The following is a 72,089-nucleotide window of genomic DNA, read 5'->3' on the forward strand; positions in this document are numbered from 1 at the left end:
TTTAAAAACATTATTATGATCCACCAGAGGGCAGAGAGCAGAAGCAAGAAGAACTACAGTCCTGCAGCCTGTGGGAAAAAAACACATTCACAGAAAGATAGACAAGATGAAAAGGCAGAGGGCAATGTACCAGATGAAGGAACAAGATAAAACCCTAGAAAAACAACTAAATGAAGTGGAGATAGGCAACCTTCCAGAAAAAGAATTCAGAATAATAATACTGAAGATGATCTAAGACCTCAGAAAAAAGATGGAGGCAAAGTTCGAGAATGCAAGAAATGTTTAACAAAGACCTAGAAGAATTAAAGAACAAACAACCAGAGATGAACAATACAATAACTGAAATTAAAACTACACTAGAAGGAATCAACTGCAGAATAACTGAGGCAGAAGAACAGATAAGTGACCTGGAAGACAGAATGGTGGAATTCACTGCTGTGGAACAGAATAAAGAAAAAAGAATGAAAAGAAATGAAGGCAGCCTAAGAGACCTCTGGGACAACATTAAACACAATAACATTTGTATTATAGGGGTTCCAGAAGGAGAAGAGAGAGAGAAAGGATCAGAGAAAATATTTGAAGAGATTATAGTCAAAAACTTCACTAACATGGGAAAGGAAATAGCAATCCAAGTCCAGGAAGCACAGAGAGTCCCATACTGGATAAACCCAAGGAGAAACATGCTGAGACATATAGTAATCAAATTGACAAAAATTAAAGACAAAGAAAAATTATTGAAAGCAGCAAGGGGAAAATGACAAATAACATACAAGGGAACTCCCATAAGGTTAACAGCTGATTCTTCAGCAGAAATTCTACAAGCCAGAAGGAAGTGGCATGATATACTTAAAGTGATGAAAGGGAAGAACCTACAACCAAGATTACTCTACCTGGCAAGGATCTCATTCAGATTCGATGGAGAAATCAAAAGCTTTACAGTCAAGCAAAAGATAAGAGAATTCAGCACCATCAAACCAGCTCTGCAACAAATGTTAAAGGAACTTCTCTAAGTGGGAAACACAAGAGAAGAAAAAGACCTACAAAAACAAACCCAAAACAATTAAGAAAATGGTCATAGGAACATACATATCGATAATTACCTTAAACGTGAATGGATTAAATGCTCCAACCAAAAGACACAGGCTTGCTGAATGGATACAAAAACAAGACCCCTATATATGCTGTCTACAGGAGACCCACTTCAGACCTAGGGACACATACAGACTGAAAGTGAGGGGATGGAAGGAAGATATTCCATGAAAATGGAAATCAAAAGAAAGCTGGAGTGGCTATATTCATATCAGATAAAAAAGACTTTAAAATAAACAATGTTATAATAGACAAGGAAGGACACTACATAATGATCAAGGGATCAATCCAAGAAGAAGATATAACAATTATAAATATATATGTACCCAACATAGGAGCACCTCAATACATAAGGCAACTGCTAACAGCTATAAAAGAGGAAATCAACAGTGACACAATAATAGTGAGGGACTTTAACACTTCATTTACACCAATGGACAGATCATCCAAAATGAAAATAAGTAAGGAAATAGAAGCTTTAAATGACACAATAGACCAGATGGATTTAATTGATATTTATAGGACATTCCATTCAAAAAGAGCAGATTACACTTTCTCCTCAAGTGCACATGGAACATTCTCCAGGATAGATCACATCTTGGGTCACAAATCCAGCCTCAGTAAATTTAAGACAATTGAAATCATATCAAGCATCTTTTCTGACCACAACGCTATGAGATTAGAAATGAATTACAGGAAAAAAAAAACATAAAAAACACAAACACATGTAGGCTAAACAATACACTACTAAATAACTAAGAGATCACTTTGAAGAAATCAAAGAGGAAATCAAAAAATACTTAGAGACAAATGACAATGAAAACACGACCATCAAAAACCTATGGGATATAGGAAAAGCAGTTCTAAGAGGGAAGTTTATAGCTATACAAGCCTACCTCAAGAAACAAGAAAAATCTCAAGTAAACAATCTAAACTTATGTCTAAAGGAACTAGAGAAAGAAGAACAAAAAAACCCAAAGTTAGCAGAAGGAAAGAAATCGTAAAGATTAGAGCAGAAATAAATGAAGTATAAACAAAGAAAACAATAGCAAAGATCAATAAAACTAAAAGATGGTTCTTTGAGAAGATAAATGAAATTGATAAACCATTAGCCAGACTCATCAAGTAAAAGAGGGAGAGGACTCAAACCAATAAAATAGAAATGAAAAAGGAGAAGTTACAACAGACACCAAAGAAATACAAGTATCCTAAGAGACTACTACAAGCAACTCTATGACAATAAAATGGACAAATTCTTAGAAAGGTATAACCTTCCATGACTGAACCAAAAAGAAACAGAAACTATGGACAGACCAATCACAAGTAATGAAACTGAAACTGTGATTTAAAATTTTCCAACAAACAAAAGTCCAGGATCAGATGGCTCCACAGGTGAATTCTATCAAACATTTAGAGAAGACATAACAACCAACATTCTCAAACTCTTCCAAAAAATTGCAGAGGTGGGAACACTCCCAAACTCATTCTATGAGACCACCATCACCCTGATACCAAAACAAGACAAAGATACTACAAAAAAAGAAAATTACAGACCAATATCAGTGATTAGTATAGATGCAAAACTCCTCAACAAAATACTAGCAAGCAGAATCCAGCAACACATTAAAAGGATCATGCACCAAGATCAAGTGGAATTTAACCCAGGGATGCAAGGATTCTTCAATATACACAAATCAATCAATGTGATACACCATATTAACAAATTGAAGAATCAAAACCATATGATCATCTCAATAGGTGCAAAAAAAGGTCTTGACAAATTTCAACATCCATTTATGATAAAAACTCTCTAGAAAGTGGGCATAGAGGGAACCTAGCTCAATATAATAAAGGCCATATATGACAAACCCACAGCAAACATCATTCTCAATGGTAAAAAACTGAATGCATTTCCTCTAAGATAAGGAAGGAGACAAGGATGTCCACTCTCACCACTATTATTCAACATAGTTTTGGAAGTCCTAGCCATGACAATCAGAAAAGAAAAAGAAATAAAAGGAATACAAATTGGTAAAGAAGACGTCAAGCAGTCACTGTTTGCAGATGACATAATACTATACATAAAGAATCCTAAAAATGCCACCAGAAAACTGCTAGAGCTAATCAATGAATTTGGTAAAGTTGCAGGATATAAAATTAATGCACAGAAGTCTCTTGCATTCCTATACACTAATGATGAAAAATATGAAACAGAAATTATGGAAACACTCCCATTTACCATTGCAAAAAAAGAATAAAATACCTAGGAATAAAGCTACCTAGGGAAACAAAATACCTGTATGCAGAAAACTATAAGACACTGATGAAAGATATTAAAGATGATACCAACAGATGGAGAGATATACCATGTTCTTGGATTGGAAGAATGAATATTGTGAAAATGACTATACTACCCAAAGCAATCTACAGATTCAATGCAATCCCTATCAAATTACCAATGGCATTTTTTATGGAACTAGAACAAATCACCTTAAAATTTGTATGGGGACACAAAAGGCCCCGAATAGCCAAAGCAGTCTTGAGGGAAAAAAACGCAGCTGGAAGAATCAGACTCCATGACTTTAGACTATACTACAAAGCTACAGTAATCAAGACAATATGGTACTGGCACAAAAACAGAAACATAGATCAATGGAACAAGATAGAAAGCCCAGAGATAAACCCACACACCTATGGTCAACTAATCTAACAAAGGAGCCAAAGATATACAATGGAGAAAAGACAGTCTCTTCAATAAGTGGTGCTGGGAAAACTGGACACCTCCATGTAAAAGAATGAAATTAGAACACTCCCAAACACCATACACAAAAATAAACTCACAATGGATTAGAGACCTAAATGTAAGACTGGACACCATAAAACTCTTAGAGGAAAACATAGGAAGAACACTCTTTGACATAAATTACAGCAAGATCTTTTTTTATCCACCTCCTAGAGTAATGGAAATAAAAACAAAAATATACAAATGGGACCTAATGAAACTTCAAAGCTTTTGCATAACACAGGAAACCATAAACAAGACAAAAAGACAACCCTCAGAATTGGAGAAAATATTTGCAAATGAATCAAGAGACAAAGGATTAATCCCTGAAATATATAAACAGCTCATGCAGCTCAATATTAAAGAAACTAACAACCCAATCCAAAAATTGGCAGAAGACCTAAATAGACATTTCTCCAAAGAAGACATACAGATGGCCAAGAAGCACATGAAAAGCTGCTCAACATCACTAATTATTAGAGAAATGCAAATCAAAAGTACAATGAGGTATCACCTCACACCAGTTAGAGTGGGCATCATCAGAAAATCTACAAACAACAAATGCCAGAGGGGGTGCCGAGAATAGGGGAGCCTCTTGCACTGTTGGTGGGAATGTAAACTGAAACAGCCACTATAGAGAACAGTATGGAGGTTCCTTACAAAAGTATAACTAGAATTACCATATGATCCAACAATCTCACTACTGGGCATATATCCAGAGAAAACCATAATTCAAAAAGAGACATGCACCCCAATGTTCATTGCAGCTCTATTTACAATAGCCAGGTCATGGAAGCAAACTAAATACCCATTGACAGATGAATGGATAAATAAGTTGTGGTACATATATACAATGGAATATTACTCAGCCATAAAAAGGAACAAAATTGAGCCATTTGTTGAGAAGTGGTTGGATATAGAGACTGTCTTACAGAGTGAAGTAAGTCAGAAAGAGAAAAACAAATATCGTATATTAATGCATGTATGTGGAACCTAGAAAAATGGTACAGACGAACCGGTTTGCAGGCCAGAAGTTGAGACAGAGATGTAGAGAACAAAGGTATGAACATCAAGGGGGGAAACCGTGGTGGGTTCGGGAAGGTGGTGTGCTGAATTGGGCGATTGGGATTGACATGTATACACTGATGTGTATAAAATTGATGACTAATAAGAACCTGCAGTATAAACAAACAATAAACACTTTCTTTTCTTTAGTTTCTTTCTTTCTTTCTTTCTTTCTCTCTTTCTTTCTTTCTTTTTCTTTCTTTCTGTTTTTTCTCACTTTGCTTCCGAGCCGTGTGGCTGACAGGCTTTAGGTGCTCCGGCCGGGTGTGAGGCATGTGACTCTGAGGTGGGAGAGCTGAGTTCAGCATATTGGCCCACCAGAGACCTCCCGGTTCCATGTATATGAAACGGCAAAAGCTCTCCCAGAGACCTACAATTCAACACTAAGACCTAGCTCCACTGAGCGACCAGCAAGCTACAGTGCTGGACACCATATGCCAAACAGCTAGCAGGACAGGAACACAACCCCACCCATTAGCAGACAGACTGCCTAAAATAATAATAAGTTCACAAAAACCCCAAAACACACCACCAGACGTGGTCCTGCCCAAGAGAAAGGCAAGATCCAGCTTCATCCACAATAACACAAACACCAGTCCCATCCACCGGGAAGCCTACACAACCCACTTAACTACCTTAACCCACTGAGAGCAGAGACCAAAAAAAACGGGAAGAACGGCCTGGCAGCCTGCAAAAAGGAGACCCCAAATACATTAAGTTAAGCAAAATAAGAAGACAGAGAAATACACAGCAGACAAAGGAGCAAGGTAAAATCCCAACAGACCAAAAAAAAAAAAAATGAAGAGGAAATGTGCAGTCTCCCTGAAAATGAATTCAGAGTAATTATAGTAAAGGTGATCCAACATCTTGGAAATAGAATGGAGAAAATAAAAGAAACGTTCAACAAGGACCTAGAGGAACTAAAGAGCAAACAGACAATGATGAACAACACATAACTGAAATTAAAAAGTCTCTAGAAGGAAGCAATAGCAGAATAACCAAGGCAGAAGAATGCATAAGTGACCTGGAAGATAAAATAGTGCAAATAACTATCACAGAGTGTAATAAAGAAAAAAAAAAAAAATGAAAAGAATTGAGGACAATCTCAGAGTCTCCTGGGACAACATTGAATACACCAACATTGAAATTATAGGGGTCCCAGAGAAGAAGAGAAAAAAAAAAAGGGATGGAGAAAATATTTGAAAAGATTATACTTGAAAACTTCCCTAATATGGGGAAGGAAATAGTAAAGCAAGTCCAGGAAGCACAGAAAGTCCCATACAGGATAAACCCAAGGAGAAACATGCCAAGACACATATTAATCAAACTATCAAAAATTAAATAAAAAGAAAATAATATTAAAAGCAGCAAGGGAAAAGCAACAAATAATGTACGAGGGAATCCCCTTAAGGTTAATAGCTGATCTTTCAGCAGAAACTCTGCAAGCCAGAAGGGAGTGGAAGGACATATTTAAAGTAATGAAAGTGAAAAACCTACAACCAAGATTACTCTACTCAGCAAGGATCTCATTCAGATTCAACAGAGAAATGAAAACGTTTACAGAAAAGCAAAAGCTAAGAGAATTCAGTATCACCAAACCAGCTGTACAACAAATGATAAAGGAACTTATCTAGGCAGGAAACAGAAGAAAAGGAAAAGACCTACAATAACAAACCCAAAACAATTAAGAAAATGGTAATAGGAACATACATATCGATAACTACCTTAAATATAAACGGATTAAATGCTCAAACCAAAATATATAGGTTGACTGAATGGATATAAAAACAAGACCTATATATATGCTGTCTACAAGAAACCCACATCAGACCTAGGGACACATACAGACTGAAGGGTAGGGGATGGAAAAATATATTCCATGCAAATGGAAATCAAAAGAAAGCTGGAGTAGCAATTCACATATCAGACAAAATAGACTTTAAAACAAAGATTATTAAGGAGACAAAGAAGAACACTACATAATGATCAAGGGATCAATCCAAGAAGATATAACAATTGTAAATATTTATGCACCCAAAACAGGAGCACCTCAATACATAAGGCAAATACTAACAGCCATAAAAGGGGAAATCGACAGTAACACATTCATAATAGGGGCCCTTAACAGCCCACTTTCACCAATGGACAGATCATCCAAAATGAAAATAAATAAGGAAACAAGCTTTAAATGATACATTAAACAAGATGGACTTAATTGGTATTTATAGGACATTTCATCCCAAAACAACAGATTACACTTCTCAAGTGTGCATGGAACATTCTCCAGGATAGATCCAATCTTGGGTCACAAATCAAGCCTTGGTAAATTTAAGAAAATTGAAATTGTGTTACGCATCTCCTCCTACCACAATACTCTGAGATTAGAAATAAATTACAGGAAAAAAATGTAAACAACACAAACACATGGAGGCTAAGCACTACACTAATAGATAAGCAAGAGATCACAGAGAAATCAAAGAGGAAATTAAAAAATACCAAGAGACAAATGACCATGAAAACACGATGATCCAAACCTATAGGATGCAGCAAAAGCAGTTCTAAGAGGAAAGTATATTGCACTAAAATCCTACTTCAAGAAACAAGGAACATCTCAAATAAGCAACCTAACCTTACACCTAAAGCAAATAGAGAAAGGAGAACAAAAAACCTCCAAAGTTAGCAGAAGGATAGATATCAGAAATATCAGGTCAGAAATAAATGAAAAAGAAATGATAGCAAAGATCAATAAAACTAAAAGATGATTCTTTGAGAAGGTAAAAAAATTGATAAACCATTCACCAGACTCATCCAGAAACAAAGGGAGAAGACTCAAATCAATAGAATTAGAAATGAAAAAGGAGAAGTAAAAACTGACACTGCAGAAATACAAAGGATCATGAGAGATTACTACAAGCAACTATATGCCAATAAAATAGACAACCTGGAAGAAATGGACAAATTCTTAGAAAAGCACAAACTTCTGAGTTTGAACAAGGAAGAAATACAAAATATAAACAGACCAACCACAAGCACTGAAACTGAAACTGTGATTAAAAATCTTCCAACAAACAAAAGCCCAGGACCCAAATGGTTTCCCAGGCGAATTCTATCAAACATTTAGAGAAGAGCTAACATCTATCCTTCTCAAACTCTTCCAAAATATAGCAGAGAGAGGACCACTCCCAAACTCATTCTATGAGGCCACCATCACTCCTATACCAAAACTACACAAAGATGTCACACAGGGCTTCCCTGGTGGCACAGTGGTTGAGAGTCCGCCTGCCAATGCAGGAGATATGGGTTCGTGCTCCGGTCGGGGAGGATCCCACATGCCGCGGAGTGGCTGGGCCTGTGAGCCATGGCCGCTGAGCCTGCGCGTCCGGAGCCTGTGCTCCGCAATGGGAGAGGCCACAACAGTGAGAGGTCCGTGTACCGCAATATAAAAAAAAAAAAAAAAAAAAAAAGATGTCACACAAAAAAGAAAACTACAGGCCACTATCACTGATGAACATAGATGTAAAAATCCTTAATAAAACACTAGCAAACATAATCCAACAGCACATTAAAAGGATCATACACCATGATCAAGTGGGATTTATCCCCAAAATGCAAGGATTCTTCAATATATACAAATCAATCAATGTTATACACCATATTAACAAATCGAAGGGAAAAAAACGTATGATCATCTCAATAGACGCAGAAAAAGCTTTTGACAAAATTCAACATCCATTTATGATAAAAACCCACCAGAAAGCAGGCATAGAGGAACTTACTTCAACATAATAAAGGCCATATATGAAAACCCACAACCAACATCCTTCTCAACGGTGAAAAACTGAAACAATTTCCACTAAGATAAGGAACAAGACAAGGTTGCCCACTCTCACTACTATTATTCAGCATAGTTTTGGGAGCTTTAGCCACAGCAATCAGAGAAGAAAAAGAAGTAAAAGGAACAGAAAAGAAGAAGTAAAACTGTCACTGCTTGCAGATGATATGATACTATACATAGAGAATCCTAAAGATGCTACCAGGAAACTACTAGGACTAATCAATGAATTTGGTAAAGTAGCAGGATACAACATTAATGCACAGAAATCTCTTTCATTCCTATACACTAATGATGAAAAATCTAAAAGAGAAATTAAGGACACACTCCCACTTACCACTGCAACAAAATGAATAAAATGCCTAGCAATAAACCTACTTAAGGAGACAAATGACCTGTATGCAGAAAACTACAAGACACTGATGAAAGATATTAAAGATGATACAAACAGATGGAGAGATATACCATGTTCTTGGATTGCAAGAATTAACATTGTGAAAATGACTATACTACCCAAAGCAATCTACAGATTCAGTGCAATCCCTATCAAACCACCAATGGCATTTTCATAGAACTAATGCAAAATATTTCACAATTTGTATGTAAACACAAAAGACCCCAAAAAGCCAAAGCAATCTTGAGACAGAAAAACAGAGCAGGAGGAATCTGGCTCCTGGACTTCAGACTATACTACAAAGCTACAGTAATCAAGACAGTCTGGTACTGGCACAAAAACAGAAATATAGATCAATGGAACAGGATAGAAAGCCCAGAGATAAACCCATGCACATATGATCACACATATGATCACCTTGTCTTTGACAAAGGAGCTAAGAATATACAATGTAGAAAAGACAGCCTCTTCAATAATAAGTGGTGCTTGGAAAACTGGACAGCTACATGTAAAAGAATGAAATTAGAGCACTCCCTGACACAATACACAAAAATAAACTCAAAATGGATCAAAGACTTAAATGTAAGGCCAGACACTATAGAACTCTTAGAGGAAAACATAGGCAGAACACTCCATGACATAAATCATAGGAAGATCCTATTTGAATCACCTCCTAGGGAAATAGAAATAAAAATAAACAAATGGGACCTAATGAAACTTAAGGTTTTTGCACAACAAAGGAAACCATAAACCAGATGATAAGACAACCCTCAGAATGGGAGAAAATAGTTGCAAATGAAGCAACTGACAAAGAATTAATCTCCAAAATTTACAAGCAGCCCATGCAGCTCGATATCAAGAAAAACAAACAATGCAATCCAAAAATGGGCAGAAAACCTAAATAGACTTTTCTCCAAAGAAGGTATACAGATTGCCAACAAACATATGAAACGATGCTAGACATCACTATTCACTAGAGAAATTCTAATCGAAACTACAATGAGGTATCACCTCACGCAGGTCAGAATGGCCATCTTAAAAAAATCTACAGACAATAAATGCTGGAGAGGGTGTGGAGAAAAGGGAACCCTCTTGCACTGTTGGTGGGAATGTTAATTGATACAGCCGCTATGGAGAACAGTATGGAGGTTCCTTAAAAAACTTAAACTAGAACTACCATATGACCCAGATCCCACTACTGTGCATATACCCTAAGAAAACCATAATTCAAAAGGAGTTACGTATCACAATGTTCATTGCAGCTTTATTTACAATAGCTAGGACATGGAAGCAACCTAAGTGTCCATCGACAGATTAATGGATAAAGAAGATGTGGCACATATATAGAGTGGAATATTAGCCATAAAAAGAAACAAAATTGAGTTGTTTGTAGTGAGGTGGATGGACCTAGAGACTGTCATACAGAGTGAAGTAAGTTAGAAAGAGGAAAACAAATACCATATGCTAACACATATATATGGAATCTAAAAAAAAAAAAAGGTTCTGAAGAACCTTGGGACAAGACAGGAATTAAGACCCAGATGTAGAGAATGGACTTGAGGACATGGGGAGGGGGAAGGGTAAGCTGGGACAAAGTGAGAGAGTGACATGGACATATATACACTGCCAAATGTAACATAGATAGCTAGAGGGAAGAAACCACATAGCCCAGGTAGATCAGCTCAGTGCTTTGTGTCCACCTAGAGGGGTGGGATAGGGAGGGTGGGAGGGAGATGCAAGAGGGAGGAGATATGGGGATATATGTATATGTATAGCTGATTCAGTTTGGTATACAGCAGAAACTAACACACCATTGTAAAGCAATTATACTCCACTAAAGATGTTAAAAACAATATTTATTTTTTTAAAAACCCTATGAATGTTTAAAAAAAAGAGTTAATTATAGCCCATACTAGGGTTACCAATGTGTTTTCCTAGAATATACATTGTAACAGGGCAAATTCTAATATTTTTGCTTTCCCACCCTGAGTATATGTAGGACACTATATGTTCATTCTTGAGTATTGCTTCCACAGAAAGGGAGAAATTAGAAGTCACTTTGCCAAGGTCATTGTTTTTTTTTAGGTAGCAAAGCAGCCAAGAGTGGGAACAACTGCCCCCTACTCTCCAAATCTATGTCTCCTTTAGACAATTTCTCTGAGAAATAAACCAAGACCCTTTGTCTCACGTCTGTCATACCTTTTAACTAAGGTTTACAAAATAATATTTTCAATGCCCTTGATGGTGTGATCTCTCTCATATGCCAAGCACATCTGTTGAATTCAAAGACACCTGACTGCTTTCCCAAAGTTGACTCAGCAAGAGCACTCGGAACTCAAGTTAAGGCCCCAGGAGGGCAAGTGTTGGGAGTTCATGCTTTGCCCTTGGGAAGAAATCTCCTCCTGCCTACATTATTAGAAAATAATTCCTGTTTTTTTTACTGTATTTGTAAAAGGGCCTCAGGAGCCCAATCTTCCTGCATCTTGAGAAAAGAGGTTGGAATGAAATCAACGCTAATGTTACAAATAAAGTTATTATTCAATAGAATAAAAATTGGAAGTTTGAATAATGAGTATTACAGCCATTGCCTGTTCCTAAAAGCATTTTCATACAGGGCAGATACTGGTTACAGCATGCTGTATTTACATAATCCAACAGGAATAAGTTAATTTAATGACAGAGGGAAGAGAATGGATCTCAGAAAACAAGAGCCAGTGACATGTTACAACTTTTCTTTCTTTCTCTTGGTTTAACATATTTGTAAGCTGCCATTCGTTATAATAATTGACAAAACTGTGCAGATGTTTTGCTTTCTGGAAATTTGGATGTCATATGTCATGCCTAAGATTCGTCAGTAATGAGTTAAATTGGGCTATTGGACTTGTGGAGGCACTTCTGTTCTTAGCCTAATGATTTGTTTATTTAACCATTTTTGTTAGAGAAAGCCCAGAAAAAAGGAGATTTGATTTTAAAAATTAATCTTGAGAATAAATGTGTAAATACAAATACAGTGTTTTGTGGCCAATTCAGTTCTCAATCAATACCATTTTGAAATGCTAACTGTAATGAAGACAATGGACACTAATTAAATAAGCAAGATACACATCATCATGAAAAGGCCAACTTAACTGACCCAGCTTATTAATTTTCTGATGGTTATATTTAGAACAATAGCAACAGAATAAGTCTTTTGCATCCATTGAAACTCTGCACAGGCTTTCAGTACTAGATGTTATAAAATAGACAAATCTTCTAAACATGCCAGTCAATCGGAGGTATATTTACAAGATGATTAACTCTCAGGTCTTTATAAGGTCTTTGGAAGCCTACAGAAATTAGCTTTTCCCTATGTTTTCTTTTCTTTTTTTTTTTTAACATCTTTATTGGGGTATAATTGCTTTACAATGGTGTGTTAGTTTCTGCTTTATAACAAAGTGAATCAGCTATACATATACATATGTTCCCATATGTCTTCCCTCTTGCGTCTCCCTCCCTCCCACTCTCCCCATCCCACCCTTCCAGGCTGTCACAAAGCACCGAGCTAATATCCCTGTGCCTTGCGGCTGCTTCCCCCCAGCTATCTACCTTACTACGTTTGTTAGTGTGTATATGTCCATGACTCTCTCTCGCCCTGTCAAAACTCACCCCTCCCCCTCCCCATACCCTCAAGTCCGTTCTCCAGTAGGTCTGCGTCTTTATTCCTATCTTACCCCTAGGTTCTTCATGACATTTTTTCCCCTTAAATTCCATATATATGTGTTAGCATACGGTATTTGTCTTTTTCTTTCTGACTTACTTCACTCTGTATGACAGACTCTAGGTCTATCCATCTCATTACAAATATCTCAATTTCATTTCTTTTTAAGGCTGAGTAATATTCCATTGTGTATATGTGCCACATCTTCTTTATCCATTCATCCGATGATGGGCGCTTAGGTTGTTTCCATGTCCTGGCTATTGTAAATAGAGCTGCAATGAACATTTTGGTACATGACTCTTTTTGAATTTTGGTTTTCTCAGGGTATATGCCAAGTAGTGGGATTGCTGGGTCATATGGTAATTCTATTTGTAGTTTTTTAAGGAACCTCCATACTGTTCTCCACAGTGGCTGAACCAATTCACATTCCCACCAGCAGTGCAAGAGTGTCCCCTTTTCTCCACACCCTCTCCAGCATTTATTGTTTCTAGATTTTTTGATGATGGCCATTCTGACTGGTGTGAGATGATATCTCATTGTAGTTTTGATTTGCATTTCTCTAATGATTAATGATGTTGAGCATTCTTTCATGTGTTTGTTGGCATTCTGTATATCTTCTTTGGAGAAATGTCTATTTAGGTCTTCTGCCCATTTTTGGATGGGGTTGTTTGTTTTTTTGTTATTGAGCTGCATGAGCTGCTTGTAAATTTTGGAGATTAATCCTTTGTCAGTTGCTTCATTTGCAAATGTTTTCTCCCATTCTGAGGGTTGTCTTTTGGTCTTGGTTATGGTTTCCTTTGCTGTGCAAAAGCTTTGAAGTTTCATTAGGTCCCATTTGTTTATTTTTGTATTTATTTCCATTACTCTAGGAGGTGGGTCAGAAAGGATCTTGCTGTGATTTATGTCATAGAGTGTTCTTCCTATGTTTTCTTCTAAGAGTTTGATAGTTTCTGGCCTTACATTTAGGTCTTTAATCCATTTTGAGCTTATTTTTCTGTATGGTGTTAGGGAGTGATCTAATCTCATACTTCTACATGTACCTGTCCAGTTTTCCCAGCACCATTTATTGAAGAGGCTGTCCTTTCTCCACTGTACATTCCTGCCTCCTTTATCAAAGATAAGGTGTCCATATGTGCGTGGGTTTATCTCTGGGCTTTCTATCCTGTTCCACTGATCTATCTTTCTGTTGTTGTGCCAGTACCATACTGTCTTGATTACTGTTGCTTTGTAATATAGTCTGAAGTCAGGGAGCCTTATTCCTCCAGCTCCTTTTTTCGTTCTCAAGATTGCTTTGGCTATTCGGGGTCTTTTGTGTTTCCATACAAATTGTGAAATTTTTTGTTCTAGTTCTGTGAAAAATGCCAGTGGTAGTTTGATAGGGATTGCATTGAATCTGTAGATTGCTTTGGGTAGTAGAGTCATTTTCACAATGTTGATTCTTCCCATCCAAGAACATGGTATATCTCTCCATCTATTTGTATCATCTTTAATTTGTTTCATCAGTGTCTTATAATTTTCGGCATACAGGTCTTTCGTATCCTTAGGTAGGTTTATTCCTAGATATTTTATTCTTTTTGTTGCAATGGTAAATGGGAGTGTTTTCTTGATTTCACTTTCAGATTTTTCATCATTAGTATATAGGAATGCCAGAGATTTCTGTGCATTAATTTTGTATCCTGCTACTTTACCAAATTCATTGATTAGCTCTAGTAGTTTTCTGGTAGCATCTTTAGGATTCTGTATGTATAGTATCATGTCATCTGCAAACAGTGACAGCTTTACTTCTTCTTTTCCGATTTGGATTCCTTTCATTTCCTTTTCTTCTCTGATTGCTGTGGCTAAAACTTCCAAAACTATGTTGAATAAGAGTGGTGAGAGTGGGCAACCTTGTCTTGTTCCTGATCTTAGTGGAAATGCTTTCAGTTTTTCACCATTGAGGATGATGTTTGCTGTGGGCTTGTCATATATGGCTTTTATTATGTTTAGGAAAGTTCCCTCTATGCCTACTTTCTGGAGGGTTTTTATCATAAATGGGTGTTGAATTTTCTCGAAAGCTTTCTCTGCATCTATTGAGATGATCATATGGTTTTTCTCCTTCAATTTGTTAATATGGTTTATCACATTGATAGATTTGTGTATATTGAAGAATCCTTGCATTCCTGGAATAAACCCCACTTGATCATGGTGTATGATCCTTTTAATGTGCTGTTGGATTCTGTTTGCTAGTATTTTGTTGAGGATTTTTGCATCTATGTTCATCAGTGATATTGGCCTGTAGTTTTCTTTCTTTGTGACATCCTTGTCTGGTTTTGGTATCAAGGTGATGGTGGCTTCGTAGAAGGAATTTGGGAGTGTTCCTCCCTCTGCTATATTTTGGAAGAGTTTGAGAAGGATAGGTGTTAGCTCTTCTCTAAACGTTTGATAGAATTCACCTGTGAAGCCATCTGGTCCTGGGCTTTTGTTTGTTGGAAGGTTTTTAATCACAGTTTCAATTTCAGTGCTTGTGATTGGTCTGTTCATATTTTCTATTTCTTCCTGATTCAGTCTTGGCAGGTTGTGCATTTCTAAGAATTTGTCCATTTCTTCCAGATTGTCCATTTTATTGGCATAGAGTTGCTTGTAGTAATCTCTCATGATTTTTTTTATTTCTGCAGTGTCAGTTGTTACTTCTCCTTTTTCATTTCTAATTCTATTGATTTGAGTCTTCTCCCTTTTTTTCTTGATGAGTCTGGCTAGTGGTTTATCTATTTTGTTTATCTTCTCAAAGAACCAGCTTTTAGTTTTATTGATCTTTGCTATTGTTTCCTTCATTTCTTTTTCATTTATTTCTGATCTGATTTTTATGATTTCTTTCCTTCTGCTAGCTTTGGGGTTTTTTTGTTCTTCTTTCTCTAATTGCTTGAGGTGCAAGGTTAGGTTGTTTATTCGAGATGTTTCCTGCTTCTTAAGGTGGGCTTGTATTGCTATAAACTTCCCCCTTAGAACTGCTTTTGCTGCATCCCATAGGTTTTGGGTCGTTGTGTCTCCATTGTCATTTGTTTCTAGGTATTTTTTTATTTCCTCTTTGATTTCTTCAGTGATCACTTCATTATTAAGTAGTGTATTGTTTAGCCTCCATGTGTTTGTATTTTTTAAAGATCTTTTCCTGTAATTGATATCTAGTCTCATGGCGTTGTGGTCGGAAAAGATACTTGATACAATTTCAGTTTTCTTAAATTTACCAAGGCTTGATTTGTGACCCAAGATATGATCTATCCTGGAGAATGTTCCATGAGCACTTGAGAAAAATGTGTATTCTGTTGTTTTTGGATGGAGTGTCCTATAAATATCAATTAAGTCCATCTTGTTTAATGTATCATTTAAAGCTTGTGTTTCCTTATTTATTTTCATTTTGGATGATCTGTCCATGGGTGAAAGTGGGGTGTTAAAGTCCCCTACTATGAATGTGTTACTGTTGATCTCCCCTTTTATGGTTGTTAGTATTTGCCTTATGTATTGAGGTGCTCCTATGTTGGGTGCATAAATATTTACAATTGTTATATCTTCTTCTTGGATCGATCCCTTGATCATTATGTAGTGTCCTTCTTTGTCCCTTTTAATAGTCCTTATTTTAAAGTCTATTTTGTCTGATATGAGAATTGCTACTCCAGCTTTCTTTTGGTTTCCATATGCATGGAATATCTTTTTCCATCCCCTTACTTTCAGTCTGTATGTGTCTCTAGTTCTGAAGTGGGTCTCTTGTAGACAGCATATATAAGGGTCTTGTTTTTGTATCCATTCAGCCAATCTGTGTCTTTTGGTGGGAGCATTTAGTCCATTTACATTTAAGGTAATTATCGATATGTATGTTCCTATTTCCATTTTATATATTGTTTTGGGTTCGCTACTATAGGTCATTTCCTTCTCTTGTGTTTCGTGTCTAGAGAAGTTCCTTTAGCATTTGTTGTAAAGCTGGTTTGGTGGTGCTGAACTCTCTCAGCTTTTGCTTGTCTGTAAAGGTTTTAATTTCTCCATCAAATGTGAATGAGATCCTTGCTGGGTAGAGTAGTCTTGGTTGCAGGCTATTCTCCTTCATCACTTTCAGTATGTCCTGCCACTCCCTTCTGGCTTGTAGGGTTTCTGCTGAGAGATCAGCTGTTAACCTTATGGGGATTCCCTTGTGTGTTATTTGTTGTTTTTCCCTTGCTGCTTTTAATATGCTTTCTTTGTATTTAATTTTTGACAGTTTGATTAATATGTGTCTTGGCGTGTTTCTCCTTGTATTTATCCTGTATGGGACCCTCTGTGCTTCCTGGACTTGATTAACTATTTCCTTTCCCATATTAGGGAAGTTTTCAACTATAATCTCTTCAAATATTTTCTCAGTCCCTTTCTTTCTTTCTTCTTCTTCTGGAACCCCTATAATTCGAATGTTGGTGCGTTTCATGTTGTCCCAGAGGTCTCTGAGACTGTCCTCAGTTCTTTTCATTCTTTTTTCTTTATTCTGCTCTGCAGTAGTTATTTCCACTACTTTATCTTCCAGGTCACTTATCCGTTCTTCTGCCTCAGTTATTCTGCTATTGATCCTATCTAGAGTGATTTTAATTTCATTTATTGCATTGTTCATCGTTGCTTGTTTCGTCTTTAGTTCTTGTAGGTCCTTGTTAACTGTTTCTTGCATTTTGTCCATTCTACTTCCAAGATTTCGGATCATCCTTACTATCATTATTCTGAATTCTTTTTCAGGTAGATTGCCTATTTCCTCTTCATTTGTTAGGTCTGGTGGGTTTTTATCTTGCTCCTTCATCTGCTGTGTGTTTTTCTGTCTTCTCATTTTGCTTATCTTACTGTGTTTGGGGTCTCCTTTTTGCAGGCTGCACGTTCGTAGTTCCCGTTGTTTTTGATGTCTGTCTCCAGTGGCTAAGGTTGTTTCAGTGGGTTGTGTAGGCTTCCTGGTGGAGGGGACTAGTGCCTGTGTTGTGCTGGATGAGGCTGGATCTTGTCTCTCTAGTGGGCAGGTTCACGTCTGGTGGTGTATTTTGGGGTGTCTGTGGCCTTATTATGATTTTAGGCAGCCTCTCTGCTAATGGGTGGGGTTGTGTTCCTGTTTTGCTAGTTGTTTGGCATAGTTTGTCCAGCACTGTGGCTTGCTGGTCGTTGAGTGAAGCTGGGTGCTGGTGTTAAGATGGAGGTCTCTGGGATATTTCCACCGTTTAATATTATGTGGAGCTGGGAGGTCTCTTGTTGACCAGTGTCCTGAAGTTGGCTCTCCTACCTCAGAGGCAGAGCCCTGACTCCTGGCTGGAGCACCAAGAGCCTTTCATCCACACAGCTCAGAATAAAAGGGAGAAAAAGTAGGGAGAATTAGTAGAAGTATGAGTAAAGAAAGAAGGAAAGGAGGAAAGGAAGGAAGGAAGAAAGAAGCAAAGAAGGAAAGAAAGGAGGGAGGGAGGGAGGGAGGGAGGAAGGAAGGAAGGAGGGAAAGAAGGAAAAAAGACAGAAAGAAAGATGATACAGTAAAAATAAAATAAAGTATAATATAGTTATTGAATTAAAGAATATTTAGAAAAAAAAAAAAAAAAGGGACGGATAGAACCTTAGGACAAATGTTGGAAGCAAAGCTATACAGAGAAAATCTTACACAGAAGCATACACATACACCTTCACAAAAAGAGGTAAAGGGGGAAAAATCATAAATCCTGCTCCCTGAGACCACCTCCTCAATTTGGGGTGATTCATTGTCTAAAGGAGGGAAGGAAGGAAGGAAAGAAAGAAAGAACGAAGGTAAAGTATAATAAAGTTATTACAATTAAACTTAATTATTAAGAAAAAGAATTTTTAAAAAAAAGTCATGGACGGATAGAGCCCTAGGACAAATGGTGGAAGCAAGAGTATACAGACAGGATCTCACACAGAAGCATACACGTACACATTCACAAAAAGAGGAAAAGGGAAAAAAATCATAGATCTCGCTCCTAAATTCCACCTCTTCAATTTGGGATCATTCCTTGTCTATTCAGGTATTCCACAGATGCAGGGTATATCAAGTTGATTGTGGAGCTTTAATCCGCTGCTTCTGTGGCTGCTGGGAGAGATTTCCCTTTCTCTTCTTTGTTCTCACAGCTCACAGGAGCTCAGCTTTGGATTTGGCCCTGCCTCTGCGTGTAGGTCGCTGGAGGGCGTCTGTTTTTTCGCTCAGACAGGACGGGGTTAAAGGAGCCGCTGATTCGGGGGCTCCGGCTCACTCAGGCCGGGGGTTGGGGGATGGGGGAAGGAGGGGCACTGCGTGCGTGGTGGGCCTGCGGCGGCAGAGGCAGCGTGACGTTGCGGCAGAGGCCGGCGTGATGTTGCACCAGCCTGAGACCCGCCGTGCGTACTCCCGGGGAAGTTGTCCCTGGATCCCGGGAACCTGGCAGTGGCGGGCTGCACAGGCTCCGCGGAAGAGGGGTGTGGAGAGTGACCTGTGCTCGCACACAGGCCCCTTGGTGGCGGCAGCAGCAGCCTTAGCGTCTCCCGCCCGTCTCTGGGGTCCGCGGTTTTAGCCGCGGCTCGCGCCCGTCTCTGGGGTTTGCGCTTTCAGCCGCGGCTCGCGCCCGTCTCGGGGGCTCGCGCCCTCAGCCGCGGCTCGCGCCCGTCTCTGGGGTTCGCGCTTTTAGCCGCGGCTCGCGCCCGTCTCTGGAGTTCCTTTAAGCAGCGCTCTTAAACCCCTCTCCTCGCGCACCGGGAAACAAAGAGGGAAGAAAAAGTCTCTTGCCTCTTCGGCCGGTGCAGGCTTTTCCCCGAACTCCCTCCCGGCTAGTCGTGGTGCACTAACCCCTTCAGGCTATGTTCAAGCCGCCAACCCCAGTCCTCTCCCTGAGCTCCATCCAAAACCAAAACCCGAGCCTCAGCTCGCAGCCCCGCCCGCCCCGGCGGGTGAGCAGACAAGCCTCTCAGGTTGGTGAGTGCCGGTCGGCACCGATCGTCTGTGCAGGAATCTCCCCGCTGCCCTCCGCACCCGTCGCTGTGCACTACTCCGCGGTCCCGAAACTCCCCCCTCTGCCTCCCGCAGTCTCCGCCCGCGGAGGGGCTTCCTAGTGTGTGGAAACTTTTCCTCCTTCACAGCTCCCTCCCACTGGTGCAGGTGCCGTCCTTATTCTTTTGTCTCTGTTTTTTCTTTTGCCCTACCCAGTTACGTGGGGAGTTTCTTGCCTTTTGGGAGGTCTGAGGTCTTCTGCCAGCCTTCAGTAGGAGTTCTGTAGGAGTTGTTCCACGTGTGGATGTATTTCTGGTGTATCCGTGGGGAGGAAGGCGATCTCCGCGTCTTACTCTTCCGCCATCTTCAAGGTCCCCCCCCCCATGTTTTCTTATAAGACATTGTTTAAAATAATCTCACCCACTAATAATTAATATTTCTTGACCCTTCTATGTCTAAAGTTAGATAGCCCAGGGTTCAAGTGCAAATTCTCCCACTTATTAGCTGTGTGATTCTGATATCTTTTATACCTCTGTAAGCTTGGCACAAATAAGTATTAATATCTATTAGCTTCTATTATTATATTATTATTATTACTATAACAGCCATCAGTGCTGGCTGTTCAATGGTGGTTTCATCACCCCTTGTTCTACTCTGATCCCTCATGTGACCATGCATGTGCATTCAATCTTACTTTAGTTTGTGCAGTTACTCAGTGCTTATGCTTGGGTCAGAATGTGCCTGGCCACTCTCCACTTCAACCTTGTCACTTGGTGGATGGAAGATTGCAGAGGGTAAAAAGGATCATAGTTATTTTGAGCCCATTATACAGCAGACATCTCACTAACCATGTAGCAAATGTTATCTTATCATCATTTAACTCTTATAGAACTGTTAGGTAGGTATTATTACCTCCATTTTTAAAATGAAGAAATTGAAATTTTAAAATGGCAAGGTAACTTGCCCCAAGTCACAAAGGAACAATTGGTAGGATTCTGACTCAAGTCAAAGTCTCCACATCATGAAAACTCACTTTATTATGTCAGACTGCTTTCAGATGTCAGGAGCGCAGTCCATTAACTAACTCAGTGCCTAACATAGCACTAAATGCTTAGTAAATAATATTTCTGATGGCTGTTATAGTAATAATAATGATATAATAATAGAAGCTAATAGATATTAATACTTATCTGTGCCAAGCTTACAGAGGTAAAAAAGATATCAGAATCACACAGCTAATAAATGGGAGAATTTGCACTTGAACGCTGGGCTATCTAACTCTGAAAAACATATCTTAAATTTCTATGTCATAGTACTCCTCTAAAGCCTTAGCAGTATAAATTAACATCCTCAGAAGGAAGGCTGATGGGAAGGCCAACATGCTTTACAAATAAGCTTTATTTTTCTAAGGTCCTTGAGGATCTGTATATTTCATAATTGGAACCGCATCTGCACTCCCCGTGACTGGTCTTCAGTGAGTGTAAAGGCTGCTAGTCCTGTTCGTATCCTGCCGTTGTTTGTTCATGATTACACATCCCATTTAGGTTGATTTCTCAACACTCAGCATCCTGTGTGTGCTCTACTGGAACTACCAACTGACGTACAAATACAGAATTTTCTATTGGTTTTGTGATTTTCTTTATTCACAGACATATTTTGGTCACATTTTAGTCACTTCCTCCTTAGCCTCTGCTTGCATAATTACTCCTCCTTATATATAGGACCTTGCAATTTTTATTTTCTGCTACATATCTTTATTTATTTATTTTTCTTTCATAATTGAGACTTTATTGATTGTTTAGAGAATCAGTACTCAGACATTTCAATTTGTACACAATTCTTTTTTTTTAAAGTTAATTAATTAAATAATTTATTTTTGGCTGCACTGGGTCTTCGTTGCTGTGCACGAGATTTCTCTAGTTGCAGCGAGCGAGGGTTACTCTTCGTTGCAGTGCCTGGGCTTCTCATTGCGGTGGCTTCTCTTTGTTGCAGAGCACGGTCTCTAGGCACGTGGGCTTCAGTAGTTGCGGCATGTGGCTCCGTAGTTGTGGTGCACGAGCTTAGTTGATCTGCGGCATGTGGGATCTTCCTGGACCAGGGCTCGAACCCGTGTCCCCTGCATTGGCAGATGGATTCTTAACCATTGCACCATCAGGGAAGTCCCTGTACACAATTCTTAACATATGTACCAAAAATCTAAAAAATCATGTAGTTATGGTTCTTTTCTGAAAAGTTATTGCAGTGACTTTCCAGCTTAAAATTTGGAGGCAAATTTTCCTTAACAGAATAGCAAGTACCAATATCTTCAAATATTGATATGCTGTTCTGTCATAAGTCCCACTAACTCACAATTTAATATCATATACTGTACATACTCAAATTGTCAATCATTCACAGTACATTAACAAAGTTACTAGAACTGTACTACCATGACCAAAGATGTTACAGAACACACAAAATTCTGACCAGGAGAGCCAAGATCAAGGAGTGAGTGGTTTGCTTTAGGAAAAATTCTACCGAAAACAATATGGGAAGAGAAGTAATTTAAAGTTGGGGGTGGGAGGGAGGGATGAATTGGGAGATTGGGGTTGACATATATACACTACTGATACTATGCATAAAATAGATAGCTAATGAGAACCTACCTCACAGCACAGGGAACTCTACCCAGTGCTTCGTGGTGACCTAAATTCGAAGGAAATCAAAAAAAGAGGGGATGCATGAATATGTACAGCTGATTCACCTTGCCACACAGTATAAACCAACACAACACTGTAAAGCAATCACACTCCAACAAAAATTAAAAAAAAAAAGTGTTCAAGACATTAAATGCACAACTGACTCCTAATGCCATTTAGTATGCTTTGTATTATAGGATATAATAGCTACCCCCATCTGTGGAATGTTAAGCTGACACCGAAGACAATCAAAGCCTCCCATATTCAATATCCCACTATTTTCTGGTTGTACCAAAAAATAAACAACCAGCAAATGATTTCACCTTAAAAATAAAAAATTACCGTTAAAAAAATTTTAAGGGTAAAAAATTGGGGATGAGGGGGTATTCCCTCCTTTTTAAAAATGTTTCTAGAGCTACTAAAAAACTGGCATTTACAAAATAGTTGATAAAAATATTCCTCTGGATTGTGCAAGAAGAGAGACAGGGACCACTGATAGGACCAGGTGTGTGATATTAATCAGACTTGGCTTCTTTCTTTCCTGCTTCATCAGAAGCTGGGCTCTCCTCGTTTTTAGTTTCTCCATTTTCTGCAGGTACATCTTCTTTAGTCTCTTGGTTAGCCTCTTCAGTCTGTTTTCCCTTTGCTCCCCTTTTCCCTTTTGTTTGCACTTTTGTCTGAAGATTTATTCTTTCCTGCCTCCTTTTTGGGCTTCGTTTCCACTTTTGCAGGAGCCGGTTTAGCTGACAACCTCGCCGATCTCCTCTTGGGCTCCTCCTCCGCCGCCCCCTCGGCGGAGCTGAGCTTCCTCTCGGGCACCATGGCGGCGGTGAAGCTGCCACTTCCCGCCGCCCTGCTGTATATCGCGGCTGCCGGGCGACTCGGCGGAAAATGCCAGCGGGGACAAGAGTTGCTGCGGCCAAGGGGGTGGTCCGGCCCACCCGATCTGACAAAACCCGCCGGCCCAGACCTTGCACTTTCCTTCTTCTCTCCGGTCATCTTTTATGTTAGTCAGATCATCGTGGTCACACACAAGCGGTCACTGGTGTTATGACCTTTAGCATCAGAAGAGTCATTCGGGGCAGTAGAAGTAAAAGTTAAAAATCACTTGCCGCTTTCAGTAAAGGAAGAAAAATGTAGCTTAAAAAGACGTTTATGAAGTAAGCTAAGCTTTTAAAAATTTCTGTATGGTTCGGACTGGGATGGTGTAAATATACTGTACATCCATGGGCAATTATAAATTAAACCTGAGCTGTGAAATCTGACCTCTTTACCTACCTGATCATGAACAAACGTGAGAAAGAAAAACACTTAGATTTGAATTTCTTTTTTGATTCTTCTACATCTCACAGTTTGGCAGAATTGCTAATAAGGAGTGAAATGTCCAAACAGGTTGCCTCAGAAAGGCAGAGAAGCAAAGAGTCTGTATGATCCACACTGAATAATTTTGTCTCAAGGAATCAGATGTGCGATGTGCTGCCTAATTATAGGAAATGGCAAATTGAGAAAAACACTGTAGTCATGAAAAATCCCCAGAAGATATCTGACAATGTCCCAGAAATCTGTTTCCATTCCAAATGCTGCCAAATTCTTAATGTGGGGGAAATGCGAGAAGGAAATCAAACTTTGACTCTCCTTGTAAGTCATGAAATCAAACCCAATGGACAAAAGGCTGTTCTTGCCTGGGTTATGACACCAGCTGTCTGAAGGGACTGTTCTAATTATCACTAGTCTTATTCGTTCCAAGTTAATTTTTTTTTGCTTAAACGTAACCATATATGGACATGTTCCCCTGAAAACTGCAGTTAATGCATTTTCTTTCCCTAGGTACACAGCTGATATTAAGAAAGTATGCTTTGTTCCCTCCTAGAATCGAAAGGATAAGAGGGCATTGAGAATAGTGATAGAAATTTTAAATAACCGAAGGGAGTGTTTTGGAGTCTGAGGCATAAATGTCCCTGATTAAGCACTGAATTAAGAGCATTCCCTGGACAATTACTACTTGAAGGAATGGGCAGAACATCTGCAGAATGGGGGTCACTGTAGCAGGCTAGCCCATGAGAGCTTCAATATCCAACGACTAAAAGCAATTCTGAGATTGAGGACCAACCGTGTTTGCACAATAGAATCTTCTAGGGAATTTTTTTTTAAAGTACTTATGCTTAAACTTCACCCCAGATCAATTATACCATCGTTTTTGAAGTGGTACCCATATATTTTAAAAACTGTCTAATGTGCAGCCAAAGTCATGAACTATTGGATGAAAGTCTACAATAAAAAGATGCAATGATTTCTTAACTCTTTTTGAAATTCTGATGAAAGTCATAGATTATTCATTTTACCAGACCAAATTAACATAGGGAGATATATGATTAGATAGATAAAACTAGGACTCATGAATATCATGAAAGATCACTCATAGACCTTGTAGGAGCCAATGAGCCTCAGACTAATAACCACTGGTTAGAGTTCTAGCAAAGCTAGAGGCTCAGGTGGCATAATTTACCCATCAGCCAATGTGTTTATTGTTTATTTTCTTTGTTAAACACATTGGCCTGGAAACCCTTGGAGTAGGGTTCAAAAATTATATTTAACGGATCTTTAGAGGGTTCACAACCTACTGTGGGACGTAGGACATGCACACAAATACTTCACTACAAGGGAGTAAAAAGCACCCAGATGGTTAGCACAGATTAGATCTGCTCCAGTAGTTTAAAAGAACAAGCAAGTCCTTCCATCTGGGAAAATGAGGGAGAATTCCATCAAGAAGGCAGAATGATCATCTCAGAAGGCAAATGTCAAATGCACTGGAATTATAGAATTCCCACACTGTAAAGACTCTTCCAGAAAGGCCTGCTGACTCAAGATGGGAAAGAGGTCTGGCACAGTTAACACTTTATGCCTTTCAGACAAATCTAGTTTTGCATGATTATTTTTTTATCATTTGCACATTCTTCCTCACCCTACCCCATCCCCAAATAAACAAAAATGCTTGATCATATCTCTAAGCATTTTTGAAATAAAGTGATAACTAGTATTGATGGACAGTTTTAATTTTTTGATCCTGAATCTATACCTCTTCAAGCAGAGCATGAATTTGAGAGCTCACCCATAGTATGGCACATCTGTAGCAGATAGAACTACTGCCCCCATCTCTTCTAGTCTAACACTGTAGGTATGAAGTCTTCATAGTACTTCTAAATGTGGTTAATGTTTTTCACAAGTGTCCCTTAAAAAATGAAATAGTACTATCATTTTGTGTGTTTAAATGCATTTGCATTTCATTCAAGGGAAATGAGTTTTCTGTTTTAATTTCATCTCAATTCCACTTAAAGCCTAGCTCATTTTGTCATTGAACATTTTTTTAAGTGTTAGTTGTGCTAAATCACTCAATGGGAATTTGAAATTTGGGTAATATTTTTCAAGCTATGAATAAACTTGCATCTGCTGCTGATTCTCAAATCTATAGATTCCTTTCTCCACCCCTAAGTTAATATTATTAATTTATTTATTTATTTTTGCTGTGTTGGGTCTTCGTTTCTGTGCGAGGGCTTTCTCTAGTTGTGGCAAGCGGGGGCCACTCTTCATTGCAGTGCGTGGGCCTCTCACTATCGCAGACTCTCTTGTTGCGGAGCACAGGCTCCAGACGCGCAGGCTCAGTAGTTGTGGCTCACAGGACCAGTTGCTCTGTGGCATGTGGGATCCTCCCAGACCAGGGATCGAACCCGTGTCCCCTGCATTAGCAGGCAGATTCTCAACCACTGTGCCAGTAGGGAAGCCCCAATATTAATGCTTTGTATTTCTCAAGGTAAATTTTCATACATTATTTCACATGATTTTTGTAATAACTCTACAAGGCAAATAAATCAAGTCCCGTTATCTGTATTTTACAAACAGAATACTGATATTCAGACTTACCTGAATTAGATGTAGGTTTGCCACTGAATTAGAGTTAGAACCAGATCTTCTGTTTACTAGTCCAGTGCATTTTAAATGTATTGTTCTCGCTTTTCTTGTGTCCATTTTGTTAAGGAAAATAAGTAAATTTATCATTTCTCGACACTGAAAAAATAGCTTATAATTTGGTTGCCCATATATATTAGGAGATTCAAGCTGAATTCTACTAGTTCTAATGCCTATCATGTGACAAGCACTGGGGCATGTCTTTACCTATATTATTTCTAATCTTCATCTTAATCTTCACCTTCATTTTACAGAAGAAAAAATGAAGCTCGCAGACACTAAGTAACTTGTTAAAGTCACATACCTGCTAAATTTCTGCCCTTCTTGGTTCTCCCTCAGGCTATGGCTGACTTGGCAAATCCATCTAGACTAGCCTTTACTCTAGAACCCATGGCCAGATGTCTTACCAGATTCCCCCAAATATACTCTAACAACATTATTATTGTTGTCATTGTCAAGACAAATACTTATTTACTGTTTATATCTAGAAAACACTTCCTTAGACATTAAAAACAGAAATATGAGTGCAGTGTTTGTCTTCTAGAAGTTTAGCATCCAATAAAGTGATATAGTGCATACATAACAGCACAAAAATCAAACAATAGAACAACAGAGGGTCGCATTCCCCAGGTACAAGATAAAAGTTTTAAACTTTAGCCTGTAAATACCATCAAAATAGAAAGGGGATCAATGTAGACTAAGATAATAGAATATCTCAGAAAGGAGATAATATTTAACAAAAGATGGAATTCAGATAAGAGGAGAGAAATGAGAGGGAATTATATGTAGGAGCAATTCTAAAAAGATTAAAGAAGTCAAGAAATATAGTATGTTCAGTGGATTCTAAGATGATTCCTTTGGTTGATTTATCTGTTAGATTGGATATGGCTGCAAGTAACTGAAACCTCAATTTACAGTGCCTTAAGCAAACAAGGGTTTGTTTTTCTTGTATAACAAGATGTATAACCATTAGAAGGTGGTTGCTGGAACTGTTTCAGCGGCTCAATGATGCTGTCATTTAGCATGTTAGCTTTCATTGTTTATGTCTGCAGCATCATGGTCATGTGAAAGCTGCTGCCATTTGACATATCTGTTCTGATTTGAGGAAGGAAGTGTGGTGAGAGAGAACACATTAGCAGCATCTGCTCTTTTCCTCTGGGAGAGGCTGTGACATAGGGAACCAGATTGCTGTGCTTGATTTGGATCATAGAAGCACATTACTGTCCCAACTAAAGCCAGGGTTTCAATAGTAAGGAAAAAGGGGAAATTAACATTGAGTGGCTAAATAACAGTGTCTGTAGAACTTGATTATCAATAATAGAAATGTACTCAGTTCCTTCAGTTAGTGACATTTTTTTGCACAAAATCATGAAGCAGTAGAAAGCCCGGGTAACAGTCTCAACAGAGCAGAGTTAGAGTTCCTAAGGAACTGGGGTGTTATTAGGGGTACCACAGCATCCTTTTCACATAGCAGCAGCTCTAGTGGTTGGGCCATCCTTTAGTTCCTCCAGTAATTGGTGACGATAGCTTCCTATTTATGAATTCCATCCATTTTCTCATCTCTGTCTCTTCTCCTATTACTTCTGCTGTTTTTTCTCTATTACCGTGTAAGTTTCTGTATTGAGCTCCAATCTGACTAGAGTTGCCAGATGAAATACAGGACACTCGGTGATTTGAATTTCTGATAAACAGCAACTATATTTTTGTATAAATATGGCCCATGCAAATTTGTGATGTACTCACACTAAACAATACTGTGTTATCTGTCTGAAATTCAAATTTAATTGGGAGTCCTGTATTTTCTTTTGCTAAATTCAATAGTCCTAAAGCAGATCTATTTGGCTAATCACCAGTTAAGACTGTCTCTGGTGGAATACTTCTAATATCATTCCACCTGATAGACCTCTGGCTAGCACATAGATAGCAGCCTCTGGCTTAGAAATCTATCCTTAGTACAGTCATCTTAGATCACTATGGTAGGCTTATGTGGGCAATGCATGGAAACATATAAAGAATTTCTTGATTCTTCAGCTCATCAAGACAGTCTGTGGGAACAGAATTCCCAGAGTACTGAGTCTTGTTCAACAAAAAAACATATTTCTACCCTATGCTGTTTCTTTTAGATAGAAGATATGTAGGTTCAGGTATGCTGGTCTCCCTCCATCTCTTTCACCTTTGTTTGTATCAGTCAAAGATTCCGTAGCATCTTTTTTTCTAGGCACAAAATCAGCTTATATTCCAGCAGGCATTTGTTGACCTCTACAATGGGTAGGGTGTGCATAGAATAAAATGTTTTCTTTTGCATTATGCACATAATTCCCTCTAATTTCTCTCCATTTATCTGAATTCTGTCTTTTGTTAAGTATTTTCTCCTTTCTGAGAGAGCCAACAATATCTTCTCTGTGCCAAGAATACATGGTAGATGCTGGATTGGACAAGTAGGAGAATAAGACATAATCACTAAGCTCAAGGAACCCTAAAATCTATCCTAACTGATTTCAGTTTTATAATCTAATTACACGATCTTATTGTCTAATCTTGTCATTCTCTCTCCTGTTTCCTTTTTTCGCTTTGATCTAGAAGTATAGATTTATAAACCATTGATTCTTAGATTTCAAAAATATCTAATGTAAGAAGGAAGCATCTTTAGAAATCCCATTTCTGACTGGCCTTCCAGACTAGATCAGTGTTTTACTCATGTTCTTTTTGGTGTTCATTTCTCTGCATCATCTCTCTTTTTGCTCCAGGACTGCTGATACCAATAATACTTCTACACCAAAAGCAAAAAACCTTAGCTCCCACAGAATTATAACCATAGAATCAAAGAATAATGGTGGGTGCTACAATGAGTTCAACTCATCCTATTCTCTGCCCAGTACAGAAGTTCCCTTTCAGTCTCTCAGACAGGATTGTTAAACCTCTGTGTCAACACCATATCATGTAGCCTATTAGGTTTGGAAATATTATCAAATTACAATAAATCATTTCTTATGGTGGGCTGACATTTTCCTTTTTCTAACAGTTATCCATTCATCCTCAGAATGTGTGCAATCTTTCTGTCCTATATAAGCCCTTCTTACATTAAAGATGCTCATCAAGCTCCTTGACCAGGACTCCTCCATTTCCTCCCTTTCTTTGACTTTTCCTTATGTCAAAATGTCCAGATTCTTCCCCATCCTTGTCACCTTTCTTCAAAATGACCTTCAATATTATTTATTGAGCCCCCAAATGTAGAATACAAGAAAGTGTATCACTACATACTCTGCCACAGGAGTGTCACCTTGTAATTGCAACTCTTACAATTGGTTATAATGAGGAAAGTAATGAGTCTAATTTTTCCTATGTGTTAGCATGATATAGAGGAGAGAAAATGGCTTCTAGAACTAGTCTGATCTGCGGTAGTATTTGAACTCTATTTTCTTGAGACCTTGTACACGTTTCTTTACCACTTATAACTTCAGTTTCCTCTTCTATAAAATGGAAGTAATAAAACCTATCTCCTATGAGAATAAAGAAAAGTATGCTAAGTGCCTTGAAAAACACTAAGTTGGGGCTTTGTAAATCATTCTTGCTTCCTCTACTTGGGGACCGCAGAATAAAATGGCATACCCATAGAACATCATGGGAAAAAAAAAAACTTGCTTTTCCTATATTTCTGATTTTGATGGGAAAGTTCATGGTTAAGGATTTTCTGCTCATTCTGCTGATTTTCAGAGCCTTAAAAGGCAGGTTTGTGGGTCTAGTAGTCCCCTATGATTGTTGTCCCTACTTCTTATTCATGACCATTAATGCAATGTGCCCTATTTGGCCTGGGATGCAGCTATTTTCCAGTCCTGCAGAAAATCACAGAAGGAATTATTTTCCATAGCTCATTTCTTTACTTCTCCCCACATGATTTGTTTCAGCAGGCATTAGCCACAAGGAAGAAGGATGATTGTCATTTCCCCTCTCAATTGAGGAAGCAGTATATGTTGCTGCCATGAGAATTGGTCACTACAGGTAATAGAGGCAGCGTACCAGTAACTAAATAGTAATGGGATGACAGCCTCAGCTTTTTAAATGACTGTGAGAGCCACCCTGGTTATTTTCTTAAAGGAGGTGAGATGTAAATATTCTAGCACATGTTTTGCATATCTGTGCTGAATCCAATCCATTTTTAAATTCAAACCATTTCTTTTTCTTTTTCTTTTTTTAATTGGGACTGAGGGCAAAAACTCAGGACCTGGTGAGGAAGGTTTTTTTAAATTAATTAATTAATTAATTATTTTTGGCTGCATTGGGTCTTCATTGCTGCGTGCGGGCTTTCTCTAGTTGTGGCGAGCGGGGGCTTCTCATTGCATTGGCTTCTCTTGTTGTGGAGCACAGGTTCTAGGCTCATGGGCTTCAGTATTTGTGGTCAAGCCATTTCTTATTGTATATTTTAGTGAATCAAAGTCTCATGTTTTTCCCCAGAGATAATATATCTTTAAACAATTGTGCATTATGTAAAAGGAAACCCTATTATCCTATGCATGTCATTGTGGAGCATGGTGAAAATTATCCCAGAGCCTGTGTTAAATAAACAGTATCTGAAATGTGCCTAAATTCCCTAGTGATGAAATTTGCGGGCTATATTTTGATAATATCAGTGAAATTTATTTGATCTCCACAATCTCTTCCTCTGGGGAACAATGTAGAACTCCCTTTTCCAATTCAGAACAGATCCTGCTTTCACTATGCCAGAATGGAAAGAGTTTGAGGGCTGTGGTGGCCACATGGTGGCTCTGGGATTTGTGCCAAAGCTGTGCCTGGCATGGGACTATGACAAAACCCTGTTCATTTGGGATTCAGAACAGAGGAGCAAGAAGATACATTTACCCTCAGGCTGTTCCTACGTGGCACTAAAACAGCTAGTCAATCCAGTAAAAAATATAGCCCTGATGCTTACTTGGCAACAGGTTGTCCAAGCCCCTGTCACATTAGAGCTGGACTTGGAAGATACTCAAAACTTGCGTATGAACTATTGGGCCCAGGAGACTATTTTCTGGCTGAATATATTGTCCTAATGACTTGAGTGCCTTGGTAATGAGCAATTTAAAAGTGTGTGCAGACTGCTAAATGCTGCATGCATATTTTCTCTTGCATGTTTTATCTTCTATGTGTAAGGCAGCATGGCTTATGGAGAGAATTATGTCTGAATCCTGACTCTAGTTTTGTCACTAAAAGGCTATAGGCAGCTTGCTTAATCTGTTTGAACATCATTTTCTCAATCTGTAACATGGACATAATGATATCTTTACGACACCTTTCTCTTAGGTTTTGAGGATAATATATATCATATATAAAAGATGTATATATGATGATAGATAATAAAGAATAATGTTTATATATACAATAATAATATATAGGATAAAATATGTTTAGGAATATATATAACATGCATATATATGTATATATGTGTGTGTATGTGTATATATATATATGCAAAACGCATAACAATATGCTTAGCACACATTTAAGGTACTCAATAAATTTTATTTCCCTTCCAAATTCCCTTCTCAGATATCCATAAATGAACTATAGTGGACTCATGTCATATGTGCAATTTATTTAATTGCAGTTTATTTAACTGCAGCTATAAGCACTCAGAAAAAGGAGAGGGGGAGAGAGAGACAGACAGACAGACAGACTGTCATTTGCCAGTTTTCATTTTACTTCTTTTAATGCAAGGCACGAACATGCACCACTAGAAATACTTGATTTCACATTTTCTCTAGCAAAAAGGAAACGGCTGTGTTCTGTTTAATTCGATCTCTGAAAAAGTCCTTGGAGAGGGCATCTACATAGCCTCTCTGGAAAAGGTATTTTTTCCTCTTAACCTTTTTGCCCTTCTTCCTTTTCTGCCTAAGTGTGAACGTGAGGCCTGAGCCCACATCATCTTGAGCGCACGTGGCTGTAAGAATAAGGACAAAGGTCAATGTGCTAAGGACAGTGAAGAATTAAAAACCAGGTCTCTGGTTGTGTGGCTGAGCCCCACAAAACCAGCTCTAGACTTCCTATGGAGCTCTTCTTATCACATGGAGAAAGTCAGTTTCCATTTGCTTATGCCACTGGAGTATCTTTGTCTTGTGTTGTTCTAAGTTGAGGCAAACACAATCCTAACAGAAACATGTAGATGATTTCACCTGCCAATCCTTTCAGTGATCATTTGCTTTGCATGATAGGAAATAGAAGAGAGGCAGATCTGACTCTGCCTTTCATAGTATATGCATCTCACTGGTCTGCTGTGAGTCTAGTTTGTGGGTTTCATATTTTTCATATAGCTTGACCCCCAACACAAGCCATGGTTTCCTGGGATGCTCATCTGAGAGCAGAATCTATTCAGATACTGGAGGAAAACCTGCTGTGTTGGACTTGCTGAGCGGTGCAAGTTGTCTTCCCAAGGGAATTTTCATGGATAGTTTTCTCCATAGGGAATTCTGGAATCACGCCCTGAACCTAAATCTAACTCTTGGGTAAGAGGTGGAAACAGTGCATTGAACTGGGGAGCTGAGTTGGCAGTGGCTGAAAGCAGAGAACAAAGCTGAGGTGTGTATGTATTTGTATACTTATCTGAATCCGTCCAACCCTAGATGTGTGTAATTCCAAAATACTACAGTAAAGTGAATTTTTCTTATAAGAAAAAAAGGAAAAAGTGGAAGATATATTCTAAAATGCTTTTAAAACCCAGTTTATGTTCTTTTATGTATTAATATAAAAAGTAAACATTTTCAGGAAGTGGCACATATGATTATATAATGATATATCCTGAAATAAACAAAAACTGTTACCAAAAATGCCCAGTGGTATTGCAGAAAGCATTAGTATATAACCTTCAGTTCGCTGTACAGTAGAAACTAACACAACATTGTAAAACAGCTATACCCCAATTAAAAAAAAAAAAACTTCAACATTGTTGTTCTCTACTTTCTGAATTACAAGAATCCCTGATTAGTTCAATATATATGGAATCCTCATATTCAAAGTGTTTGAAAATTTTCACTCTTCTAAACCTAAAATTTCTTTAAATTCTTTAAAAAATATTTTATTGAAAATGATGTCCCCATTAGCTGCTTCTTCTAGAGCAATGTTTTTCAGATGGCAAGTTGTACCACATTAAACATGAAATATTCAGGTGGTTGTGATTCTCACTTAAGAATTAAATAGAATGTAAAATCACGTGTAATAAGGGTATATTTTGTGATGTTTGTTTTGGTTTTATATATGCATGTATGTATTTAATGGGTCACAGTGTTAAGTATATTCTTAATTGTAGATTTTCCTCAAAGTTTGAAAGCCACACTGTTCCAGAGGGTCAGTATACACCCAGGTAAGAAGGGCCCTCTAGAGGTGGTGCCCAACTTGAGTAAGATAGTAATTTGGTGCTGTCCAAACACAGAGGATATTTGAGGAGGCAAGAAGCATCACGGATACTATAAGAGCATCTAGTGGCTGATCCCACCAGAGCAGGTGGGATTGCCACATTCTGGGAGTTACTACGGACATGAACAGCTATATCTAGAATATCAGATCTAAAGCCTCCTTACTCTTTGGCCTCGTACCTTTCAGACATCTCAGAATAAGTTGTTAGTTAGGGAGAGAGAGAGAGAGAGGTCAGGCTCTATATCTGTTTATTATCTGGGAAACATTTGTTATTTTCTATCCAATTACATATCACAAATAGGGAACCACTAATTGCCCAGGGGATTTGATTCATTTGGATCCTCAACACTCAATACTTTTAATACTACATTGTAGTTTATCCAAAAATCTAAGTTAAATTTATAAAATCATTAAAAAGGTAAAATAAAATAATTGAAGTAAACTTAAAAACTCCAGCTCTATTAGATAATGAAATGAACTCCTAACATCAAGGCCTGGTGTCTAAGCTTCTTGGTTTAGTCCAAAATTGTACTTCTGTGATTTTTTAAACTTAAGTTATATCACGAAATCATAATATTATTGACTATAATGCTAACTATAATTAAGTGGATGGAAAAGGTAAGCCATTTAAAGTGACCAAATGGTGACTCAATCCTCAAATTTCCAACAGAAAATAATCCAGGACACTGTTGTCACATAAGGGGTACTCAGTAAATATTGATTAATAATAGTACATTATCATATGGAATATAAAACTGTTTTCCACCCAAAACATATTATTGTCCTTAATGCTAAGTTAGCATTAGAGGCAATGATATTATCATGTCATGGGATAGCTTATTTTTTAAAAAAACATAGAATATATTTTTGACTAAACCATGAAGTCTAGATACCAAGACGATGTTAGGATTCTATTTTGTTATCTAATATCCTTGTTCCACTTTACCTCCAATAATTTATTTTACCTTTTTATGATCTTATAAATTTAGTCTGGATCTGTTAAATCATTTTGGATAATTATGCTATGAGGTAGTGTTAAATGTATTAGGATTAGGATGTCTTTTTTTTTTTTTTTTTTTCCTGAGCACTGCTTCATTCTTCCTCTGTGACTTTGAGACAGATACTTTTCTGGGTTCTGTTACCTCCTCTGTAAAATAATGGTAGTGGGATTCTTTATATCTAAGGTTTTTACTTTCTGGCTCAAAAAACTCACTAATTTAAGAGAAAAACTTCATTTTATCATATTAATGATTAATTGAGACAGAGCAGCGATTTCATAGCCAACTGCAGATTATAAATGCTTTTTTTTTTTTTTTTTTTTTTTTTACGGTATGCGGGCCTCTCACCGTTGTGGCCTCTCCCGTTGCGGAGCACAGGCTCCGGACGCGCAGGCTCAGCGGCCATGGCTCACGGGCCCAGCCGCTCCGCGGCATGTGGGATCTTCCCGGACCGGGGCACGAACCCGTGTACCCTGCATTGGCAGGAGGACTCTCAATCACTGCGCCACCAGGGAAGCCCCTATAAATGCTTTTTTAATCAAGGTGAACTATCGAAATTTTACACATGTGATTTAATGTTTTGATAAAAGTATACACGAATATAACCAACACCTCCATACTCAAGATATAGAGTATTCTCATAATTCTCAGAAATTTTCCTCCTTGTCACTTCCAGGCAACTCCCACAACCCATGGGCAACTACACTTCTGATTGCTACCACCATTAATTAGTATAGCATAGCCTTGAACTTTATATAGATAGAATCATTAAGAATATAATATTTTGTATGTGAATTCTTTCACATTAAATGATTTTTTTAGATTGGCCTATGTTATTGTATGGATCAGCAGTTCATGTTTTTATTGCTGAGTACTATTCCATTATAACAATTTATACTAAAATTGTTAATATGTTACCCTGTGCATGGGCATTAGGTTATATCCTCTTGTAGTCTACTATGAATAGATTAATATGAATAGACTGCTGCTATAATGTTATTTATACAAGTAATTTTGAGGACATATATTTTCATTTCTCTTAGGTAGCTATCTAAGGGTGAAATTGCAGGGCCACTAGGAAGGAGAAACTTTAACATTATAAAAAACTGCCAAACAGTTTTCCAAAGTAATTTTGATGTTTTACACATTTTCGAAAGATATATGAGTTTCAGTTGACTCATATACTTGCCAAATATGTGTTGTTGTTATTTTTAATCTTAGCCATCACAGTGTGAATAGTGATATCTCATTGTGATCATAATTTGAATTTCCCTGATAATAGTGATGCTGTACATCTTTTCATTCCTTATTTGTCATGGATATATCTTCTTTACTGACCTATCTGTTCAAACCGTTTGCCCATTTTTATTCAGTTTTTATCTTTTGTTATTAATAGCTAGAAGTTCTTTTATACATTCTGGATAGAAATTCATACTCACATATTTTCCCTTTGAACTTGGTGCCTACTTTGTATTTCTGAATGGTGTTCCTTAAAAGCAGAAGTTTTAAAATTTTTAAATTTTAACAATGTTTTCTTTTTTTTTTTTTCGTTGACATATAAACACTACCAAATGTAAGGTAGATGGCTGGTGGGAAGCAGCCGCATAGCACAGGGAGCTCAGCTTGGTGCTTTGTGACCACCTAGAGGGGTGGGATAGGGAGGGTGGGAAGGAGATGCCAGAAGGTGGGGATATGGAGATATATGTATACATACAGCTGATTCACTTTGTTATACAGCAGAAACTAACACAACAATATAAAGCAATTATACTCCAATAAAGATGTTAAAAAATAAAAAGAAAAAAATAAAAGAAAGCATTAAAAGTTTAAAAAAGTTTTCTTTTATTATTATTGTTTTTCGTATTCTCTAAGAAATCTTTGTCTCTAAGCTTTCTTCTATAGTTTTAGCTTTTATTTTTAGGTATTAGTTTTTGTTTATCATGAGAAATTAATTGAAAATATCTTCTTTCCCATTGAAATTTCTTGGTTCATTTGTTGAAAGTCAATTGACCATATACTTGTAGATGTATTCTGGAATCTCTATTCTGTTCCATTGATCTATCTTCTATCCTTATGAAAATATGGCATAAGGACATGCCAGTATTAATCATAGCAATTTTATAGTTATATTTATGATTATGTTTACATTGTTTTGAAAGTAGTTATTGTAAATCCCCCTACTCTGTTTTTTCAAGATTATTTTGACTCTTCTACATCCTTCATTTTTCCATATCAGTTTTAGAATTAGCTTATAATTTCTGCAAAAAAAAACACTGCAGAAAAAATCCTAATTTTTATTGTAATTGTATCAACTCTACAGGTCACTAAAAGGAGAATTGATATCATTGACATTATTGTGTCTTCCAACAATGAATATGATATATCTTACTGGTTGGAACTTTAAATTTTCTCAGCAATGCTTTGTCATTTTCAGTGTAGAGATATTGCATATATTTTGTTAAATTGATTATTAAGTATTTTAAGTTTGATAAAATTGTGACAAACTGCTTTTTCCTTAAATTTCATTTTCTAAATGTTATCTTTGTATTATAAATACAGTCAATTTTAGTATATTAATCTTGTATCTTGTGACCTTATTATTTCTAGTAGTTTTTTCTGAGTAATCTACATGAGCAATCCTGTGGCGCACAAATAAAGATGGTTTTGCTTCTACCTTTTACAATGTATTCCATTCTTTTCCTTGTATTATTGCACAGGCTAGGATTCTCATTACAATGTTGAATAGAAATAGTAATTGATCTTGATCTTGATCTTAGGAGAAAAGTGTTTATGTTTCATCATTAAGCATGAGGGTAGCTGTGGGCTTTTCATAGATGTCCTTTATCACATTGAAGAAATTTCTTTCTCATCCTAGTTTGTTTGAGCATTTTTGAGCATTTTATCATGCAAGGGTGACAAATTTTGTCAAATGCTGCTTCTGCGTCCATTGATAATCATTGATTTTTATGCTTTATTCTAGTAATGGGTTCAATTACATTGATTACTTTATAAATGTTAAACTAACTTGCATTACAGAGATAAAACGCCCTTTAGACATGGCTTTTCATCCTTTAATACATTGCTACACTTGATTTTTTATATTTTGTTAACATTTTTTGCAATTATGTTAATGGAGGTCATTGATCTGTAATTATTTTTACCTATAATATCTTCTTCAGGTTTTGATAATAGGGTTATGCTGATGTTATAAAATATGTTGGGCTGTGTTCCCTCTTCAGCTTGGGATCCATAAACCAACTTCCTGTCAGGAACTACCTGTAGGCAGAAATCTAGGGCAAATAAGGGGATCACCTCACACGTTCCTTCTCTCAAATATCATGTTCTTATACTGCTTATTGTTCAATGATTGAAAGCATACATATCTATCTATATAGATATTTCCAGTTTTATCATGGTTTATGACAGGGGTAAGTCCAGTGCTAGTTACTCTATCATGTCTAAAAGCAGAATACATGTTGTGGATTCTTGTTAAAAAAACAAGATTTTTAAATTTCTAGGTATAGTCAGTTTTATTTGTAACTCTGAATTAGTGAAACCACATTTTTTACAGTTTAATAAAGAAAGTTCAGAAATATTGCTGTGACAGAAGGATCTGTACATAGAAGAAACTGCAGTGTAAATAATAAATACTAGAAAATAATGAATGCTAGGAAAAGGAGTGAGGTAGGAATAGAATTTCTCATTGGAGTTGGTCATTTAACTCAATAAATACTTACTGAGTAAGTATTATATAGAAAACATTATACCATTCTCTTTGGTTTGGTTTATAGGAAGAAGTGCTATGGAGAGACAAAGGAATTAGGGAGTTGTGAAAAGAGAATGACTTGCATATATGTTAGTATCCTATATGTTTATATTTATCAAGTGCCTGGAGATTAATTCATTGGTTTGTCTATTAATTTAGTAAATACTTTTTGAACATTGACTTTGTGTCATGCACTCTGCTAGATGTTGGAGACACAGTAGTAGATGTTATTGAACAGGACTTTACACATGTACTGAATAATGCAAAAACCTGTAGCAACTAGAAAACATTGAATGTTTCCCACCTCATTCACATTTGATGTAGTTATTATTTCTTTTATTTTTTATTGTGAAATGGCTTCCATACCAGAAAACCTATTACACAGACTTTCTGTTCAAGTTTTGTAACTAAGGGTTGAGAAAAAGAGAGTTTAGGCTGAAATTATTTATACATTCATCATATATTTCATGTGACTTTGAATCCTGACAAACATATATAAAATAAGTAGATGAGACTTCTAGATAGCATGTTGTAGATTAGAACAGAACAAAACTCTAATTATAAAACTAGAAAAATTCAGTTGGTTTGCAAAGTCATATTTTTAAAGATACCTAAGAACTGTGGAAGCAATGAGGAGTACAAAAAACTAAAATTACAGAATGGTGAGAACTGTTCTAAGTCTTTTAGGGTTGAGGAAACAATGATTCTTCAAGATCCTCAATAAAAGTCCAGGACGGCCATGCACAAAGAACAGGGATGAATCATAAGTATACAGAGTTTTACTGAAATCTCAGTCTACTCTTAGGTCAATTCTTGATTGGATTGAGGTTATTGAACTCTACTGAAGGAAAAAGCAAATTATCTCTACTAGAAGAAAACATCATATATGGCACCATATATGGCAGCATATATGGCAACATCATATATGGCAACATCATATATGGCAACTATGGTTCTTTAATTAATAATGACTTACACTACAATAAAAAATTAGCAAACATACAAGAGCCAAAAATATCTGGTTGATAATCAAGGTAAAACTGTACATCAAAAGCAGAGATACATATAGGTCAGATGTGATAAATATGGTCAAGAAAATAGTGGAAAAGGGAAAGACAACAAGTGAATAACTAGATACTTAAACTGAGAATAGGAATTTTGAAAAAAGAATTAAATAGACATTAAGTAATTAAAAGTTTACAATATATTAAATCAAAACTCCTTAAGTTAAAAACCAGACTGGACATGGTTGAAGGCATGGTTAATGAATTCAAACACAGACATAGAAAAAACCACATCATAGCACAGAGAGAACTAGAATGGAAGAAATTGAAGAGAGCTTGAGAAACATGTGGGACATAGTCAAAAAGTCTAAGATGTGTGTAATTAGAGCCCCAGAAGGACAGAGAAGAGAAAATGGGGAGAAAGGTATATTTAAAGAGACAATAGACAACATTTTCTGTAAGCAATAAAAAATAATATAACTGACTTATCAACAAAAATGATGGAAGCCAAAGACAATAAAAAGACAGTTAAAGTAAGTGAAAAAGAATTGCTTACCTAGAATTTATTAATAGCAAAAAATCCTTTTAGAATAAAGGGAAAGTAAAAGCATTTTTAGGGTAAAAAGCTGAAATTTTATTACCAAAATATCTATTATTCAGACTGAACAAAAAATGATTCAAGGTGGAACTACAAAATTACTGAAAAAAATAAAGATTACTAGAATAATTAAACCTGTGAGTTGATATAAAAGAATGCTATTTACAAGAAAAAAATAATGTCTTCTGGGTTTATAACATGTGTAGAAATTATGATAACAATATCACAAACTCTGAAAGCAAAGAAAGGGAGTTAATTTTTCTTTAACTGTTTGAGCAATGGTAAAAGTAATAAGAAGGTAGAGTGCAGTAAATCAGTGATGTATTCTGTAATTTCTAGAATAACCATTAAAATAATTATACAGGAATGTAAAACTAAGGTTTGATAGAGGAGAAATAATGAATAAGACATACTTGATTGATCCAAAAGAAAAGGCAAGAACACAGGAAAACATGGAAAATTTTAAGAAAATTTTTCTAAAAATTTGGTACACTTAAATCCAAATGTCAGTATTTACACTGAAGTTTAATTACACATATCAGTTGGTTGCCTATTGAAAAAAATGTATAACATCTACAATTAAAGACAAAGTGAGAATTATGTTTATAAATATTATATATAGTAATAAGGATTGAGCTTAACCTCTAAACATAAACAACTAGAAAACAATTATTTTCAGACATTAATCAGGCAATGCAGAACTGTGAACGAGAGAAAGGAAATACATAAAACGAATCTTTGATTACCTTGGATTTCTGCATTGAGGAAATTTCTGGACCATGGCACAGGGAGGGAGAACATAACTAGAAACTGATTTGTTTGTTTGTTTATTTCTTTCCTTAATAATGGTTTTTGAATGTCAAACCAGCCTTGCATTCCTAGGATAAAACTTGTTTGGTTACAATGAATTATCATATATATATATATATATATATATATATATGTATATTCCTTCTTAAAGAAACAGCTTTTGGTTTTATTGGCTTTCTCTATTTTTTTTTTCTTTGTGCAGTGTGTCTTTTTTTATTTCATTGATTTTATCTCAACTTTTATTATTTTTCATTTTCTATTTAGTTTTAATTGGCTTTTATTTTTCTAGGTTCTTAAAGTTTATAGTATACATCTTTAACATATCGAAGTTTGTTTAAATGATAATATACCACATTCATTACAGAGTAAAATCCTTACAATAGTTATACTTCTAATTCTTTCCTTCCAGCCTATGTGCTATTTATTTGACACATTTAATTTTTATACATACTATAAATCCCACACTATGCTCATTGTTGTTATTTTAGTCAATTATCTTTTAAAGATATATAAACAAAATAATTGTGTATATTTCTTAGTAGTTATTATTTCCAGTGTTCTTTATTTCTTTATACAGATTTATAATTCCACTTGGTATAATTTTCCTTCTGTCTGAAGGACTTCCTTTAACATTACTTGTGGTGTAGCTCTGTCAGTGATGAATTTTTTTCTACTTTCTTATGTCTGGAAAATTCTTTATGTCACTCTCACTTCTGAATAATATTTTTGCTGGTTAAAGAATTCTTTTTGTCTTTCAGATTTTTTCAAATCAATTTTTTTCACTCAGTATTTTAAAGATATTGCTCCACTGTCTTCTTGTTTATATTATTTGCAGTGAGAAATGCGCTGCCATCTTAATCTTTGTTCCTTAGTACATAATGTCTTTTTTTTCCTAGGGCTGCTTTTAAGATATTTTTCTTTATTATTAGTTTTTAGCAATTTGATTATGATGTGCTTTGGTGTAGATTTTTTTTTTCAAGATTATACCGATCAGTTTTATTTTATTTATTTTAAATATTCCTGTTCCCTGTTTTTGGAATTATTGGGCCTGTGGATTTATAGTTTTCAACAAGTTTGTAAAACTTTTAGCTATTCTATATATTTTTTCAAATATTTTTTCTATCCCCCACCTTTCCCCTATTCTTTGGGACTCTACTTACCTATATGTTAGGTCAACTGAAGTTGTTCTATAGGTCACCAATGTACTGTTTGATTAGAAACCTTTTTTTTCACTCTTGTTTTATTTAGGATAGCTTCTCTTGATATGTCTTCAAGTTCACCAATATTTTCTTCTGCAGTGTAAAATCTGCATTTTTAAAATCTCTGACTTTGTAGTTTTCATCTACAAAAGTTTTATTTAGGTTCGATAATCTCTCTTTACTTAAATTTTCAAATATATACAATAAAGTTGTTCCATAATGTCCTTGTCTGCTAAGTCTAAACTCTGTGCCACTGCTCGGTTAGTTTCACTGAATTGATTATTTTCATTGAGAATCTTATTTCCTGCTTCTTTGTGTATCCGTCAATTTTTATTGGAGGCCAAACATTGTGGATTTTAGCTTCTTACATGGTGGATATTTTTGTATTCCTATAAATATTCTTGAGATTTGTTCTGAAATGCAGCTAAGTTACTTTAAACAATTTGATCCTTTCATATCTTTTTAAGATTTAAGAAGAACCATAGAATTTCTCAGACCAGGACTAACTGTTTTCCACTCTTGAGGCAGGACCTTTCTGTGCATTCTATACCATGCCCCATGAGTCATAAAGATTTCCAGTCTGGCTGTGGTAATAGGCACTAGTCCTAGCCATATGTGAGCACTGGACAGTTATTCCTATTCCTTTTAGGTGGTTCTTTCCCCAGTCACAGATTGTTTTTCACAGGTATGCATAAATAAGTGCTGTACTGAATACTTGAAGGGGACTTTCTGTAGATCTCTAGGTATCTCTGATTTCTGATATGCTGTCCTATGAATTCTAACCATCTTGGCCTTTCTGGACTTTCAGCTTCATTTTGCCAACACAGGGAGTTTTCTAGGTTCTTCCTGATTTCCCCTTCTTGACGCTGCAGCCTGGAAATTCTTTCAAGGCATTAAGATGAGGCAATTATAGGTCTCACCTCATATGTTTCCCATCTCACAGGGATCACTATCCTTTATTGTCTGATTTCCAGTGTCTTCAAACCATTGTGTGATTTGTATTGTCCATATTTTTGGTTTATTCAAGAGGGTATTTATGGTCCCTCTATTTTGGATGTAAATGGAAGTCCTCTCTTTGTTAGATTTTCTATTACCACAATACCTAGTGCTGCACTGATTAAATGTTTATTAAATGAAAGAGTTTATAATGAAAACAGTGTTTTTTTTATTTCCAATGTCAACAGTATGAGATATTTCACTAAGAAGGAACCATTGGAACTAAAAATACTATTAATTTGCAGAATAAGACCCAAGAGCTAAGAATTACTTATACTAGTTGGTGCAATATTCAGATCTCATTAGGTAGGGGAACTTCATAGAGACTTGCAAAGAATATTTCTGTATGCAAGATGGGGAGACATCCTTTTACTCCTCTGAGGGAAATTTTTATGGGAAAATGAGATGCATTAGTCTTGCTTTTCCTCCCTGTTTCATGCTAATAGCAGTTATACATCTCGAAAAAAAGGAAGCAGAGCTGAATGAATTTTCCCAGGATCTAGAGCACAAAAAGTATAAAAGATAGAAAAATGGGATTAGGCTTTATTCATTTTCTGTACCATATTCTTCAGATACATGAAAGTCAGCCTATAAGAAGTACCAGCTCTCTTTGATGCTATCTCTTCTCTCAACCCTAGCAGCCTTTTCTAACTATGTAAGGTGCCACTTTCAACGTGTTATAATATAAAAGATATGTGAAATTTTATGTATTTATATAACCTGAATTAAAATTATGGTCTAATATTCTAATAAATCTTTCTTTTCATAAGGGTCTGAGGTCAGTAGGTATGTTAATTTTGACTAAACTCAACCTTACACAGTGAAGTTTCAGCAAACCTGGTTATGAGCTGGGAAGCAGATCTGGAACCATGTCCTGCATTTTGGTAGTAATAAGTATAGTGTTTACTTAGTTAGACCCTATAGGGACTTTGGCCTCATATTGCTAGAGAAATAATTAATGCTAATATGTGTAAAAAGATTCCAAGTTTTACTTGTTACTTTTCTATATCTGGTCTCATACTTTGAGGAAGAAAGACATTTTATTACAACTCTTTGGCTTTGAGCAAATAATAGAAAAAGTTGTTTTAGAGTGTGTTGGGGGAATGGTCAGTTACATGCCCATGGCAGGGCAAAACAGCTGTTACTTATTTTTTTTAATTAAAATTCTGTAAGCCTCTAGCTTTGAAAGATCTTGGGGTTTTACGTCTCTGGAAGGCTTATGGTACCACAGTATGACTGTCTCGGGACTTGTAGTTAGTCCAGTCATAATTCTCTTAAATTGTCAGTTACCTTTCTGGTTTGCTATTACAGACTCAGCTGAAAACAGCTTGCTGGTTTGACTGAACCATCAGACTTTAAGCTGTTCATTTCTTTTTTTTCTTTTTTTTTTTTTTTTTTTTTGTGGTATGCGGGCCTCTCACTGCTGTGGCCTCTCTCGTTGCGGAGCACAGGCTCCGGACACGCAGGCTCAGTGACCATGGCTCACGGGCCCAGCCGCTCTGCAGCATGTCGGATCCTCCCAGACCAGGGCTCGAACCCGTGTCCCCTGCATTGGCAGGCGGACTCTCAACCACTGCGCCACCAGGGAAGCCCTAAGATGTTCATTTCTTATACCTTCCATAGGTCTTCCAGGAAACCCAGAGGCATTGTTCAGAGAAACTAGTTAACTGGCAAAATAAAATTAGTCATTCTTTCTTTGGAATGATCTTCCATTAAAGGAGATCCCACCTTCTGACCTCAAAATCTTCCTGAGAATTGATCATAAAAATGCTCAAGGAGAATAGTCTCTGAGAGTAGTGATGGGAATTTTTGGATAAAGAAAAAATGTTGACAGTTGTTGAGCTTACTCCTTTCTTGGGGTTCTAGCTACAACTGCAAAGCTTTTCTCAATTCATTAGTTGTATAAATATTTGTTGAGTACTTTTTATGTGGCAAAAACTTTACTTGGTGCTGGTGATCATGGCAGCAACACAGACCTGGTCCCTGCCTTTATTAAGCTTACAATTTAATGGGAGTGATAGATAGTTTTTAAAAATTAATCAATTCCAGTTGTGACAAGTATTGCGAAGGAGAGGTGTAGGGTGCTGTGTAGTCTGTAAAAGGGGGAACCAACACACTCTGGTAGGGACTGGAGTGGGTGGGTGGTCACAGTCTCTCTGAAGAAATGCCATTTTGGTTGAATATTGTACAATGAGTAGGAGTCGGCCATATGACAAAGACTGAGGTCCTTCTTCCTTTCCCTCCAGTGCTGCTGGCAGAAGTTGTCTGAAAAACACTGGTTGCCATTAAACTATAAAAGGAGTTTCATGTACAAGGAAAGGATGGGACCTGAGAATCCGATGCCATGGTCAGCCTCATTAGTTGAGTGCAAGCCTAAGGCTAAGCTCCATACTAAGCAAGAGAAGCCGGGAACAAAGGGATATATGAATTAGCTGTGTACTCAGCACAAAAGTGGAGGTTATGTAAGTTTTCCCATTAATAATAACAAAAAAGTATAAAGCAGATACAATTATCTTCATTTGATCTGTGAGAGAAGTAAAGCATAGAGAGTTAAAGCCCTTGCTTCATATTCACAGATAGTGAGATAGGATTCAAACCCAGATCTCTGGTTATTCCATGTTGCCTTCCAAGACTTCAAAGGAAATAGGCTATGACGTTAGGTCCTGGATGTGATCGATTTAGTTAAAACCCTTAAAAGAGCATGATAGTCCAACCTTGTGTATTTATTTATTGTGTTTCCTTCACTAGACTGAAAGTTCTATCAGGGCAGGATCATGTCTTCCTTTGTTCACTGTTCTTTACCCAGTGCCTTGAACATTGTATGGCAAGTAGTAGACATTCCATAAATATTTTTGTATAAATAGATTTAAGGACAAATAAGACAGTCTAGAAGTGGAGAAATATCTGTAAAGAAGTAACTGAGATATAAGGTAGAAGATGATAAGACTGGTAAGAGAAATTCATCTATAGCACTCTGGGAGTTCAGAAAAGAGAGGTACCTCTCTGACTGGAGGAATCAGGACATTCTTCCTGGCATGTGACTCAGTCTTGAAAATGAGTAAGACTTAGGAGAATACAGATGGGAACAAGAGTGCACAACACTCTTATGCACAACAAAGAGATAGGATGAAAAGAGATAGGATGATCAAGCATAAAAAGACTGGGAATCTAAGATCAAACATAGAGAGCAGCAGAAATTTAGTTTGAATGAAATATAGCATAGTATGAAAGAATGTTCTGGAAGTTTATACTGAAAAAGCCCCAGACTCTAAGGAACCTAGAGTCTGGCTGGGAAGAGATGTGACTGTGAATTCACATAGCAAAGGAGAAGATGAGATAGGAGTTGTTCTAAGTATCCGTTGCAGCATAACACACCACCCCAAAACTTAGTCTTACAACAACAATGATGATTTATTTAGATCCTGAATCTGCAATTTGAGCAGGGTTTAGCAGAGAAAGTCTATTTTATGGGCATTAACCAGTAGAGTGGTTCTAGAGTGGGAGGGAGGGGTTGGAATCAATTAACAGTGATTCATTTACATGTCTTAGGAGGTTGATGTGAGCTCATAACTGGGACCTCAATTCCTCCTCTGGGGCTGTCGGTGGAAATGCTTACCTATGACCTCTCCATGTGCCTTAGGCTTCCTCACAACCTGGTGGCTGAGTTTCAAATGCAAGCATCCAAAGAGGACCAGGTGGAAGGCATATTGCCATTTTACAACTTAGCCTCAGAAGTCACATAGTGTCACGTTGCTTGTAGTTACAGGCCCACTCAGAATCAAAGGGAGGACACAAGACCCTACTTCTCAATGGGAGGAGGGTCAACATCACTTTGTAAGCAGAGCATCTGGGACAGAATATATTGGTTCAGCCATATTTGGAAAATACAATTTAAAGGTGTGCAAATCTGCTGGTATTAAGGGGTAAACGGAGGTACAAAAATATTTGCCCTTGCCTCAGAGGAATATACAATAGAATGTATTGGTGGCAGGGAATGGGATGGGTGTATGTGTGTGTTGGGGGGTTGGGTGGGAAGAAAGCCACACATACAATACCAGTAGGAATCCATATGTAGGAAGTGCTGGTTCAGGTCTGCACTGGTCATGCTCTTGAGAGAGAGAATTCACTTGTGTTTACTCACTGAACTTGCACAAACAAGCCTGCATATGTAAGACACTCAATCCAAGATTTAGTGAACAATAAAATCTGTTGTGGAAACAAAGAAGGCATAGATCTGTATCAGTCAAGTTTTAAGAACACTTTGGGCGAGTGCTACTTGCTATTCAGTAGACCAGATTCAGTTCTGCCAAACTTTTGGAATGCCAGGCCGACATCCCTAACCTCACCTGTACTCCAGGTGCAGCAAAACCCTTCCATTAGTTGCTTATATAGGTGCTCAAATATCTGAGCACAACTGTTTTCAAATATTTCCCCTGTAGCTTCAAATCCTGCATGATACGTGACTATTTTCCTGTGATAAAGTCCAGTCCTACGTATGTGAAATTCATAACCCTACCTAGGTTATTTAGTTCCCTTAATGTCCATATTATCCCTAAAGTTCTTTTTCTCTCTCTCATGCTCTCTCTTAGCTCATTCTAATGTAAGTGGAGCTGACAGCCAGAGGAATCAGAAGAATCCTCTCAGGTCTGGTAGAAATCAAACTAATGAAAGGAAAAAGCAAATGAATGAGCATGTGTGTCAGGTGTGGACAGAACTGGGGCAAATGTGCATATGAAGGTGAGCAGACCGAGGGAGACTGTGTTGGTAAGAGAAGTCTGTGGGGAGAAGAAATCTCTGAGCTTAACATGAAGTGTCCAGTTCCTTGACAGCCTGAGTCCCTGCACTGGAGCAGATTTAAAACGAGTGTATGAGAAAAATCCCAGCCTTGTGGGTGGATACACACTTGGCTCACCACAGAGCTCAGGTGGGCTCACCTTCTATTCAGGCCTTGTTTTTGTTATTGTCCTCAGCTTTCACCCAATAATTGAAGCCTCTCTCCTGGCTGGATGGTCTGGTTCAGGTGGCTGTACTCAGCTGGCACCACCAACTTAGCTGCTCTCTAGGAGCTTACCCTACAATATACAAGCATCACAGTAATCACTAGTCCTCCCACCTGAGACTGGCTTCTACACAATGATCTCTTTGCACATGACCCCTTCTTGACCTTATGCCTGAAACTCAAGATTCTGCCTTTAGTGTCTCCTCACGACATGGTTCCTGAATCCTCTCTTCTGTGGTCACTGGCCACCTCACTCCTACGGCCCTGGGTATAACCATTTGCATTCCCTCACTTTATTTCATGGGAACATGACAGGAGAGAAGGGAACCAGAAGAAAATATGATTCCTGTCCCCAGTAGAGGTGGAAATGAACTCCATATGCAAAGGAAAGTAATGTTTTGCATTGCCTTTTGACTCCACATATGTTCTTGATTAGATAATATCATAAATCCTTCCAGTAAGAGGCAGTATCTGCACACTATTCCACTGTTGAAGGCGTAAATTAAGAGTTATCTACCAATCAGATGCCTCTGGCCTCCTAGCTGAACTCCCCATCTCTAGTCTCCTTATTCCAATCCTTCCCCACAATGTTTCCAGAATGACCTGCCCACAATAGAAATCTCACATTATTCACTTTGTTCAGACATTTGAATGGATCTCAACAGCCCTCAGAATAAGCTCCAGAGCACTAAATGAAGCTAAAAGGTCTTTCATAACCTGGTCTCTGGTACTATGTCAACCTTAACTATTGCTGACAACCATGTATTCTCTGTTTCTTCTCTGTGTCTATATATGCAAGTCTATGTTATGTACTTCTTGTATTAGAGCCATTATAAAGCTAAATCATAATATACTATTTAGTTGTCTTAGTATTAGATGAAGTAAGTTCCCTGAAGATAAGGACTATGCCAAGTTCTTGTTCACCATAGTATACCAGCTCTAAGAACAGCACTTGCACATAAGGAGGGTCTCAACAACACATTGTTGCTAAATGGATGGATGACTTAGACACTGCAAAGTCAAACTTTATATGGAGATTAATTATGGTTTAAATATTCTAATATACATTGGAGATGTGTATAGGTGTTAAGTTGACAAGAGGTGGTCTTCTGATAGCTATTTTATCTGTCAACTTGACTGGGCTAAGGGATGCCTAGATAGCTGGTAAAACATTTCTGGGTGTGTCTGTGAGGGTGTTTCTGGACGAGATTAGCATTTGATTCAGTAGACTGAGTGAAGAAAGCTGTCTTCATCATTTGGGCAGTTATCATCCAACCCACTGGGGGCCTGAATGGAACAAAAGTTTGAAGGAAAGGTGAATTCTCTCACTCCTTGAGCTGAGATGTCTATCTTCTCTTGCCCTCAGACATGAATATAGGCATTCCTGATTCTCAGTTTGGTCTTGGGCTGAGAGTTGCACCATTAACTTTCCCTGGTTCTTGGGCCCTCAGACTCAAACTGAATTATATCAGTCTTTTCTGGTTCCCTAGTTTGCAGACAGCAGATTGTGGGACTTCTAAGCCTCCATAACTGCATGAGCCAATTCCAATAATAAATCTCCTCTTATTTCTATCTATGTATCCTAGTGGTTCTGCTTCTCCCAAGATCTTAATACACTAATCATTTCTCCCACAGCCAATAATGTCAGACACCAAAAAGATAGATTCCAAGGCAGACTCAAGACTCAAACCCAGGTGTATCTTACAACAAATCTCATCACTTAACCCCAATCTGTGAGAGGAGACACAGGAGATTGTGCCTAACTACCTGTGTTCATGTGTTCCTTGGTCTTTGTAATTTGGGAAATATCATCTCTGTTTCTGCAGCGTAGTCTTCCAAAGCCAATCCTACTCCAGTACAAACATATTTTGAGTTTAGTGTCATCATTAAGAAGGCTGACAAAAAGAAGTTAGGATAGAATGAGTCAAAATACTGGTGGCTTAAAATAGAGAGTTTATGTCTCTCTTACACAGTGATCTTTACGCAGGAAGATCAGGACTGACATGGAGGCCATATGATATCAGGGACTCAGACTTCTAGTAGAGATTTGCTATCATCAACATGCAGCTTCCACCATTGATCTAAGATGATTTCATGGTTCCCACCTTTATCCCAGAGAGTGAGTGGAAAGGAGGAAAAAGAAGTGGACGACACAACTGGTAGTTGTAAACATCACTTCTCTTCATAATCCATTAGTCAGAATTTAGTCGCATGGCTACATGTAGCTGAAAGGGAAGCTGAAAATGCAAATGTCAAGCAAAACGCTGAGGTTCTATTACTAATAGACAGGGAGGGGAGATCACATGCCATCTCTGCCACAGACAATAAAATTAATGAATATTAAATTTGACCAAGCATGGATGTGTCTTAAAGCTTCAGAAGAGGGTGAGCATTGATAAGACAAGGACAGTAAATTTATCTATTCATTTTCTCACACAGGTTAAGACTGGTCGCCATTAGAACCAGGCTGTTTTTATCTCAGAACTTCAGTCTTCCATGTTACTTTTTATATTAATTATTTTAAATTTAAAATATCAAAATGTATAAATTTATGTATATATTTCAGTTGAAGGAAGTGTTAGATGTTCATACAATAACAGTTTTTGGCAAATACCTACCACACATGCGGTAACATACAATCAAACACATAGGCAATCATTTATTCAGTAATAATAGCAACATATATGTGTTTATACATACAGCAATGTATATATATATTATATGTAATTATATATTAATACTTATGATATATTAATATATTAATTTTTATTTTACTATGGAAATTGCAAATATAAGGTAATATAAGAATCTAATATATCTGCAGATGTAGAAACTGGGGCTACCACATTATTGAAAATAAAAGCTTCACAACATTTATAATTTTTTCTCAGGATATAGAATTAATTATATCTGAAATGTAAAACATTTCACAATCTTTTCTTTATATTTTATCCCATTTCACATTATTTCAGCTGAAGAGGAAAGAATTTTCAAAGAGTGTATTGCATGGATGTGCTCTCATTCTAAAGAATTTAGCCTATATGACTCTGGTTATAGAAACCTAAGAAGTTAAGAATAGAGGAAAAAAAGATGAAAATCTAAGCAGAGTGGACTTCTAAATCTATATCTATGCAACCAGACTTTTAAAAAATAACATTTTCTAAATTAGGGCAGATATGAAAAAGTCACAGCATGCAAAGGTCCTTGATGTGCCATGCATTCTTTAATTCTTTAATTAGACATGCCTCTAACACTAGACTAAGAGGCACCAGTACCTCAACCATGCCCACATCAGGCATTAGTAATCAACCACTGCACTGCACAGTCTGTTTCTAGCCAGACACTTTCAGCTGGTGAGAATTAATATGTAAAATGACATCTATTTGTCATCTGCCTTTTCATGCAAGCCTTTAGTCTAAACTCATTTAACAGATACATTAGTATACTGGAGTTGTAGAGATAAACAGTTATTTCCCTCAGGAGGAAACTAGGAACAAGGGTAAATATAACACAGTGTGATACGATGATTAGAGATGAGCATGGGAGACTATGGGAACCCAGAGGAAAGCAGAGGGGAGGGCAGAAGTGACACAGGGAAGATTTCATGGAAGAGGAAGCCATTAAGCTCATATACTCAGGATAACAATTTCTGACACAGAAACCCAAGTCATGTGTATCATTGTTTTCTCTGACCCACTCTACACAGTGAATTTGACAGTGATGGCTGTGCATTATTGTCCAGCCTGAGACACCTTCTCTTGCAGCTATGAATGAATCACTATGCCTGAGAGAACCTCCACAATCAAACTGACCTCCAGCACTACTGAGGGCAGAGAATTTCCGTGGGAATCAAGTGATAATGACACAAATTTTGAAAGCTCAGCAAAATAATCATCATCTTGAAAAATTTCTCTCTTACACAAAGTGGAAACAAAACTTAGTGTGCAGGGTTGGATATTTCCTGGGTCAAAGCAACCACACTATGATGAGTTCATTCCTGTCCCCACCTCATAAAATGACATGTGGCTTATGGGCTCATAAAATAAATGATGAACATCTGGTCTGGCTCCAGAGGGAGAGAAAAGATCCAGCTACCTCCGACTTCAATGACTGCAGTGATCAGGAACTATTCTCTGGCCCAGAGATTCTTGGGAAGCTGCGGAAGCACTTAGGATAGGGGAGGAAGTGGAATGGAGAGGGGAAAGAAACATACATGATAATTCATAGTGGCAGTAAGGCTTAAAATAATATTAAATCCTTCAAATAATGTAAAGAGCAATTTCCTAAGGATGCTCTATCAAAAGGCAAAAAGAAAAAAATTTCCACATGAATAGTTTATTACACTTAATCTCCCTAAAATCATTTCCCTTCAATCCCATTGTGGCCGCAGGGGAAGACATTGGGGTCTGGCTCCTGACCTTGGCAGGGTTGGCCTAACTTACATGAAGGAGGCACTTACTAGAACCAAAGCAATTAGAGTCTATTAAAAAGCAATGCCTCGGGCTTCCCTGGTGGCGCAGTGGTTGAGAGTCCGCCTGCCGATGCAGGGGACGCGGGTTCGTGCCCCGTTCCAGGAAGATCCCACATGCCGCGGAGCGGCTGGGCCCGTGAGCCATGGCCGCTGAGCCTGCGCGTCCGGAGCCTGTGCTCCGCAGCGGGAGAGGCCACAGCAGTGAGAGGCCCGCGTACAGCAAAAAAAAAAAAAGAAGCAATGCCTCTGGAGGGGAACTTCGAGATGGTGGAGAAGTACGACGTGGAGATAAGCCTCCTCCCCACAAATACATCAGAAATACATCTACATGTGGGACAGCTCCTACAGAACACCTACTAAACACTGGCAGAAGACCTTAGACTTCCCAAAAGGCAAGAAACTCCCCACTTACCTGGGTGGGCAAAAGAAAAAATAGAGACAAAGAATAGGGACGGGACCTGCACCTCTGGGAAGGAGCTGTGAAGGAGGAAAAGTTTCCACACACTAGGAAGCCCCTTCACTGGTGGAAACGGGGTGTGTGTGTGTGGGCGGGGGGAAGTCTCAGAGCAAGCCACGGAGGAGAGCAGAGCAACAGAGGTGCAGAGGGAAAAGTGGAGAGATCCCCGCACAGAGGATCGGTGCCAGCACTTACCAGCCTGAAAGGCTTGTCTGCTCACCCGCCAGGACGGGTGGGGGTAGGAGCTGGGGCTCAGGTTTCAGAGATCAGATCCCAGGGAGAGGACTAGGGTTGGCTGCGTGAACACAGCTATAAGGGGGCTAGTGCACCACAGTTAACCAGGAGGAAGTTAAGGAAAAAGTCTGGAACTGCCTAAGAGTCAAGAGAGCATGGTTTCGGGGTGCACAAGGAGAGGAGATTCAGAACACCACCTAAACAGCTTCAGAGACGGGTGCGAGCCACGGCTATCAACACAGACACCAGAGATGGGCATGAAACGCTAAGGATGCTACTGCATCCAACAAGAAACCTGTGTGCAAACACAGGTCACTACCCACCCTCCTCTCCCGGGAGCCTGTGCAACCTGTCACTGCCAGGGTCCCATGATCCAGGGACAACTTCCCCAGGATAACACACTGTGTGCCCCAGGCTGTTGCAATGTCATGCTGGCCTCTGCTGCCACAGACTCTGCCCGCATTCCATACCCCTCCCTCCCTTAGGCCTCAGTGAGTCAGAGCCTCCGAAATAGCTGCTCCTTTAAGCCCCTCCTGTCTGGGCAAAGAACAGATGCCAGAGGGAAACCTACATTCAGAGACTGGGCCAGATCCAAAGCTGAATCACAGCAGCTGTGCAAACAAAGAAGAGAAAGGGAAATTTCTCTGTGCTGCCTCAGAAGCAGTGGATTAAATCTCCACAATCAACTTGATGTACGCTGCATCTATGAAATACCTGAATACACAACGAATCATCCCAAAATTGAGGTGGTGGACTTTGCGAGCAACTGTAGACTTGGGGTTTGCTGTATGTGAGTGACTAATTTCTGATTGTTATGTTTATCTTAGTATAGTTTTTAAAGCTTTTTATCATTGGTGGATTTGTTTATTGGTTTGGTTCTGTTTTTTTCTTTTTTTGCTTTTTTTTATATTTTAATAATTTTTAAAATTTTCTATCTTAATAAATTTTTATTTTATTTTATTTCCTTTGCTTTCTCCCTTTTCTTCTGAGCCATATGGCTGACAGGGTGTGGGTGTTCCGGCTGGTAGTCAGGCCAGAGCATCTAAGGTGGGAGAGCTGAATTCAGGACATTGGACCACCAGAGACCTCCAGGCCACACCTAATATCAAATGGTGAAAGCTCTCCCAGAGAGCTCCATCTCAATGCTATGACCCAGCTTCACTCAATGACCAGCAAACTCCAGTTCTGGAAACCCCATGCCAAACAACTAGCAAGATAGGAGCACAAACCCATCCAATAGCAGAAAGGCTGCCTAAAACCATAATAAGTTCACAGACACCCCAAACACACCAGTGGCTGTGGTCCTACCCACCAGAAACACAAGATGCAGCCTCATCCACCAGAACACAGGCACCATTCCCCTCCACCAGGAAGGCTAAACAAACCACTGAACCAACCTCACCCACTGTGGGCAGACACTAAAAACAATTGGAACTACCAACATGCAGCCTGCAAAATGGAGACCCCAAATGCAGTAAGGTAAGCAAAATCAGAAGACAGAGAAATACACAGCAGATGAAGGAGCAAAGTAAAAACCCACCAGACCAAAAAATGAAGAGGAAATAGGCAGTCTACCTGGAAAGGAATTCAAAGTTATGACAGTAAAGATGATCCAAAATCTTGGAAATAGAATGAAGAAAGTACAAGAAACGTTTAGCAAGGACCTAGAAGAACTAAAGAGCAAACAAACAATGATGAACAACACGATAAATGAAATTAAACACTCTCTAGAAGGAATCAATAGCAGAATAACTGAGGCAGAAGAAAGAATAAGTGACATGGAAGATAAAATAGTGGAAATAACTACCACAGAGCAGAATAAAGAAAAAAGAATGAAAAGAATTGAGGACAGTCTCAGAGACCTCTGATACAACCAACATTCAAATTATAGGGGTCCCAGGAAAAGAAGAGGAAAAGAAAAGGACTGAGAAAATATTTGAGGAGATTACAGTTGAAAACTTCCCTAACATGGGAAAGGATATAGGCAATCAAGTCCAGGAAGAGCAGAGAGTCCCATACAGGTTAAACACAAGGAGAAACACTTCAAGACACATACAAACTATCAAAAATTAAATACAAAGAAAAAATATTAAAAGCAGCAAGGGAAAAACAAGAAAAAACATACAAAGGAATCTCCATAAGGTTAACAGCTGATCTTTCAGCAGAAACTCTGCAAGCCATAAGAGAGTGGCAGCATATATTTAAAGTGATGAAAGGGAAAATATTACAACCAAGATTACTCTACCCAGCAAGGATCTCAGATTTGATGGAGAAATTAAAACCTTTACAGACAAGCAAAAACTGAGAGTTCAGCACCACCAAACCAGCTTTACAACAAATGCTAAAGGAACTTCTCTAGGCAAGAAACACAAGAGAAGGAAAAAACCTACAATAACAAACCCAAAACAATTAAGAAAATGAGAATAAGAACATACATATCAGTAATTACTTAAATGTAAATGGAGTAAATGCTCCAACCAAAAGACATAGAGTAGCTGAATGGATATAGAAACAAGACCTGTATATATGCTGTCTACAATAGACCCAATTGAGACCTAGGGACACATACAGACTGAAAGTGAGGGGATGGAAAAAGATATTCCATGCAAATGGATATCACAAGAAACCTGGAGTAGCAATTCTCATATCAGACAAAATAGACTTTAAAATAAAGACTATTACAAGAGACAAAGAGGAACACTACATAATGATCAAGGGATCAATCCAAGAAGAAGATAGAACAATTGAAAATATTTATACATCCAAAATACAAGCACCTCAATACATAAGGCAAATGCTAACAGCCATAAAAGGGGAAAACGACAGTAACACAATAATAGTAGGGGACATTAACACCCCACTTTCACCACTGGACAGATCATCCAAATATAGAAATAAATAAAGAAACACAAGCTTTAAATGAAACAAACAAGATGGACTTAATTGATATTTATAGGAAATTCCATTCAAAAACAGCAGAATACACTTTCAAGTGCTCAAGGAATATTCTCCAGGATAGATCATATCTTGGGTCACAAATCAAGCCTTGGTAAATTTCAGAAAATTGAAATTTTATCAATTATCTTTTCCTATCACAATGCTCTGAGACTAGATATCAGTTACAGGATAAAATCTATAAAAAACGCGAACACATGGAGGATAAACAATACACAAGTAACTAACGAAGACATCACTGAAGAAATCAAAGAGGAAACCAAAATATACCTAGAAACAAATGAAAACAGAATGGCCCAAACCTATGGGATAGGGCAAAAACAGTTCTAAGGGGGGAGTTTATAGCAATACAATCCTACCTCAAGAAACAAGAAGCATCTTAAATAAACAACCTAACTTCACACCTAAAGCAATTAGAGAAAGAACAAAAAAAACCCAAAGTTAGCAGAAGGAAAGAAATCATAAAGACCAGATCAGAAATAAATGAAAAAGAAATGAAGGAAACAATGGCAAAGATTAATAAAGCTAAAAGATGGTTCTCTGAGAAGATAAACAAAATTAATAAACCATTAGCCAGACTCATCAATAAAAAAAGGGAAACAGCTCAAATCAACAGAATTAGAAATGAAAAACAAGTAACATATGACACTGCAGAATTACAAAATTTCAGGAGAGATTACTACAAGCAACTATATGCCAATAAAATGGACAACCTGGAAGAAATGGACAAATTCTGAAAAATGCACAACCTGCTGAGACTGAACCAGGAAGAAATAGAAAATATAAACAGACTAATCACAAGCACTGAAATTGAAACTGTGATTAAAAAACTTCAAACAAACAAAAGCCCAGGACCCGATGGCTTCACAGGCAAATTCTATTAAACATTTTCAGAAGAGATGGCACCTATCCTTCTCAAACTCTTCCAAAACACAGCACAGGGAGGAACACTCCCAAACTCATTCTATCAGGCCACCATCACCCTCGTACCAAAACCAGACAAAGATGTCACAAAAAAAGAAAACTACAGGCCAATATCACTGATGAACATAGATGTAAAAATCCTCAACAAAATATTAGGAAACAGAATCCAACAGCACACTAAAAGGATAATACACCATGATCAAGTGGGGTTTACCCCAGGAATTGAAGGATTCATCAATATATGCAAATCAATCAATGTGATACACCATATTAACAAATTGAAGGAGAAAAACCATATGATCCTCTCAATAGATACAGAAAAAGCTTTCAACAAAATTCTACACCCATTTATGATAAAAACCCTCCAGAAAGTAGGTGTAGAGGGAACTTACCCCAACATAATAAACATCATTCTCAATGGTGAAAAACTGAACCATTTCCACTAAGATAAGGAATAAGACAAGGCTGCCAACTCTCACCACTATTATTCCACACAATTTAGGAAGTTTTAGTCACAGCAATCAGAGAAGAAAAAGAAATAAATGGGATCCAAGTTGGAAAAGAAGACATAAAACTGTCACTGTTTGCAGTGACATGACACTATACATAGAAAATCCTAAAGATGCTACCAGAAAACTGCTAGAGCTAATCAATGAATCTGGTGAAGTAGCACGATACAAAATTAACGCACAGAAATCTCTTGCATTCCTAAAAATTAATGATGAACAATCTGAAGGAGCAATTAAGGAAACACTCCCATTTACCATCTCAACAAAAAGACAAAAAGAATAAAATACATAGGAATGAACCTACCTAAGGAGACAAAAGATTTGTATGCAGAAAACTATAACACACTGATGAAAGAAATTAAAGATGATACAAGCAGATGGAGAGATATACCATGTTCTTGGATTGGAAGAATCAGCATTGTGCAAATGACTATACTACCCAAAACAATATATGGATTTAATGCAATCCCTACCAAACTACCAATGGCATGTTTCACAGAACTAGAACAAAAAATTTCACAATTTGTATGGAAATAAAAAAGACCCCCAATAGCCAAAGCAATCTTGAGAAAGACTAACGGAACTGGAGGAATCAAGTTTCCTGACTTCAGACAATTCTACAAAGCTACAGTCATCAAGACAGTATGGTACTGGCACAAAAACAGAAATATAGATCAATGTAACAGGATAGAAAGCCCAGAGATAAACCCAGGCACACATGGTAAACTTATCTTTGATAAAGAAAGCAAGGATATAAAATGGAGAAAAGACAGCCTCTTCAATAAGTGGTGCTGGGAAAACAGGACAGCTACATGTAAAAGAATGAAATTAGAACAGTCCCTAACACCATACACAAAAATAAGCTCAAAGTGGATTAAAGACCTAAATGTAAGGCCAGACACTATAAAACTCTTAGAGGAAAACATAGGCAGAACACTCTATGACATAAATCAAAGCAAGATCCATTTTGACACATCTCCTAGAGAAATAGAAATAAAAAGTAAAATAAACAAATGTGACCTAATGAAACTTAAAAGCTTCTGCACAGTAAAAGAAACCATAAACAAGATGAAAATACAGCCCTCAGAATGGGAGAAATATTTGCAAATGAAGAAACTGACAAAGGATTAATCTCCAAAATTTATAAGCAGCTCATGCAGCTTAATATAAAAAAACAAACAAATCCAAAAATGGGTAGAAACCCTAAATAGACATTTCTCCGAAGAAGATATACAGATTGCCAACAAACACATGAAGGGATGCTCAACATCACTAATCATTACAGAAATGCAAATCAAAACTACAATTAGATATCACCTCACACCAGTCAGAATGGCCATCCTCAAAAAATCTAGAAACAATAAATGCTGGAAAGGATGTGGAGAAAAGGGAACCCTCTTGCACCACTGATGGGAATATGAATTGGTACAGCCACTATGGAGAACAGTATGGAAGTTCCTTTAAAAACTACAGATAGAACTACCATATGACCCAGCAATCCCATTACTGGGCATATACCCTGAGAAAACCATAATTCAGAAAGAGTCATGTACCACAATGTTAATTGCAGTACTATTTTCAATAGCCAGGACATGGGAGCAACGTAAGTGCCCATCAAAAGATGAATGGATAAAGAAGATGTGGCACATATATACAATGGAATATTACTCAGCCAAACAAAGAAACGAATTTGAGTTATTTTTAGTGAGGTGGATGGACATAGATTCTGTTATAGGGTGAAGTAAGTCAGAAAGAGAAAAACAAATACCATATGCTAACACATATTTATGGAATCTAAAAGAAAATGGTTCTGAAGAACCTAGGCGCAGGACAGGAATAAATATGCAGTTGTAGGGAATGGACTTGAGGACACTGTGAGGGGAAAGGGTAAGCTGGGATGAAGTGAGAGAGTGTCATGGACATATATACACTACCAAGTGTAAAACAGGTAGCTAGTGGGAAGCAGCCACATAGCCCAGGGATATCAGCTCGGTGCTTTGTGACCACCTAGAGGGTTGGGATAGGGACGGTGGGAGGGAGACGCAAGAGGGAGGTGACATGGGGATATATGTATATGTATATATATCGCTGATTCACTTTGTTAGAAAGCAGAAACTAACACAACATTGTAAGGCAATTATAGTCCAATAAAGATGTTAAAAAACAAAACAATGTCCATGTCCTGGTATCCATTAATTCTTTAGGCTCCATAAGCACGTTTAGAAGAATAAACTTCTTAGATAGCTTTGTCAGAAGAGAGACCAGAAAGAAAGGGATGAGAACAGATGAATTAAAATGGTAGAAATTGGAGGAAAATAAGGACCCAGAAGAAGAGTCATTTGGAGGGATGTCAGATCAGAAAATGGCATTCAAATACAGGATCCTTCCCAGGGAGCATCGGGAGGGCTCTGCTCTCCAAAGCAGGGGTGACCCAGTTAGTCAGGGAGGTTGACCAAGACAAAGCTGAAGGTTTACCAAATTCAGACTCAGCTGGATATGTCTAGCCTTGGCCGCTTGAATACAGTACCTCAATACCAAGGAGACAGGCCAGGGAGTGCAAAAGAACAATGGAATCAGAGGTGAGAAAATTTTCATCCCATCTCCTCTAGTCACTAGCCAAGTGGGCTGGAATGGCTGGGTCTGTTTCCTTTTCTGATCAGGAATTTCCTCATCGTGCTCTCTCTACCTTCTCCTCTGATCATAAGACTTCAGCGGCAGTGCACAGGAAAGCCTTTTGTGTAAACTGTAAAATGATGTGTGAGGAAGGCACTGACACTAATGTGATTATCCACTATTTCTACAAAAAGACACCTCAAATGTAGGATGAATGGGTCAACAGTTTAATCTTCCTATACTCTATTCAAAGCAAAATCTGACATTTAATTTGAGATACACTTTTTCTTTCCTTGATGGAAAGAAAGGGGAAAAAATGAGGAGGATTGTTCTTTTGAAAGATTTGCCCGTACTCTTAACTAATTTGAAACCCCAGCTTCAAAAGCAGTGAATTGTTTTATTTAATCAGCAAGAAAACATATCCCGCAAAAGGCAGCTCCCTGAAGGGGAATCTGCTCAAACACCATTTCCATGGCTGCCGCTGTAACAATATTTTTTACTGAACTAAGCATTGCTAATTTTAGCCACGGATTATCTGGAAAGCAAGGAAGAAATAGTTGAAAGGCAATTTTTACCTGAGCCACACTGAGCCTCTGAGAACTTTTACTAAGAAAAAGATGCTGCTAGAAAAAGCAACTACGTAACTCCAATGCCTTGGGGACATTTGTCAACTGCTCTCCATCAGCCTCTGCAAGAAGGAGGGAGGTACCATTTTTCTAATTTAGGAAGAAATTGAAAGTCGGTGGTGAAATGATTTGATTCAGATCATTACAGTTTATATAAGAGAGCAGTGTATCACCCCAGCAACCTTAATTCCCAGCCTGGCCTCTGGTCCCAGGCCTTTCCATTAATGGCATGACATTTGCTTAGAGAGCTAAACTATTTTGGATGCTGGTTTCAGTAAGCTGCCTCATGAAGGGACTTGAAAAAAAGATCTGCATTAAATGGACTGTAAGTAATATCTGCAACAGGTTACTTTGATTTTGAACAAGAAAGTAAGGTAAACAATAGTAATAGATAGACTCTGTCCCATTCATGAAGAGTCTGAGATTGCTTAAATAAGTGACCTTAAATTACCTGCAAAGGAGTCATAGAGAGGCAGATACATTCCTTATGATCTTAGCTGCTGTATCCTCCACAAGCAACAAATTCTCCAGCCAACAATGAATATTTTTCAGACTGCATTTGGAGGTGTCTAGCTCCAGGTGTGGGATACAGAAGTAGTTCTTGTGTGATCTCTGAATGAGGAGGAATGGGGCCTAGATAGCCAAGTCAGGTCCCAGTGGGTACTGACCAGCTGCTTTTACAAAAAGTGAAGGCAAAAGTGTAGGGATTGCCCTTGTCACCTAGTAGAAATCCTTGGTGGGTTTCCAGGCCCAGGTTCCCCCAGACTCACTCCTCTGGGGTTGGTGGCTGCAACCCTGAGGGTTAGATGTAGTCAGGGAAGGACTTAGGAAATCTCAGAATGCTCTGTTGTTTTCCTTCACTGAATACTTCTTTCAGATCCTCATTCATACTAAGGAATAGAGAACTAATAAAAACAGTATTAACCTGCAGGGAATTTGTTTTTCTCACTAATCTAAGCCAGAAGCTAAAGAGAACTATTGGCAATCACAGTAGCATGGAAGAAAACTTTTTGAAAAGTTTTCTAAGACATTGGCTGACTTCTGCACCAGTAAACTTGGCAGCCTACTGAGGGAGATGGGCAAAACGAGACAGTCAAAACCTGCCCTCCCCCAGGGTTCTCTCATGATCCAGGGAAATTGATTCCTATGGGATTCCACAAGATCACTCGAGTAGAACTAGACTCCATAAAGCAAGCCTGTGGAATATTCAAATATAATGTCTAGGCTGGCCTTGTCCCTGAATTGATTTATTCCCAGCATGCGAGGGGTCCCCAAGCTTTTTTCTTGTCCCTGGGTGCTATGTGATGACACAGATGCTGCTCATATACCCAGCTCAGAGTGTGGTGGAGTCCAAGAAAAAACTCTTCCTGGAGGAAATAATTTCTGCATAGGGTCTTAAAGAATTAACAGGTTAATCTGGGGAAAAGGAAAGAGAAAGCATTCCAGGAAAGAGGACTATCAAAAACTAGGGTACAGGAGAATACTATTCAGCCATAAAAAAAAAAAATGACATCCTGCCATTTGCAAGGATGAACCCTGAGAGCATTATCTTAAGTGAAATAAGTCAGACAGAGAAAGAAAAATACCATATGATCTCATTTATATGTGGAATTAAAAAAAAAAAAAGAGGGCTTCCCTGGTGGCGCAGTGGTTGAGAGTCCGCCTACCGATGCAGGGGACGCGGGTTCGCGCCCTGGTCCGGGAAGATCCCACATGCCGCGGAGAGGCTGGGCCCGTGGGCCATGGCTGCTGAGCCTGCGCGTCCGGAGCTGCTCCGCAACGGGAGAGGCCACAGCAGTGAGAGGCCCGCGTACCGCAAAAAAAAAAAAAAAAAAAAAAAAAAAAAAAAAGAAACAAGCTCATAGACAGAAGAGATTGGCTGTTGCTTAAGGGGATGGGGGTTGGGTATGGGGTGGGGTGGGGGGTGAGTGAAATGGCTGAAAGGGGTCAAAAGGTACAAACTTCCAGTTATAAAATAAGTCATGACAATGTAAGATACAGCATGGTGACTGTGGTTAACAATATTGTATTGCATATTTGAAAGTTGCTAAGAGAGTAGATCTTAAAAGTTTTCATCACACACACAAAAATTATTTTTAGCTATGTATGGTGATGGATGTTAATTAGACTTATTGTGATGATCATTTTGCAATATATACAAATATTCAATCATCGTTGTACACCTGAAACTATAGCTGGTTTGTGAAGTCTCATCTCTAAGGCATTCCATGAGTGTAATCTTGGACTGACCATAGAACCTCTCTGAGTCTGAGCTTTCCCACCCACTGGATGTGAATAACCATGTCTCTTCTAACCATCTTACAGCATTCCTGGCAGATACAAGACAACGAATGTGAAAGTTCACTGTGAGCTATAAAACCCAGTACACACGCGAGGATTTCTTAATAAAGCAATTCCTTTACTGACTCTATTTCTCCACCTGCAAATTGCAAATCTCCTCAATGCGGGGGATTATGCTTACAGATTACATAATTACTGTAGAGTTTGCCGTCTTTGAAAAAGCAAGGGGCTGTTTGGGATGCATGATAATCTTGCTAATCAGCAGCTCTTGATTTCTCAGGGAAAGTTTGTGTTGTTTGGGGTTATCCATAACATTTACTTCTCTGCTTCTCTTTCCTGTTGTCTGCCCTTGCTCATTTTATTACTTATTAGTAGCTGGCTGTGAGGTAAGGAGGAAACTATAAAGGGGAATGAAACGCAAGCCATAATATAACTTTTTAGTGAAAATAACATCAGTCAGGGAAGATGCTGGAACTTGCTGGAGATCCAGTTAATCTGTGACTTTTATTTCTCCTTGATATAATGCCTGGGCAAAGTGTATGCACTCTTCCCACACACTCAGAGATGTGGTGTTGCTGCTTAAGGCTCATGAAACATTAGTGTTAAGAATGTGGCCTGCAATTTCAGGTTTCACTTCTCATTGTTATGCTCTGAGTTGAAAACATCTCCCAAAAGAGTGAAAATATCCTCTATGCATGCTGACACTCCATTATATATCACACCTTTGAGCTTATAAGCCTGGTCTGAGTCGCATAACCACCTTTCCATGACATGAGGCTCTCCCCATACCTGAATCTAGTATCTCTGACATAGATTGACATTTCCCACTTCAAGTTGAAGATGGAAAAGCCTACTGTCCATGGTTATTCCTCCTGGGGATCATGGGGCATGAGGACTTCTCAAGGTGGTTTCAACCAGACAGAAATCCAAATCCTGTTAATGGTCTTCAGAGAGAGAGAGAGAAGTTTGCATGCAGAAATAGAAGAATGTGGTGTCACTTTATTACATGATGACAGTCCAGGCTACCTTAGTCAGGTCTTTAGTTCCAAGTAACAAAATGCCAATTCATATTAGCTTAAGGAAAATATGGACTCACTGAAGGATAGGAGCTCCGGGGACTTGTACCCCCTCAGGACATTCTCTCTCTTCCACACCTCCTTTACCAACTCCATTCTCTTTGGCTTGTTGTCCTTACACCCCATGGCAACAAACATCACCAGACTTTATCTTTCAAGCCTTATAACCAGAGGAGAGGGCTCTTGCCTCTCTAAAGGAATAATTCTTTTCCAGAGGGGGGTTTGTTTGTCAGTATGGCTGTTGGCTTTCAAAGAACTAGGACTTTAAGGTATGTCCTATTTTCTCCATGACTTTCCTAACGCATATGAACACAGGTGTGTGATACATATGTAAATAGATACATATAAATGATTAAAGAACAAAAATTTAGGAAGGCAGCAGGAGGAGAGACTTTAGCCTCACTTACTCCCCATGAGTGGATGGGAAAAGTTTTGAGTGAGACACAGAATTCTGTCTCTCCAATTTCCTTGAGGAATGACAGGTAATAAAGAAACATACTGAAGTCCTATCTGACAATTATCTATACTTGTTTCATATGTGTATTTGAAAATTTAAATGAACCATTTTATAAAAATTCTTCCAAAGCACAAGATCAGTAATTCTTAACTAATTCTGATGTTGAATGTATGAAAGTGTAATTTAAATAAACTTATTCAGGAAAGTACCTGAGCCAGGTGAGTGCAGCTAATATTTAAATTTCTGTGCTCACAGAATACAGTGTGAATGACACATGGCAGTCTTGTGTGTGTTGGGGGGTGTATGTGTGTGCAGATGTGGTAGAAACTCCAAGTTGCCTACCCAATGTCCATTCCACCTTTCTTCCCTACTAATAGAATGCTCCTTTTCCTTCTGGGTTATAGAATGTCCAGCTAAAAAGTTACATTTTCCTGGTAGCTTGGTGTCAGTGGGATATAAGCAGAAGTTGTTGGTGGAACATCTAGGAAAACTCCTTTGCTCTCCATCCCTTCTTCCTTCCTCGATATGGATATGATAGCTGCAGCTCCAGCAGCCTATCTGAATGACTAAGAGACATGGTAAGGATGGCAGAGAACAGAGATAGAAAGTGCCTGGGTCATCAAGACCATGGAATGGAGTGGTTATACCTGCCCTAAACCGTCTAACCTCTACACCGTTTTTAAAAGGTAAGATCTGCTTTTTCTTATGTAAAGTTATGGATGATTTCAATTTTCTCATTTATCTAGCCAGTTAAAGAGTGACCCTTATAGAACAGGTGTAGGGCAGGACATTTGGATGGATAATCAGCACAGCTCAGGAAAGTCCTCATGAGGCTAAATTCTTTGAGATTTCTGGAATTTTTATGTGACATGACTTCTAGACATGAATGATATCCTAGGTTTCTCCAGAGTTAGGAATAGAGGGAAGGCAGAAATAGAATGCAGATATCCTGGCCACTGTTTTCTCTACAATCTCCATACCCAGGTATAAAAACAAGTTGACACAGTGCTGGTCCAAGAAGTACAGGGTTTGTGTTATGGGACAGTAAGAATAATAAAGTGTGTACACCAGGGTTCAAAGTTTCATTCTTCCATCCACTAACTATATGGCTTTAGACAAGTTATTAACTTCTCTGTGACATTTTCCACATCTGAACATGGAGATAATAAAAGCTTTCATTGGGTTTTCAAGTGTACAAAAATCCTAGATTTTATGAACATCTGAGGTGAGACTTTGGACTGCTGTGCAGACAGTAGGTGAGCCACTAGCATGGAGAACCAGGACTACCTCTCAGTTATTGAGCACACAAAGTCCAAAGAGCAAGTCAGAGAGAATTTAAAAGTCCAAGGTTCTGAGGTCACTTTTGTGCAAAACTATAAACACATAAACTCAATACAATGGACAAACCCAGACCATTAGACACCAGGCTCTAGTCATATCACAAATTAGAGCACTCTTCTCCCATCGAGAGAAGTTAGTGAGAGAGAGGAGAAAAAAAAAAAAAGACAAGCAATTTCCCCACAATTCTGAGAATTCTGAGAGGCCAAAAGTTCTTATTTTATGGGCCCAGGCAGAAAAGCAAGAAGAGCTAGATACTTCTTCACCCTACATCCGGCTTTCAGGGTTAGAATGAAGATTAGATTATATAATCAAGTATATTTTCTAAAAAATCCATGTATTTTTGTAACACAGAAATCCTGAAAAGCAATTTGACTGTAACAAAAATAGAAGAATGCATCATTGTCTTCTGGGCTCTGCTGTCGCTTGGCTTCCCTTCATCCAGGAACAATCCACCCGCCTTTCTCATAGCCTACTTTCACCTTGAAAGTTGCACAGGGTAAAAGGAAGAGAAAAGCATGGGAGGTGAGAAGAATGGAAAGGCTGCAGGCTGGCTTCTTCAAGTTCACTTCTTAATCACCTGTGTGGATGCTCATGGTTGGGAAGAAATAAAAGTAGTGAAGACCATTGCTTTACCTTAATCTTAAATCTTATATTAGAAAAGCTTTCAGATGGAAAAAAGAAAGACTTAAATAAAATCCCTTGCCAAAAAGAGTTGCACTGAAGCTTGAAAATGGAACTTATATCTAGTAATATATTTGGGGTTATAGCAAGAGTCCTGAGATACAAACTCATTCATTTCATCTTCCAGTGTCTCACGTTCATGTAAATGGCTCAGGGCACATATTTGAAAATTCTCATGGAAAAAAAGTCACATTCTAAAGTACACCCAGATTATGGTTATAAAGCTAACTTATTTTTAAGGGGGAATGACCAGGCATTCCAGGTTTAAAGTGGAAATGAGATGAAAATATTTGGAGAACAAAGTGTGATTGCATTCCTGAATAATTTAATTAGGTCTTTAAAAATAACTGAGACTAACAAATACCCCAAATCCAAGCAGATCTCAAGAACTAATCAACATAAGATGATACAGGGAGCTTCAGTTGAAAACACTGAAAACTAATAGGATTTGAAATGTAAATACCTGGGATTTTTGTGCACTGCTTGGTTTGTTTTTTAGTGAGAACAAAAAGTACAGCTTCTAATTTATTTAATATTCCTAAAATATTTGTTTCTTAACTATCAACAAAACGAAAAGACAACCTACTGAATGGGAAAAATATTTGCAAATCATACATCTGATAAAGGGTTAATATCCAAAATACATAAAGAACTCATACAACTCAGTAGCAAAAAAACCCAATCTGATTAAAAATTGGGCAGAGGGTCTAAATAGACATTTTCCAAAGAAGACATACAGATGGCCAAAAAGCACATGAAAAGATCATTAATAATCAGAGAAAGGCAAATTAAAACATGTAAAGGTGCTCAACATCATTAATGATTAGGAAAATGCAAATCAAAACCACAGTGAGATATCACCTCACACCTGTCAGAATGGCTACTATCAAAAAGACAAGAAATAATAAATGTTGGCAAGGATGTGGAGAAAATGAACACTTGTGCAGTAATGGTGGGAATGTAAATTGGTGCAATCACTATGGAAAACAGTATGGAGGTTCCTCAAAAAATTAAAAATGGAACTACTATATGATCTGTAATTCCACTTCTGGGTATTTATTCAAAGAAAATCAAAATGCTAATTCAAAAAGATATATGCAACTTCATGTTCATTGCAGCATTATTATAATAGCCAAGATATGGAAACAACATGTGTCCATCAATGGATGAATGGATAAAGAAGAAGTGGTATGTATGTATATATATATATATATATATATATATATTTTTTTTTTTTTTTACAATGGAATATTACTCATCCATAAAAAAAGAATGAAATCTTGCATTTGTGACAACATGAATGGACCTCGAGGGAATTATGCTAAGTGAAATAAGTCAGAGGAAGACAAATATCATATGACCTCTCTTATATAAGGAATCTAAAAAACAAAACAAATATAAACAAACAAATCCAAGCTCACAGATTCAGAAAACAGATTGGTGGTTGCAAGAGGTGGGAGGTGGAGAGTGGAACAAAAGGGTAAACCATTTTTTAGTTTAAATAAATAAATTGAATAAAATTTTTCCAAATAAAATAAAAACTAATTAGTTTATATTGTGCATTTAAAGAATATATAACTTGATTCACTTGCTCTCTCTTTCAATTTAAAAAAAAACATAATACTGACTGGAAGGGTGTGGATAGGAAGAGTCTTTTTTTCTCTAGCTATTGGAAATACTTATTATAATGCCTTGTGAAATATAACCTAAGCTGCATTTTAATCAGACTTTGTTTTCTTTCTGAGGAGAGCATCTTGGAGAATAATTTGGCTTCATTTCCCACAATAAAATGGTCTTTTGTGGATTATTTCAAAATATACCTCACAAACATTAGAAAAAGTAGCCAAGTTACCAGCTTCTGAAGTTGCCTGTGGTCTTCAATGAGGGAGATTCATTCTTAGTGGAACCATCCGTATCAACTATCAAGATGAGACTATATCTGTATGACATGAATAAAGCTTTCCTGGTCTATTTTGACAAAGTCTTCAATGGCAATTTATATAACTGGCTGTCAAAATCCTGACTTTTGTTGCAAACAGAATGAGCCAGATTGGGGGCAGGATAGAAGTCTACACCCCCACATGGCATGCCACTTCCTTTTCTCAAAATATTCAAGGCTTTCCCATTGCTAATAGGTAGAGATCAGACTTCTTACCTGTGTGATCTGGGCTCCAACCCACTTCTCTCTCATTCCTCATTTTCTCAAGTTTGTTTACAACCAGCTTCAAATGTGCCATGTTCTCTTTCTCTCATCCCCTGTCCTTCAATCTAGTTTTTCTGCTTCATATCATCTCTCTTTACTCCTTCTCTCATCTTTTGCCAGTTGTCTGGTTTAATCTTCTGGTGTAGGTTTAAATGTCACTTCCTTCAGGATGTCTTCTGTCATACCCAAATTTCATGTCAGTTTTTCCCTAAATGCTTCCATAGCACCCAACACATCCAGCATATCTCTTACCACAGCTCTTTCACACTGTTGTAATTGCCATCTCCTTGCCTGCATATCCCACTAGATGAGAAATACTGTGATCATGTCCTGTATCTTATACAATATTTTGTCCAAAATGCCTACCATAGACACTCAATAATTTTTTTTTTGAATGAACAAATTTCCGATCGTGTGAGGTGGTACCAGTATTAGGGAATTAGAAACAAAAATGGACAGGTGGAGTGTTAAGGAAGGCCAAGTAGAGGTTTGACCCAAAACATAGTGTATATTGGGTAGCTATTTTAGTGGTGCCAGCTAAGGGCTGTAGGTAGGTGTCCCTGAGACAAGCAATGCCTGCATCAGGGGTTTGGCTTTGGGTTTCAAGTACCTCATGTGGGAATTAGCATTCAGAGCCCAGATTCTGGTCCTCAAGAAGATTGCCCAATGCAAGAGAGAAGTCTAGTCCTGAAGAACCTGTCTGGGTCAAGATACTAAGCTAAGGTAGGGATCCAATTACTGGAATTAGTGTTTAACACAAATGTTTAGGCATTAAGAACAAAGTGAGAACACATCTATTATGCCTGCAGCACAAGGTCAGAACAGGGTTAGAACAAGACCAGTGATACAGAACCTAGGAACCTTGTATTTCCTAAAATTCATGAAAATAATTGGTTCTAGAGCCTGGGGAAAAGCTAGGCCTGCAGATGGAAGTGAAAGGATATGATAATCTGAAGAATTTGAGGACAATGACTGAGGAATTCATTGCACCTGTCAGGGAATTCAATCATCAGGAAGGCCAAATTGACTTAAAGCCAGGCTGCATGTAGTGGTTACTTCGCACAGACTATCCACTGAGCAATCCACATTGAGACTGGCAAGGGAAGCCAGGTAAGAACAGACTCCCAAGTCTGCAGTGTGCACTGTATTTATATTCCCTCTGAGGATTGTCTACTTATTCTAGGACAAAGTTGCAAAGAACTCTTGTCCTTCTCAGGCATGTGTGATGGTACTCTTGCTAAGCAATATATTTAAGGTGCATCCCATGTCCAATTCAGTCGGAGTCATCACAACTTTAGGAGAGCTAGCTCATGGTCAAAGAATTTCAGAGGAGTAGAATTTGTTCATGGTACTTCACTAGATGCCATCCTGGTCTCTACCATTTTAGACAATCCTCCACTAAAAAACTCCCTGGATAAGCCAGAAAGGAATCATTTTAACTCAGGCCAACTAGAAAATATATTAGCCTTAAGACAAAATAAGGCAAAGCAACCAAAAATATTGTCAAACATGTAATAGAATTAGGGCATTCATAATGATAACCTTATGGAGAGTTTTGCCAAGAAATCAACACTTCTTAACGTTGTATTTAAGACCTGGAATTGGATCTAATTCAAACTTCACAAATTTTTCCGTAATGTTGACATATTTTTTCTTTCAACATGAAAATAAAGGAAAGGGACTCAACAGTAGTGAGCCAATGCATTCTAAGAGACTGGAACAGTCAAAGAATTTCTTGATTTAAGAATTCCAGAGACGACATTCAAGATGACGGAGGAGTAAGACATGGAGATCAGCTTCCTCCCCACAAATACATCAAAAATACATCTACATGTGGAACGACTCCTACAGAACACCTACTGAATGCTGGCAGAAGACCTCAGACTTTCTAAAAAGCAAGAAACTCCCCATGTACCTGGGTAGGGCAAAAGAAGAAAGAGAAAACAGAGACAAAACAACAGGACCTGCACATCTGGGAGGGAGCTGTGAAGGAGGAAAAGTTTCCACACACTAGGAAGCCTCTTCACTAGTGGAGAAGGGGGGGGCAAGGGGAAAGCTTCAGAGCCATGGAAGATAGTGCAGCAACAGGGGTGCAAAAGGCAAAGTGGAGAGATTCTCGCACAGAGGATCGTTGCTGACCAGCATTCACCAGCCCAAGAGGCTTGTCTGCTCACCCGCCGGGGCGGGTGGAGGCTGGGAGCTTAGGCTCGGGCTTCAGAGAGCAGATCCCAGGGACAGAACTGGGGTTGGCTGTGTGAACACAGCCTGAAGAGAGCTAATGCACCACAGCTAGCCAGGAGGGAGTCCAGAAAAAAGTCTGGAACTGCCTAAGAGTCAAGAGACCATGGTTTTGGGTACATAAAGAGAGGAGATTCAGAACACCACCTAAAGATCTTCAGAGGCGGGCATGAGCCACAGCTAACAGCATGGACACCAGAGATGGGCATGAAATGCTAAGGCTGCTGCTACATTCACAAAGAAGCCTGTGTGCAATCACAGGTCACTATCCACACCACCCCTCCTGGGAGCCTGTGCAGCCCATCACTGCCAGGGTCCCATGATCCAGAGACAACTTCCCTGGGAGAACACAAGGCACACCTCAGGCTGTTGCAACATCTTGCTGGCCTCTGCTGAGGCAGGCTTGCCCCGCATCCCATACCCCTCCCTTCCCCTGGCCTGAGTGAACCAGAGCCCCCTAATCAGCTGCACTTTTAACCCCCTCCTGTATGGGTGAAGAACAGATACCAGAGGGTTACCTAGATGCAGAGGTGGAGCCAAATCCAAAGCTGGATCCCAGGAACTGAGAAAGGGGAATTTCTCCATGCAGCCTCAGGAGCAGTGGATTAAATCTCCACAATCAACTTGATTTACCCTGCACCTGTGGAATAGGTGAATAGAAAATGAATCATTCTAAATTTGAGGCAATGGACATTGGGAGCAACTGTAGACTTGGGGTTTGCTGTATGTGACAGACTAGTTTCTGATTTCTATGTTTATCTCAGTAGAGTTCTAAGCACTTGTTATCATTGGTGGATT

General features: G+C 38.1%; 1 pseudogene; it reads right to left on the bottom strand.

Annotated features, from left to right (window-relative positions):
- Positions 1–22,986: 22,986 nt before the first annotated feature.
- Positions 22,987–23,293, bottom strand: LOC116758274 (annotated as a pseudogene).
- Positions 23,294–72,089: the final 48,796 nt, after the last annotated feature.

Source organism: Phocoena sinus, chromosome 8 (assembly GCF_008692025.1).
Source record: "Phocoena sinus isolate mPhoSin1 chromosome 8, mPhoSin1.pri, whole genome shotgun sequence".
NCBI classification, from domain to species: domain Eukaryota; kingdom Metazoa; phylum Chordata; class Mammalia; order Artiodactyla; family Phocoenidae; genus Phocoena; species Phocoena sinus.